The 72,089-nt window shown below is 39.9% G+C and overlaps 1 long non-coding RNA gene across 1 annotated transcript; it reads right to left on the minus strand.

Moving 5' to 3' along the window:
* Window positions 1-42,116: 42,116 nt before the first annotated feature.
* LOC119859460 lies at window positions 42,117-53,814 on the minus strand. Its single transcript, XR_005294217.2, has 3 exons — window positions 53,736-53,814; window positions 50,726-50,796; window positions 42,117-42,338 (listed from the first exon to the last, which is right to left on the minus strand). It is a non-coding gene; the product is annotated as an uncharacterized LOC119859460 (long non-coding RNA).
* Between the last annotated feature and the right edge of the window lie 18,275 nt (window positions 53,815-72,089).

Here is a 72,089-nt window from a genome sequence, read left to right on the forward strand (position 1 = left end):
AAATAAATAATTATTAATAATTTCTATAACATCAAGAGTGTGCTAGATTATTTACAAGCAAGGATACAGATTTTGAACCTTATTCACCACTGTTACTCCAGTTTCCATTAGAATTACACTGACATAAACAATATTTTTAACCCCAAGAGTTTAAAAATAAAAAACAACACAATTCAGACCTCAAAAAAATCATGACATTGGCTTAAAATGATGATTTATTTATATATTATATAGGTATATAGATTATATATAGATATAGCTATATCTATAGCTATAACTAATTGTTTTCAGGTCAAAGCTGAGGAAGTTTGAAAACTTGACCTAAGTGCACCCTAAAGGCTCAGAAATCAAGGCAAATGACCATAATAAATATTACTGTAGAAATAACCCTTTAGACCAGGGGTTGGCAACCTTCAGCACATGGCCCAACAGGGTAATCCGCTGGCGGGCTGCGAGACATTTTGTTTACATTGACCACCCGCAAGCACAGCCCCCCCCCCCGCAACCACAACCCCTTCCACTGGTGGAGCAACCCCTCTTGGTATCACGACCCACAGTTTGGGAATCGCTGCTCTAGCGTGTACTCAGGAGAAGTTGTCAAGCTTTTTTTCTGAAACCATGAGGTCTAGAAATTTTTTTAAAACAAAAGCTGAGATTCTGATGCAATCTCTTGATTTCAGCAGCTTGGACTTCAAGACAGACATCCAATATAATGAGACTCGTTATGAAACCATAAGAGTTGACAACGCTGCATAGAACTGGAGTAATGCAGTGGTGAATAGGGCCCTTAGTCAGTTGGCAGCCCTCATTATTACTCTGCATGTTATGACACCAGCCTCAATACCCCTCTCACAAATACCTCCATTCCTTCATCCAGGCTGTCTCGTCTCCTTAGAATGCCCTCACCAAACCTAAAGAGCAGGCAGCTTGTTTCTTTTTGCATTTCATTCAGCTTTGAGCAGGAAAATAGTTTGAACAGGTTTGACTTTGGTGTAATCTCCAAACCTTACACTGTCCCATTAAATATCTGTGATTCTACGTTCTACGAACAGTACGTTCATTCATAACAGGTGAGTGAATGCACTTTGGGAGGGATATAGTATGAAAACAAAACTGATCACACCCATACGACATAGCAACTTAAACTATTCCCGTGATGCTCCGTACATCTGTGGCTTCTTGTCAGTGCAGTCAGATTGCATTGTGTTAATCTAGCAGGTTCAAAGCTTGAAATGGATCTTTTGTTCTCTCACTGGAGATGTTTAGAATTTGTTTTCCTTAGTCTCCACATGTCTTTTGTACTGTCTTAAATTATTTCACTGGCATATTAACAGTACTAACTGTTCAGCATTAAGCCCTTTTATTCCAGACAGTAGAGGCTTTCATGCTTGTTAATTCATAGAATCACAGGAAGAGAAGGGACCTCGAAAGGTCAGCTAGTCCAGTTCCCAGCACGCAAGGCAGGACTCAGGATTTGTGGCATGCAAGGCTGGCCTATTCGGAAGGCAGCAGCACTTCCACTTCTCTATTGTCCAACAGCGGTGGCACAGGAACGAGCCTACTGCCAGTCTAGCCTTTCCTCTGGCCTGATCCAGAGCCCATTCATAGAACATCAGGGTTGGAAGGGACTTCAGGAGGTCACCTAGTCCAATCCCCGGCTCAAAGCAGGACCAATCCCCAACTAAATTATCCCAGCCAGGGCATTGTCAAGCCCTCTACAGAAGGAGATTCCACCACCTCCCTAGGGAACCCATTCGAGTGCTTCACAACCCTCCTAGTGAAAAAGTTTTTCCTAACATCCAACCTAAACCTCCCCCACTGCAACTTGACACCATTACTCCTTGTTCTGTCATCTGCCACCACTGAGAACAGTCTAAATCCATCCTCTTTGAAAGGCCCCAGTTCTGATCAAGACCCCATTATCTTGGGCTTTGTACAGTACATACAGAGAAAGTCTCTGACTCAGAGCCCTCAGAATCAAATAGACACAAAAATAGGCAAAGGTGAAGTTCCAGAATGTAGAATACAAGTTATGCAGGTGATTATGTTGGTGACTACTTGTTTTGTTGTTGTTTATTTTTTAAATTGAGGGCAGCAGTTAGTGTGAAAGGATGACAGGAGTGGATGAGTTCAGACAAGTAAGAGAGCATGAGGAAGAAAGAGGAAGAGGAAAACGGAAGGAAAGAAGTAAAGGACTGGGCGGGTGTAAGGAGGGACAGGGAGGAGCCTGGATAGTAAGGACACTGAAGCTGATAGTGTCCGGATTATGGGGAAGAGGAACAATGGAGAATAGCCAAACAGCCAACCAACAGAGACTAAAAATGTCCAGAGTCCAATTTGTGCAGTGTGGACTCTGGTGGTCCAGGGATGCTGGAACAATTTGTATAGTGGGGATGCTGAGATCCATTGAACCAAACTGTAATCGCTGTATATGATGGAAGCCACTTCAAGCTGTACCTCTAGTTCCAGCAGCTATGCCAGGGACTGGATGGGGGGAATACCCAGCTGGTCCTTACTCTCCCTCAATGCTGCTGTTCCTCGTGGTAATTGTCAGAATGAGCCTCTTCACTAAAGAGAGGCTGTTGGGAGCTCTTGAACTTCATCCTGCCCCCCCCACCACCACCAAATTCACATGGAGGCAAAAGGGAGAAGATCACATGGAAACCTCCAGAGGAGACTCCCACCCACACCATAGGGGAAAGAGAGCCTCCATCTGCCTACTGATGCTCCTTTGAGTTCAGTCCCTCCTATTTTTTCTCACCTTCTTTTGTTCCCTAACCCTCTTCACTCACTTTGATTACAATTAACCACTCCCTTTGCTTCCTTCTCCCACTCTCATCTTTGTACCCTCTTCCATGGTGCCACTTGTTCCTGGAATACCCTTCCTGAGCTGCCTCTCTTTCACACTAGCTGTTGAAATACACATTTTTTCCCCAAGAAACCTACAAGATCTAGTACTCCCTAGAGAGGAACAACAAGTGAGCTCTAAAAAAAAAATCCAAGAGAAAATTATGGGACTTTCATGATGAATGCTCATGCATGCTTCATGGCTTAAAAAAGGACTTATTATAGCCAGCTCCCACTCACCCTTTGCACATCAGCAAAGTAACCTTTACAGAGCAAGCATCTTGACTCCTTCATATCCAAATACCTAGCACGCCATTGGCACTAAATCAATTCAAAGAACATATTGTTAAAAATCAAGTAGAAGCCTAAGAACCAAAGAAAGCATATAAATGATTGGAATGAAAGGGTAAGTTTATTTCACTTACTAGGCACCATGGTGATTCTGAAATTTATTTATTTACATTTAGCACATTGAAGCTATTCGCTGCTGAAGGTATTTGTGATTTTTCATACTGCAATTATGTTATGAATTTAAAACTAAGATACTGTTGCTAAAGTGATTATTTCTAATCTTGAGTTTGTTTGGCCAGCCTCAATCCAGCTGTCAAGTAACCAGTTCAATATACTTACATTACACACATGCATTTACAACTCAGTCAGTACCGAGTTGAGGTCTTTAGAAAGAGCAGAAGATCCTCAGAAAGATCCTCAGCTACAATAAAGACCACCTCTGCAATTTCTAAATAGAACTCTCAATTTATTGAACGACAAGAATAAACTGCGTTTATTTTACATGGTTTTTTTTACATGTTTTTACATTTTTACATGTTATTTTACATTTTACATCTAAAAGCCCTGAAAAGAGTGGTATTAATTTATTATTAATATTATTATTAAAGTTGACAGAAAATTTTCTAATGGAACATTTCTCCATTGGAAAACATTGATTCATCTAAACTGAAAATGTTCTGGGGGAACATATTGATTTTATTGTAACAACATTAAAATGAAGCATTTTAATAAGGTGAAAATGGAATGTTTGAACCATGCTAGAATGAAACATTTTAATATTTCATTTCAAAACATCTTTTCATTTAAAAATATTTTATTTGTATCTTATACCATTTCATTTTATATTATTTTCCTTATAATATAAAATAAATTTCAGGATAAAAATAACAAAAAATGCATATTAATATAAAAAATAATAAAAAACAAAAAAGTCAAAAATCAAACACACATTTTGATTGGCCTGAAAGTAATTTTTCTTCAAAAATTTCATTTCACAGAAAGTTTTGGAATTCAATATTTTGTTCTGATTCAAAACAATATTTCAAAATTATGGAATTTACCATGAAATAGAGATTCTGGTTCCTAAAATTTTTTTTACTATTCTTTATAATGCACTAATGCTTAGGAGCCCAGTCATGAACTAGGACCACATTATACAAGGTGCTGTACAAATGCAGTACAAAAACTTTATCAATGAACATTCATTTATGTTCTCTGGCACACTGGGAGCTGCTGGGTGCTAAGCACTTTTGAAAATCTGTCTATCCCTCCCTCCATACCATAAATAATTATAAATAACTTGACTTTTCAATTAGGTGGGAGTGACAGCCAACAATAAGATCCAAAATACTGTTGTTTATTAACAATATCAGAATTTTACTTTACAATCTATTCAAAGTGAGAAGTCATTCTCAAAATCTGCCCTGAGCAATAGGGCTGCAGTTTTTGTGATAAAGGCAATTCATATTTTAGGAACAGGCAATATTGTAACTCTCCATTGATCAAAAAAGTTCTGAAATAATGAACTATCAACAAATGTCATGACTCTTACCAGTGGGCCAACCTGTCAAGTTGGTATTACACAGCTGTTAGACTCAATGACTTTGGATATAGCAATGTCAGCTTAATGACCCCTTTCTTTGTGTGTTGTTCTATTTCATCAGCTGGAATTTAATTTAGATTGTAAGCTCTTTGGGACTGTCAAGGTTCCTTCCCCACACTGAACTCTAGGGTACAGATGTGGGGACCTGCATGAAAACCCCCCAAGCTTACTTTCACCAGCTTAGGTTAAAACTTCCCCAAGGTACAAACTATTTTACCTTTTGCCCTTGGACTTTATTGCTGCCACCACCAAGCGTCTAGCAAATATATAACAAGGAAAGAGCCCACTTGGAAACATCTTCCCCCCCCCCCAAAATCCTCCCCAAACCCTACACCCCCTTTCCTGGAGAAGGCTTGATAAAAATCCTCACCAATTTGCATAGGTGAACACAGACCCAAACCCTTGGATCTTAAAAACAATGAAAAAGCAATCAGGTCCTTAAAAGAAGAATTTTAATTGAAGAAAAAAAGTAAAAGAATCACCTCTGTAAAATCAGGATGGTAAATACCTTACAGGGTAATCAGATTCAAAACATAGAGAATCCCTCTAGGCAAAACCTTAAATTACAAAAAGACACAAAAACAGGAATATACATTCCATTCAGCACAGCTTATTTTATCAGCCATTTAAAGAAAACAGAATCTAACGCATATCTAGCTAGATTACTTACTAAGTTCTAAGACTCCATTCCTTTTCTGTTTCTGGCAAAATCATCACACAGACAGAGAGAGCCTTTGTCCGTCCCCCCCCCCCCCAGCTTTGAAAGTATCTTGTCTCCTTATTGGTCATTTTGGTCAGGTGCCAGCGAGGTTATCCTAGCTTCTTAACCCTTTACAGGTGAAAGGGTTTTTCCTCTGGCCAGGAGGAATTTTAAAGGTGTTTACCCTTCCCTTTATATTTATGACAGGGACAAGGATCTGTCATTTTATTTTCTCATGAGGAGACATGCAGACCTAATATTAGTTAATAATAATTATTACAAATAATACTATTTGAAGAATCAGAGAAGTTATGAATTAAATATAGAACATGATGGAAAACCACACTTTGTGACTTTCCTACTTGCTATGCTATTAAGCTAAATGAGACACAGGACATGCAGATTAGGTAATGAAATGTTAACAGTATGAACTAATTTTTATTATAGCATTTAATATATTATTTTGACTTATTCCAATTTTGTGAACCCCAAGAAGTAAAAACACTTATGTCACTGCCTTTTTTTATTCTTGCTTTGGACTTAAAGGACACTGCAATTGGAGTACTTAAACAGATAATAAAATAATAAGGCTCCATAGCAAGTGGGTTTCCTCATTGCTCATCCGAGTCTAGAATAAAAGAGGCACAAACTTTTAGAAAACAAAAAATTATGAAGTTTTGAAAACTATCACTGTGCTGATTGGGAATTTATTACTTTGCTCAATGGTACCTGCTCTGAAGTCAATACTTTTACTGGGTCAACCAGCCAAAGACAATTTGTGCCAAGTTGAAAGGTTCACATATTCTTTCTCATTTTGAAAAGAAATCCTGGTGAATTTCAGAGCTAAATATTCGTTACATGAATAGCCTGGTCCTGCTTCCATTAATTTCAGTGGGCAAGCCTATGACTCCTTTATTCACGTGGCTGAGAAGATACTCATGTGAGTAGACTCATATTGGCTTCACTGGGACAACTTGTGATGTAAGGTACTATCCAACATGACTAAAAGCTTTCCAGTATAGCTCTGTGTGAGCAAGGTGAGGCCCAGAGTTTCTAAGTCACCTAGTAGACCTGGTATTTAATCATTAGTTAGAACAAGACAAAGAATTAAACTGTCATGGCAGGTTGTTTTGTTCCCATATTTGGTTTTGCAAACACTAATATGTCAGATGATTTCTTTTAAAAGGAAAGTCACAGCATTCCTAGCCCAGTGGGCTAAGAAACCAGTGGTACTGGCTTTATTCTCATTCATGGATTAATAAATATTTTAAACCTTAACATTTCAGAAACATCTATTTTGTTTCTTATGTATCAGTCTATTCCTATACATATAAATAGAAATGATTAAAAATCAAATTGGCACTAAATAGCAGCCTTATTGGCCATCTCAGCAGAGGATTACATAGGCATAGAGAATATATTGCCCTCTCAGTCTTAGATACAGACAATTGTGGAGGCCCATTGCTGGGGTGGTGTGTGGAAGTTCACACTGCTGTTACCCATTTTGGAGATAAATTGAGGATTTCAGTCTCTGCTCCTGTAAATATGACACTCTTCAAAAGCATTAAGTTCACATGAAAGATTAAAAATAGAGAGATTTTTCCCTGCCACAAAACTTATTGTACATGTGGACTTTCTTATCTAGGAGCTTGGAATACATACTATGGGTTATCAAATTCGTTTCATTTAGAGACTAAAGAAATAGTCTGTTGAAATAAGTATCTGAAAAGAAACCAGAGATAGGTTATGGAAAGAACAACAAAAAGAAACACTTTCCAGTATATTTTTGTATTGTCTTGGACATTATAAAATTATCTGTTGCTTCTTGCATGCATGCTATAAATGTATCATTCTGATGAGACAATCTACAGATCTATCAATATAAAATCTTTGCTTCTAGATGTGGTCATATTTCAGATGATAATCAACACGTTTGCCTCTTTACAGACTTTCCACTTATTCAAAAACTCATGTTTCAGTCTTAAAGTTCTCTTACTTTAAAAATGCATCAAGAAAACTAGAGAGGTGAAAAGTATTCATGCACGTCTCTATAGGCAGAAAATTAAGCAATTTTAAAATAAGCCCTGAGGAGATTTTTTTGGAAATTACACTCAGTGCTATAAGTTCTAGACTCCCTTGAACTCTAATGGTTTCCTGTTGTGCCCCTTGATCATTTTTTTTCCTCCAGTAGAAACTCATTTTTCCTTCCTCTCTCAAGCGTTAAACTTATGTGCTTTATTTTCTTTTTTTAAAAAAATCACCTTTTCTTAAATTCATGGGCCAAATTTTGACCTGAGGAATATTCAGTGGAACTTCCTGGGATGTGCATCAAAACAGAATTTGCTCCCTACTGTCAAACACTGGCTTTGAATGTTGATAGTAAGGTAAGAGCAAGAGATGAGGGGAAAGTTCTGCAAAACATCACAACACAAAAACTAAATCGGTTCTGTAGCTAATTCATTACAGTTGGCTCTTTTGGCTCAACTGAACAAGCTTTATATTTTACAACAGCTCTCAGATACTTGTATGCTCTGTATTAATTTTGAATTTCTGCACACACTAATGAAACTCCAGGTTACAGGGGCATATTGTTTGCACCATGCTGCTGCTTTTAGACTGCTCCGGTGGTGCAGAGAGGGTGGGAAAACACCTGCAGCTCCCCTGCTGGGGATTCCCTGATGAAAAGATCAAGATGTGCTTCAGGAGTGTATGATTGTACAACTCTATTTTAACAGCTTAAAATTATACAGTATAGAAACAGCAGAGTTGATATCAAGCTATATCAAGCATGAAAATCTTGTGCACAGTCCATGTTAGATCTTATACTATTCAATACTGTAAATGCAAGAGACATTGCAGGTATTTATTAAGTTATCTATAAGATATTTTGAAAAGATACAAGACAACTATTTTACCAAATGCTCAATTGCTTCAGGAGGAAAGACACTTAATAAGGGAGAAAATGTGTTTTTGTTTATGACAAAACTCTTTTGGGAGTTTGTTGTGATTTTTTTCTAACATTGAAGACTAGGAAGCTTTTCAATAACAGCCACCTTCACACTCCAAACTCCATCAAGCTACAAACAAACAAAGTTGCTTTTACAAAAGACCTTGTTGCTCTTTATGTATTTGTTTTTCTCCTACAACCATATGTGACTTTTTACAGTTTTGTTTCATATCTCAAACAATTAGGTCCTAACACTGAAACCTTTAACTTCACACTTGCAGTCCGATACATGGACAACATTCTACAGTATAAGCCAGACTGTTTCATTGAATTTTTAAACCTATGCTGTTGGAGTTCATGCAACATAAAAGCTTATTCCTGCTCCTATTGATGTCACTGGAAGCCCTGAATACTACTCAGTCCCTTTGAAAATCTAGCCCCTCTCGAGTTCAGTGATGAAGTAGCAGGCCATGGACCAGACCATCAGTCCCCATTATAATTTTTCGGAGGAAACTGTGTGGAGCCTTCGCTAACAGATGTAGAGCTAGCTCATTCAGCTTTACATCATTGCCCTTATGTAGGGTTTTTGGGACACTGAAGGAGGAATGGCCACAGTGCTGTGCACTCTAGTGATCCTGGGCCAGCAGACAAGCCCCAAAGAGCTATTACCAGTGGCATAAGCTAGGGAAGCCCCAAGGCTTCTCTAATTTCTGCTGGAAGGCAAAGTGGCCTATGGTTGTCCCCAGAATTGGGGGATCTCAAAGTTGGTTTTAGGTCAGCTTTATCCCTTGCCCCTCCATTCACTAAATGTAGCTTGTCTACACCCATGGTCCTGTAAAGTTTGTAGATATAACATTCTGTCCATTACCTTTTCCTACTAAGCAATTTCATTTTTAACCCTCCTTTCCTACTTTGTTCTGTATTCTGCTTAAGACTTGCTCTGCTTCAGGCAACAGTATTACTGAATTTAAATGACCATTTATCTCATCTGACAATCTATAAAGAGAACTCATTTTAAAATCCTACTATTTTCATCTCACTCTTCAAAGTAGAGAGGAACTTAAGAAAGAAAATTGTTTACAGAACTGTTTTTAGTGTCACTGCTCAAGTTACTGGATCACATCAATTTCACAGTCTTTTTGTAAAATTCTGTGTAGACACTAATGTAGGATGTTTAGAGGATGCTTTTACTAGAGAGATTAATGCACAGGCCAGTGATTTTCTGTTGTGAGTCTGAAAGGCAAGATTAATTACTCTGTTGAAGCAGTTGCACCTGAGAATTCCGTAAGTATTGATATTCTAACAATGGCAGTCTTTTCATAGGAAGAGACTGACAGCCTTTGCCAGATTTTATCTGTTGTGCTGTTTGAATAGCTGAAAACACTGTGTGAGAGTCATATAGATTTATGACAAAGTTTCGTACAGATCATAACATACACTTGTTACTGTTAAATCTGCACTAAGCAAATAGCAGTCTCCATATATTAGCTATACAAAAAGAATACTTACTGCTGTGGGTGTACAATGTGTACAATGTGATAAAAATATCCATTATACCTAAAAAAGGAATATAGAATTTCATCATCCCTTCATACTTGGAATTGCTTGCAAAATTTCCTAAGCAGTGTTAATACTGATGTGCTACCTCACATACAGTCTCTTAGAAAATCGAGAAAAACTGAGGAGTGAAATTATCATCCTGCTTCCAAATGAGGACAAATGAACTACACACCAGATCAAACCAGCAGCCCATCTACGTCCCTGGCCAGTATCAGATGTATCAGTAAGCCACCAAATATTGGACAAAAAGAAAAGGAGTATTGGCAATACTTCAACAAAAAAACTTCAGAAACAGACTCCAGCGAGAGACTGCTGAATTGGAATTAATTTGCAAATTGGATACAATTAATTTAGGCTTGAATAGAGACTGTGTAATGACCCATCCACTCCCAAAGTAAAACTATTTCCCCATGTTTATCCCCTCCCCCCAGCCCCACCGTTCCTCAGATGTTCTTGTCAACTGCTGGAAATGGCCCACCTTGATTATCACTACAAAAGGTTTTTTTCCTCCCCCGCTCTCCTGCTGGTAATAGCTCACCTTAAGTGATCACTCTGGTTACAGTGTGTATTGTAACACCCATTGTTTCATGTTCTCTATGTATATAAATCTCTCCACTGTATTTTCCACTGAATGCATCCGATGAAGTGAGCTGTAGCTCATGAAAGCTTATGCTCAAATAAATTTGTTAGTCTCTACGGTGCCACAAGTCCTCCTTTACTTTTTGCGAATACAGACTAACACAGCTGCTACTCTGAAACCTGTCAAATAATGAACAGTTATGCAAGTAAACTGCTATGGAGGAAGCAGAATTGGACCCCCTGTCTTTTAAAGGCCACAAAATTTACAACATGAATGAAACAGTATAATCTATTCTGAGAGAAGAGAGGATTAGACATATGGATATTAGGAGAAAAATAAAAAGAATAACACCACCTCAAAACTTTGTAAGGGATATAAACCCTCAAGCTTTGGGATATGTCCTGACTATTATCGGACAGAGGGAAAATCCCCACTGGACAGGTTATTCCATAATTACCTACCTCTAGGTCTCTTGCACCTTCTTTTGAAGCATCTGGCAAGTGTCAGAGAGAGGATACTGGTCAGATGGATCATGGCTCTGATCCAATATGGCAAATCCTATGTTTGCAAGCAGCCAACATCCTCCACTGAGCAAGACAAGATATTGTAGTTTTATATCTGCATCTCCTTAAAGATATTAGTTATGTCCCAGCTAAACAAGCCATGTTGGTCTAGATGTATATAAATTGGCAGTGTTAATCAAAACTTAAAGACAATAGGATTTTCCACTGATCCTCTAGCTACTCTTGCTTTACCATTCATTTATCCTACACCAATGAATTTAATAATTTCATTATAGGAATTCTATTAAATGTAGCAAAAATGGGCCATATACTGGTCTTTTACTGTTGGAACTGTATTGTATTTATCCACATATAAGGAAAGATAAACTAGATATACACTGACCTAGAAACCAAATATACTTTATGGACAAGGTAAGCAAAAACAAGAATTTTGTCCTTCAGGAGGTAGGGTAGTAATTGTATAATTGGAGGCCTGAATCTTTGAGGGTTATATCAACAGCATCTCTAAAAGAGATAAATATCATATTAAATCACCCTATATAGTCCCAGAACTCCTACATTTCAAAATCACACCCTGTGTTTTGATAGCATACCCTATTATCTGTACATCTTTCACTTTCTCATGAACCTCTGTATAAAATGAAATAGGTTTTGGGTTAATTGGGTTTCCAGAAAAAAGCAAACACAAAATTATATCAGGAAAGGTTTCTTGTAATAAAAGATTTGAAATCTGTGTGTGTTTTTTTAAAGTAACAGAATCTGTTTTAGATTTGGATTTTTACTGTAGACCTGGTTGCATTTATCTTTTTAAAGCTATAAATATTAGAAACATTTCTATTTGTATTGGGTGGATAGGTTTATGAACGCCAGACTTTGTTTCATTCATACAGGCAATTTTATACTGTGCAGTTAATTGTGTGTTTCATTGCTTTCATATTATTCCCCTTGGACATAAAACACAATAGGTAAGAGAGCGTGATCAGTGTTTTACAAGAGAGACATTTAATAAAATAACTAGGCTATTTACTTTGTGGAATGTCACCAAACCTAATCAATATTTAATGACTCAACAGTTTATGCCATATTTGTATTGTGTATTATTTCCATAATGTAAACCTTTCCCAAATGTTAACTTTGTGTGTGAAAGTGACTTGACAAAAGAACAGATTTTCTGACTGGCTTATTTGTAACCCTAAAATGTAGGGGCAGTTTTCCATTAGAACAGAAAATTCTTTGTTTGTTCCCATCTCTGCAGATCTAAATTCTCTAAAATAGTCAAAGAACAAGACAATATTTTTGCCAGGCACAAGCTCAACTATTATTGAGTTCACAGATCTATTATTTTTGTTGAGATATGCTGAAAGAACCAATCTAACTTTTTAATTACTTTCTAACATGCTCTTCTGGAGGAATTCAAATTCTTCCTTTGGTTTTTATGTCAGATTACTGTATGCTATTTGTGCTTTCCTTTCATATATGTAAACAGTTTTATGCTTAAAAACAAGTAATTAGAGAGTGACAGGGAAATGTTATTTCCACTTCCTCATCATGATAGACTCCCTCTTGTAACAGTTTGTGATGAACAAACACACATACACACATACACACATACACACACACACACAAGGCTACCCTCTCCTAAAAAAGGTTTAGAGTTTGTGGGATGCTGAAGACTTTGAGAGATTTAACAAGGTTTCTTTAGAACTATTTAGAGAGATACTGAGATCCATATTCCCAGTACTTACATGAATTCAGCATACTTTCCAGAAAATATGTAGTGAGCCTTTTGACAGAGCTATTCATCCTAGCCTGGAGGATCCCAAGAATAAATTGTGGGACTATTAGGTTTGTGTCCAATGTATCCTTAATCCATTGCAGTGAATTAGACTGCTTTATCTCGGGTTAACGGCACATGGTTACCACCAGGAACTAAGAGTCAGCAGCCCTGCCTTCTAATTCCTGATTTGCTATTAACAGACAATGGTTTGTGTGCACTTCAGCCTTAGGGTGTAATACCCAGCTCAAGAAGTCATATTGCAGTCGCTTGGATCAAGCTAGTAAGCTAAAGATGGAGTGTAGCCATAGCACGAGAGACAGGGGAGTCTAGTCACCCCAAGTGCATACCCAGCTGACATGCTAGGTATGTACTGAGATAGTTAGCCACTCACACTGCTCATGAGACAGTGGTTACATTCTATTTTTAACATGATAGTTGGATCAGAGCTAGTGCAGGTATTTTTTCTTGAGCTGGAAATTCCATTCACAGTTAGAAATATAGACATATGCTGTGTGATTTTGCACAAATGATTAGGGTCTGATTTCCTGAAGTGTTGAGTATGCATGACACCAACTAAAGTCAAAGGGGCTGCAGCTGTTCAGCATCCTTGAAAATCAGACCCTCAATTTCTCTGTGACTTTCTTCCAACCTGTGAAATGAAGATAAGAATTGCTTTGAGATCTTTGTATGAAAGATACTATATAGGTGCTACAAAGGATCACTCCTAATTCTTGGATCAGCTCAACAGAAATTTTGATAAATATTGGGTTTTTCTATATGACATTGTTAGTACCATGGGCAGCTGAAAATGTGTAGCTGTGATTTTGTATGAGATTTCAGGGTTTTCACATTTCTACAACTCCATCCTTCACTTGCACTAAAGAATTCGTTATCTACTTTGCCTTTTCAATAACTGAAGATAGGACAAACATGAAACTACAAATGAAAAGGCACTTCACCATCACTTCCCTCCCAAAAAGTAATTAGAGATACAGGGATATTGTATACTGCTATACGAATACGAAAAGAAAAAATCCCAAACAAACGAGGCTCAGAGCAGCAAAAAGAGGCCATAAAACCCCTGCTTCTGCTGGGGAAGGCTTCCCCACATAGGCACTATGCAAGACAGCCAGAAGGCTTCTTTTAGTGATCCCCTTTGCAAACTATTGATTAAGGGGTCTGATGGAGTGTTACAGGCAGGTCTACAGCACTGCAGAGATCCCTGGCAATGCTAGAAGAGCTCTGTGTAAGCTCAAAAACTTGTCTCTCTCACCAACAGAAGTTGGTCCAATAAAAGATATTACCTCATCCACATTGTCTCTCTATAGCCCTTAGGGCACCCCAGGAAGGCTGCCATAACTGAGACAGGCCCCCAGGGATGTATAAATTACAGCAGCAGATGTGGATTGTGAAGACACAAAGGTGGCTTAAAGCCTCTTTTAGCCCCCCCTGAGCTGCAAGTTTTGAACTGTGCCTCTGAAATCCAATTTGAGTAGGTTAAATAATGTAAGTCCCTGTCTCTAGACTGGAGGTGTCAAATTTTGAGGTGTAGGAAGCAGCCCATCTCTAAGTTTCGAGAAAAGTTGGAAGAAGTTAAGTCAAGTTGGAGCACAAATTCGGAAGGCACTAAAGCAGTGCTCATCTCCTCCGGAAGAGGCCGTCCATATTAAAAGAGACAATGTCCTTAAACTGATCTCTGCCAATGCCTTCTGCTGTGATTGTTAGTTTCTGTCTGTGTCATTTACTGAATGAAGTGTCCTGCTCTCTTCATACTCTACAATATACATACCACTCTCAAATGCTCTTATAGGACAGTTTATTACAAGTTCCTCTTGAGCAAGGAACCAAAGGGCAGACGTGCCACATACATAAGGGAGGTATTCATACAAAATTAGCTTGTGGAAGGAGACAACAACATTGGTTAGGAGGCTGTGAATGCCCTCACTATGGAGAGCATCAAGAACCTCATGTATTGCATAAGCTGAAGCTGTTTTTTCATCCTTCATTTCCTCTGCATCTCTCCACTTTCCATGTAACCAGTTTTGTTCACCTACAATTACCATCAAAGTGAAAGAAAGCAATCTCTTCAAAGAAGTGCACTCAAGCTGGTGCACAGAAATAAGCTTTATGTAAATATCTTTATTTTCCTTGAAAAAGAAATAAAGGGCACAAATCCTATTCATCATGCCAAGTTTTAGTATGTCAACATGCATAGTCCAGGGTAAATGTATAGCAATTGATAAGTAGGATACTGAATCGTCACAGACACCCCTACACTCACCCCAACCCAGTACTCTGTCACAGCATGAAAGAAGCCCCAGTAGAGCCAGACTGTGCAGGTATTGCTACCTACATAGACTCATAGTAGTATAACTCCAGCACAGCCCAAGTGCTTAGGAGCCTTGGTACTTGTGGAAGAAAGGACAGGATTTGTATATAATTAGTAATTGTCTGGATTTACTTTACTTTAGTCTTGCCAGAAATCAATTATGAGATTCTCCACACCTAAGAAGTGGTGTTATAAGGCATATATTTTCACATTGGAAATTATCAGTAAGCAGACAGTATCACATTCAAAGAGATACCTCTTGTACCTCTAAAGTGTTGGGTGTTACAGTTTCACTAAAATTTACCATACGGAAGCACAATGTTTTCTGTTTACACTAGTAAGATTATGACACATCCTGGCTTACTTCCAACAAATTTGTGACATAATCATGCTCTAAACTCAAAATTAATTGCTAGTATCAAAAATAGATTTTTATCATTTATAGTCTTTATCATCTTTAGCAATAAGTAACAAATGCAAACATTGAAATAATTGAATTTGGCCTCTCCCATGCCAACCAAAAAGTACCAAGTCTGCACCATTGTGTGTGGCTCCAGTCCTACGACCAGATCCACATAAATGGCTCCTACACGCACATTTTCTACGAAAATTTATCTTTAAAAATATAAATTTCATTCATACCTTAGAATTTATGAATGCTTACTATATAAAATAAAGCTTACTAGTTATGAATTATATATTTATAATTACACACACACACTTTAGACCGTTAAAAACAAAAAATCTAAAAATTACAACAGTGTTTTCTAGGACTAGATTCTGATCAAACTTACAACAGGATAAGTCCAGAGTAACTCCACTGAAGTAAAAGGAGTTACTCCATTTTATACCAGTGTAACTAAGATCATGTCAAGCTTACAGAATGCCTGAGTTCAGTGCCAGTTCTGCCACTGACTTACTGGGCACCTATGGACAAACCATATAACCGCTCCATGCCTCAGTTTCTCAGTCTTTCAAATGGGCATGATAATGTTTGCTTTCTTTTATAAAGTGCTTTAACATCTACAGAGAACAACTGCTATAGAAGCAACAAGCACTAATTTTTTCTTAAGCTCTTATAACTAATGAGCTTCTTATCCACTTTCTTAATAATATGACTCTGAACACAGCAGTACAGATAAACCAAGTAGAGCAAGTTATATGACAAAAGTAACTGACTTCTAAAAATATTTTACTGGGTTCTCAATATATTGACTGCCCAACATTTTCAAATTAGAATGCCTAAAATAAGGCACCTAAATCCATATTTAGGCATCTAAACAGGTGGCCTGGTTCTCAGAGATTTGAGCACCCGCAATTCACATTGACTCCAACGTTATTGTATGCAGGGAAATCCCCATGGGGTTGAAGACGACTCAGTGGAGAGTCACTCTCCATGCTCAGCCATGACCTCTCCCCCCCAACACAAACTATGGAGCCACAAATGTGCAGAGATTTCAAAGTCAGAGATTAATGGGAGGGATGATGCCACATTGGAATAAATCTCTCTCCTCTGAGAACATCTGAGACATTTCAGCAGGTTTTTCTGCAGTTTTGTATATGCTCTATGCTAGGGGAGCAACCAGAATTTTCCTAAGGAGGGGGCCCAGGTTACTTGCCAAGTAGCAGTGGTCCCTACAAAAGGGGTCTGGCAGTCCCCCCTTCACATTGCCATGTGGTACATGTATTTCCTCACCTTACCATCTCTCCTTCCAGAGTGGGCCTGAAAGCAGATGAGATAGAAGAGGCAGCATGAGGAGATGGTGGACCAGGGTTCTGGGAGCTGAGTTTTGGGGAGATCCCAGGAGCTGAAGCCTGGAGAGGAGCCTCCGCCTCCACTCCAGGCCATGCTGGTCACTGACAGATTCTGTCATCTCCAAGGACCAGCCTCAAGGTGAGAGACTGCCAGGGACCTCTTCCCACCACCCTTTGCCTAATACCAGGGAGGCTGGGACCGTGAATGTGTAATAGTGTCTATGGCCAGGGTGGGGCTTGGCATCTCTGCTCCATGCTTAAACCAGATGACATAACATGGTCCAAAGACTTTATAATTTAAACAGATGCTTTTAGTATTAATTTTTGCTTCCACAGGAATAGCTCCGCATATTGACTCAGCATAAAATTCTTGATAGCAGGGAAAGCTCATCTAATTTTTACTGATCAAATAAACTACAATTAAATCACTTAATGTGAGTATTCATTTTAAATTCCCTGCCCAGTGAGAAGTCTTTTGACAAAAAAAATAGCACCTGCTGTCTTATCAGATGACCTTAATGCACATTAATAAACATTGCACAAACCCTAAAACTACAGGTAATAAGATATAGTAAGTGCTTTGATTCCATACTGAGAATTCTACTGAAAAACATTTTCCATGTTATATAAGGAAACCATCAATTATTAAAGTGGCAAACAGAGCAAAAACAACATAAAAACCTCAGGAAATTGTCTTTTATATTAAGACGACAGTCTCTTTGATCTTTCACACAAGCTGATTTTCAATTGAGAGCAGGTTAAAATATATTGCTCTAGAATTTATTCCTATTCTTTCAGTGAGTTCTTCACCTTTTCTTTGTAAGCCATTGATTTACTCTGCAAATTAAAACTATAATACAAAAAAAGAAATCCAACTAGCCAACGTAAAATGTTTTTTCTCTTTAGGAAATCTGTAGAATAATGCACAAGCAAAATAACCTACTGTCCTCAGCCAAATGACTGATACAAATTAAAACTCTTGTTTATGAAACCTCTGTAGTTCTCACTTTTCCAGCGGATTCTCTTCCTCGATGTCTTAGATTGCACATAATCTTAATTATAATTAACATTGTAGAAAAAAATTATACAATATTTCTCTCCTACATAGCTCATGCCAGAAGGTATATTCTATAGTTCTATTTTGAATGCTGAGAGTTCCGTGCAAGTTTTCAATGCATCACATTAAGTTTATACCCCCTTAAATTATTTCTCAAGCAAAAATTTGGCTTGAGAAGTGCAGGAAAATAGTAGTTTTAGACTTCAGGATTCAACAATCCACACAAATTGCAGGTAGAAATTGATGACTACTTGGTTTGGGGGGGGTTTTGTCAGAGATAATATTGATTTGCATGGTGAAAATTATGAACTGTTGCTTGAAATCTGCAATCAGATTGGTTGAAACAGTAATACCAGCATGCTATATGTGTAAAGTTTCCCTACTAATCTTACTGGTTAATTCCAAAGCCTACTTGTGACGATCACTATCTCTCCCTGTCTGTCTGTTGCATCCACCTGGTGTCTCGTCTTATACTTGGATTGTAACTCCTTGGGGCAGGAATAGGTGTGTGTGTGTGTGTGTGTACATGTACAGAGCCTACCTCAATTGGGGCCTGGTCTATGACTGAAGCCCCTACACTCTAGCACAAAAATAATATCATCAAAAGCAAACCTAATCAATCAGATAGTCAGAAGACAACCAGGACATATCTTTGACATATCATTATGGAGTTGGGTCTTTGCCTCTACAAACTCATAAAAAATTAAAAGAAAATAAAAATGGGACCCCTCTGTCCCAAACCCTGCAAAAGGAACTCTAGTGAGAAAATAAGTACATGGCATAACATTTTAGAACTATCAATTCCAAATGTTTAATAGCCGTAGTATATCAAGTCATTACATCAAATCAGTAACTGTTACAAATTAGTCTTAATTAACTATAATGATACTTCTGGGCACTGTTATTCATTTCAGCTACAATAAAAAAGTGCCTACAATAGCAGTTCAGTACATATTTCTCCGTTCTCCCTTGCTGCGCCCAGGGGTGGGGCTCCCCTCACACAATCAAAGTCAGAAACCTGTCAGGGGGGCTTTAGTGATACACTGTGATCATCATCTTGAAATGGCACCGGCTCATGGGCTTGAATCAGGAGTATGACAGTTTGGAAGCTCAGAGTCAGTGGCTGCCTTCATTATCAACCCAATGAGCAACGACAGGGTTTCAAAAAATGGGTGAAGACATGGAGACGTTTGTTCAAAATACTTAGAAATTCTGGCAAATTGTTATCTAGGAATGGTGAATTGGTGGAGAAAAAATATAAGGGCCCACCACAGTACTGCTCACAAGTCTGTCTAGAATCTTTTTTTCCCCTCTTTAAGATTCTGAAAAGCTGCTAAATGGGAGTGGCAAAGTACGGTGGAAAAGTCAGTTCTCGCAGTCTTTCTAGCAATCACCTAATGTGCAAGAGCCAGAAATCCCATGAAACAGCTTTTCCTCAAGAAATGTCCACCCAGAGATGTCTATGCAGACTCAGGAATTTCATCTGGATAAGTGACTTGATAAAACAATTTTCTGTGATGTATTTACCAAGCCCTCAGGTTGCCAGTCAACTGCCAGGTCAGTTTAGTTCATGTTACTTACCCACCAATGACAGATATCAATGCCTCCTTTTTTTAAAAAAAAGCTAATATTTTTGTCAGCTCTACATCAGAAGCAATCATGGAAGTTAGTGCCCTGTGCACATACTACATACCTGTCCCCCACTCTCCAACCCCATCCCCCAGAAAGTTGAAAAAAACATATTTGAATAATGGAAGATAGTTGCTAAGGGACAAACAAGGAGAAATAATATTCTCACAATACAATCCACAGAGTATAACATCTGTGACTCATTTTAACATCTGTGAATGCCAAGTTATTTTGATTTTAGGTAATTGCAGTGGAAGATGCTGGGGATTGTCCTATCAGCTTTTGTGTGACTTGTGTCAATAACTGTATGGTACACATTGAGAAGTACTAGCCACTGGACTTCAGAAAACAAATCAAAACAATTTACCCTAACAGCAACACAATTCCTGAATTTGCCATTCTACTGATATGTGTAGTCTCCAAATAATAATTTATGTCAGCATCTCTGCATACTGTAATTGTGCAGCATACAAAAAGAAAAGTAAATTTACATGCACCATGGTTCACCAACACTGGGACTGAAATTGCAAAGCCGTTTCAACCTTTAATTGGAAAGAGTAAATTTAATGAATACAAGTACTGTATTTGCTACTTAAATTAAAAATGACAAACTGTCAAAACAGCAATATTTAATTAATAAATATTAAAATAGTATGGAAGGACAAAAGGCAAGGAATGATTCTGCTAAATGAAAAAAGAATAAGTGATTGTTTGCATTACACCTGCAGCAAACTTTAGCTGTAATCTGTTTGACAGAGAGCTGAACACTGGCTCATGAGCTCACAACTGTTTTATTTTTGTCCTACTAGGAAAAGAAAACTTTAAAATCTGCCAACATCAAGCGATCAGAAAATTCAAACTGCTTCCAACATGAGAGCCAAGACAGCTGCAGGAAACACAAGTCAAAAGTTTGGCATCCCAATGTCATTCTACATGGATAATTTGGGGGAAATGACTATACCAAGGACAGTATGGTGTCAATACAGAATGCAAACAGAAAAAAGCAACTTTATCCATACACACACTATCCTTACTGTCTTTTCCAGCTCCTCCCCCACTAAAGTATCATACAACTTGTATAGGTTACATGGATAACAAGAATACCTAACAAAGTACAGACCTAATGTTTTATTTATACATGAGCTTCTCAGAAGTACAATGATGTGATAAGACATAGTGACATCTGGACTTTAACGAGCTGTGCAGGTAGGCAGGGTTCAGAAGTGGTGCTGGCCTTAGAATCTGGATTGCTAGGATGGGGTTAGGGACCACCCTCTGATGGAGATGCAGTGCCTGTTAACTAGTGGCAGCCCTTATTAGAATCATAGAATATCAGGGTTGGAAGAGACCTCAGGAGGTCATCTAGTCCAATCCCCTGCTCAAAGCAGGACCAACACCAACTAAATCATCCCAGCCAGGGCTTTGTCAAGTCCGGGCCTTAAAAACCTCCACCTCCCTAGATAACGCATTCCAGTGCTTTCACCTCCTAATGAAATAGTGTTTCCTAATATCCAACCTAGACCTCCCCACTGCAACTTGAGACTATTGTGCTCAGTGTTGGCAGATGACAGAACAAGAAGCAATCTGGCTCCATCCTCTTTAGAACCCCCCTTTAGGTAGTTGAAGGCTGCTATCGAATCCCCACTCACTCTTCTCTTCTGCAGATTAAATAACCCCAGTTCCCTCAGCCTCTCCTCGTAAGTCATGTACCCCAGCCCCCTAATAATTTTCATTGCCCTCCACTGGTCTCTCTCCAATTTGTCCACATTCCTTCTGTAGTGGGGGGACCTAAACTGGATGCAATACTCCAGGTGTGGCCTCACCAGTGCCAGACAGAGGGGAATAATTAGGAGGCTGCTACCTGTGTTGACAGCAAATTGTTGGTACTTCAGTTTCTCTTTGGGTTGGATGGCATAGGCCACAAGCAGCAGCAAGTGAAAGCATCATCTTACAGCTTTGTCTTCCACTATCTGCACCTGCAATATTCCCAGGGTCAATGCAGAGATTGTGAATTTGGACCATCTCCAGAGAGCAAAATATTTGCTGGGCAAGTGACCACGCCTCACGCTCCTTCAATCCCACTGCAACGAGTGCCACATTTGACCACACTGCAACCCATAGTTCTGGCTCTCTCCTCTATTTTCTGCCCCACCTCCTCTCTCTCTCTCTGCAGCCTTGCTACATAAATAGCTATGCTACTAGCTGGCCATGAGCCTGCTCTCCTGCAGGAGCCCTACTCACCATGCTACACTGATTACTCTAGTTCCCCATCGGCTCTATTTATTTATTATTTTTTTAAAAAAACACCCTTTTTCCCCCACAAAGAGTTCAGGTGCCATTTTCATAGGGACAAGACATAATTCCATTCAATCTCATCATGCTCCCCACTGTTCTCTGGTTGCCATTCCAGGTTCTTCCTCCTCCACTCTTTCTACCACCCGCTCTTTCTACCATGCTCCCCAGGCTTTGACAGCATTATATAGATACAAGGTAGCCCCAAAAGCATAGAGGCAAATGAGAGAAAGGCTAGAGAAGCTTTGCAAGAGGGAAGAGAATATGTGGAGGGAAGGGGAGCAGGAAGACAGGACCTGAAGACTAGAAAGGAATATGCAGTGAAAAGGACAGAGAGGAGTAAACAGGAAAAGAAGGCCCATGGAATTAGATATTAAAACATAGATGAGGTGAAGACAGCTGGGAGAAGGCGAGGGCAGGAATGAGTGAGCTAGATGGAGTAGCAGCATTTGAGAAGAAAAAAAATTGGAGGCAATAGAGGGGAAGGAGAGAAAATTATCTGTTGGAAAAAGACAGGGGGAAGAAGGAAAGAAAGTTGAGACAAGAAGGTTTTGAGTGGGGGTTAAGGAAAGCAAACAAAATGCAAGGGAGAGTGTCTATTTCAAACTTTTATTAATTGTTCATGTATAGGTTCATAGATTATTTAAACTAAACTCCAACACAACACAGGCCATAGAACCTCACCAAGCAACTCCTGCATTGAGGCAATAACTGATGGCTAAACTAGAGCACATCTTATAAGTGCTATATAAAAGCATTCTGTGTATGTTACTTTTTGTGGACGATGAAGGGTGCTTAAGGGCCTTAGTTAGGAATGAGGCATGGGAGTCTAATGTTTTCATAATGTATGTATGGAGAAAGATGATAATCTGTTTTTGATATACACAGAGAGAGATGACACAGGATGTAGGTTTGGTTTGATTCAAATGGTAAACACATGAGAGCATTTTCTGCCCAGGATTTTATGTGCAGGTTGGCAGTGTTTTTAACAGAGCATAATTTGCCATTTACTGTTTATTTTACAATTCTAAATACATACATTATTTTTTGCTAGTTTATTTCTAAATGTTTTGTCTCCAAATTGTAAAACGCAGGAAATTACACTCACCTTCAAAGTCTGCTGAAAGGACCCTCTACAATTAAAAATTTATCGTGCCTATTTTATTTGCTTAGCTCTCGGTCTGGGACACACCAAAGGGAATAATTAGGATTGTGTGTCCAAGTGGAGGCTGTAGAGGATTCTTCTGGGGTTCTAGGAAGCTCTGCTTGTTGGGGGCTTTGTGTTTCTTTGACACCTTGCTACAGTGGAAAGCTTCATTAAGTAAGTGGGGTGTGCACTGTGCTCCAATATCAGACTCAGTTCCTTAGACAAACACCCTTCTCTGAAACTTAATACAGAATACCAAGACGAAATAGAGAAGGAGGAAAGGCTAGAGCTAGATCTGATCTCATTCCCTCCCATAGTTCTCCTGCCTAATCCATTACAGAAACAGAGAACCAGTGGCTTCCCTACCTACCAAGAATTTCACCCTAGCATTCTGAGCTCTAGGCCATAGTCAGATGAAGCCATGAGTGTCTACACTACAAGAACACTAGGCTGGATCTACTGTAACTTCCATTGAAGGTTCCCTGCAGAAGCCCAGAATCTGAACAGTGCAAAGGTGGCTTAAAAGCACCTTTCCCACCCACCCTTCCTCCATTGGATTTTTCTGTCAATCACAGGAGAGGTAGCACAGACTCTGCCCTTTCATCTAATTGAAGTAAAATAAGGAGAAGTCAAACTGTACGTTTAATTATGTCTGATGTGCCTAACACTTAGGATTAGCTCCTTTTAAACTTATGTTATATAAATAAAACTCATTAAACATGATCACTTAGAAAATTAAAAAGAAAAGGAGTACTGGTGGCACCTTAGAGACTAACAAATTTATTAAAATTAAGTTATTTTTCCAAAATTACTGTATAACAACAATCCAGATATGTTCTTTATTCAATATTTTTCAAATTGAATGGTCAAATGACCTACATAATACCCAGGAACATAATCAGTGGATAGATTTTACCTGCAGTAAAATAGATTGTTTTAGTATTCTCCATATTTAATACTACACTGTCTCTACTGTAACCGTTTTTACAACACTGCAGAAGGACAGGTACAGTTACTGTACATTAGACTTCTTTAGTAGCTAACCTCAGTAGTTATTGTAGTCTCCAAAGAAAGGAGACTATAATTTATTTTCTTAATCTACATCAAAACCTTCCAAAACAGAAAGAATGAAATTACATTTGTAACACAGCAAGACTGGTGCAGCATCAATAAGCAGAAAACATCTATCAGTCTTGAAATTGATGCTTCCATTCTCCAGCAACTGTACCATTTCATTCTAGGTAAACAGAAACATTAATATAAAATACAGTACTTGACCGTAAGATAAACATTTCAAAATTATGTACAAATGTATCTCAAAGGGCATACTGTGATAATATATATGTATCGTTATAATGAATTATACTCCAATATGTTAACCAGAAACAGAAAATCAATATCTAAAGAAAAAAAACACCACATGCTGACTGAATATTTAGAATGCTTGATTGGATATTTTTACATGCTTGATTTCCAATATTGAATATATGTAAGGTGAAATTGGAAATAAATCTAAGGAATCTAGAACTGCAAAGATCCCTTTGATCAACATTACTTAGCGCGTGTGTATATATATAATCATTTTAAAAATATGAACACCTAGATATTTTTTAACATTTGATATCACCTCTCTTTAGCTCTTTGAAGCGTTGAAGATGTTTTGATGCAGTGTTTTGTTGGTAGTTTATTTTGGGTTTTCTGAGTCTTTGGGGGGTTTTCTGTGCCAGCTGGAGAATTTTAAAATACCTAATCAGATATGAGAATGTTGTATTTAAAATATGTAGGTGCTGGAATCAAGGTATGTTTTCCCTGGTACATATTAGAAGGGTAGAATAGCTCATTAGTACACATTAGTAAATACATATTAGTAAATACTCAGTTAACTATTAATGTCGCTACATGAGATAAATACCAGAGTTGCAATATCTTTAGCAAAAGTGACAGTTTCTTATATAGATTTCTAGCTTAGGGATGAGGAAACGGTGGCATGTGAACAACACATTTAAACCTGTGGATACGACTCCTGTAAATGCCAGCTAGGGCCACATCAAAAGTCCACTAAAATCAAAGAGAGGCTTTCCATTGACTTCAGTGGACTTTGGATCAAGACCATAATTAGTATACTCATCCTGAGAACTCTGGTCTTTATAGATATTAAGTTTTAGCTAATAACCCCCCACCACTGGGGGGGCGGGCGGTTGTTGGTGGTGGTGGTTTTTAAACAGATTTTAAAAAGGGCATCATAAAAATCTTAAAGTTATATAAAGAACCAGGAAAAAAAAAGGTTCCTATCCCAACATAACCTCCATTACCACAGCATAGCTTCCATCTTTCCTGGGATGGAGGGGAAGGAGTCAATCTTTTGCCCCAGGATGGGGACCCAACCATGAGTAATCAATACACAGGAATTAACGAAAGGTCATGTGATTAAGGGGCACCCAACTACATGAGGGGACACTATAAAGCAGTACTTTAGACTCAGTCCAGGGGGAAACAGGACCTGGGAAGGGGTGGCCCATACAGTCTGGTAGAAGGACAGCTGTCCGCAGTACAGCAGCAGCTGCCACCACCAATGGTCCAGTGTGCCTCTGGAGGCACCAATGTGAAGCACTGGGGAAGGGCCAGATGGACTTGGGGAGCCCTGATACAGGGGTGAAAGGTTGAACAGATTTTGTTGTATGTTAATAAAATCAGTCTCCCAGAAGGGAAGATTGTCACTTGAAGCTATTATTTTGTGGTGTATAATTACCAGAGAGGCAGAGTGATGCACCTGGGAAGGTTAGAGTGACCCTCTTACATGAAAGCAGTTAACACCAAGTGGTGTGCTGAATGTCTCAAAAATATACTTCCACAACATAAATAAGTGAAACAAATGCTAATCACCACATTTAAGACCATGAGCAGCAAACCATTGTGTCTCTGTTTACAGTATTTTCTATTATTCTTACAGCTTTACTCACTTATGTAGACACTCTTCTAGGAGCAGTAAACAAAAAAAGTGCTTAACTAATTGTCTTATTATTCACTTTCCTAAGACTTGCTAATATTAAGCAGCACTTCATAAAAATAGCCTAAGAGCAGAGAGCCATCACTAATAATATCTTTGGTAATTTAAAATTATTTTAAATGGGAAAGTCAATGTTGGAATAGTAAAGAAAAAAGTAAGTAATGTACGGTAAGGTTATATCTACACTACGAACTAAGGGTGTGTTTCCCCTGCTCATGTACACATATTCGCACTAGCTCTCATCAAGCTTGCGTGAATATGAATAGCAGTGTAACCATGGTAGCTTGGATAACAGCAGTGGAGACATGGCAAAACCAGGGGGGTATGTACTCAGTGCAGGTAAGTTGTGCTTCCACTACAAATACCTGTGCTAGCACAGCTGCATTGCTATTTGTACTCATGCTAGGTTGATGAGAACTAGTGCAACTATGTGTATCTGAGCAGGGAATTACACCTCTAGTTCATAGTGTAAACCAGGGGAGGGCAAACTTTTTGGCCCAAGGGCCACATTGGGGGTGCAAAACTGTATGGAGGACCAGGTAGGGAAGGCTGTGCCTCCCCAAACAGCCTGGCCCCCACCCCCTGACTGCCTCCCTCAGAACCCCTGACCCATCCAACCCTCCCTGCTCCTTGTCCCCTGACCGCTCCCTCCCAGGATCCCTGCCCCTAACAACCCCCCGCTCCCTGTCCCCTGACTGCCCCCAGGGATCCCCTGCCACTTATCCAACCCCCACCCCACTCCCCACCCCCAGGAGCTTGCAGCCCCACCGCACGGACAGAGCCAGCAGTGCTGCCTGCATCGCAGCGTAGCTGCAGGGGAGGGCGGATGGCAGGGGAGGAGCCGGGGCTAGCCTCCCTGGCCGGGAGCTCAGGGTCTGGGCAGGATGGTCTTGCGGACCAGATGTGGCCCGCAGGCTGTAGTTTGCCCACCTCTAGCATAGACATGGCTGAAGAAAGGAAAGAGTGGCAGTGTAGATATTTTCTCACTGCACTTCCTCTAAATATTCAGGTACCTATAGGTCTTTGAAATCAATAATTATTCTGTTCTATCCAGGTTCTTATCACCATAGCATCTGAGTGTCTTCCAGTAATTCATTAAGAGACGTAGCTTACATCTGTGTCTTGTGATTCATTCTGGGACTATTTCAATTTGGGGAGAGAGAGAGCGCATGCTAATGAATAGATTGACTGTGTCTGGGGAGCCATCACTGACTCTGAAGGCTTTAAAATAATGACACCTTAAAAGAGGTGGGAGGGAGTGACTTGACCCAGGAAGGAAGCAGAGAGAACATGCCTGACTAGACCTGAAGCAAAGCTGGCCATTCTCACAGTTATCAAAAGGAGAAGAATAATTTAACATAGCCTCATCTGCTACAGTATCCTGCATGGTAAAAAACAATTTACTGCAGCAAATCATATTTAATCTATCCTCCCCTAGAAAAGAGATGGCAAATCTTTAACAAATCCTCATAGATCCATTGAAGTCAGTGAAGTTTGCATCAGTTGAGAACCCGCCCCATGGACAGGATGGCTTCATATGTTTTCCAACCTTTAATACCTAACTTTCTCTGGTAAAGCAGAGGTATACCTATCTTTTAGGATGTAATCTCTGCAAAGACAATGTTCCAAAAAAACACTGGTTCAGTTTGTGTATTTATAAGGTGGTGGCAATTTGAACCTCTGTTGCATTGCTTGAAGATTGCAGTCTTTAAACAGTCTTGGCCCTGGTATTGGGAGGTAAACCCATGGCTTCCTCCTTGGAGGCAATGGCTTCACCTTCTCTGGGCTCTTCTGGCCCTATCTCTCCAGCTAAGCCACTAAGTAGTTCAGATCCCCTTCTGGGAGTTTAATCACTGTCCAACTGTAGTCCACTTCCCCAGTGGCCTGCGGGGGACCCAGGCCCACCCACTACTCCGGGTCCCAGCCCAGAGATCCAAAGAATAGCAGCCACATGCCACTGTGTCCCTTTAACTAAACGGCCTTCAGTTCTCTGGGCCAATTCCCCGTGGCCCAACCTTCACCACTGCCTCACCCTTAGCTCAGGGCTCTTCTGTGAGCAGGCCCAGCAGCCAGGCAGAAGCTCTCTTACTCCCCCAATCCCTGCCAGCACTGAGCTGTCTATGGTGCTGCAGTTCCCTTTGGCTAGCCAGGAGCACCATTCACACACCTCTGGCTCCAGCAAGGAACTTTCAGTCTCTGACTCTTCAGCTCCTTTTTATATGGCCCTCCTGGGCCCCGTTTGGCTAGTTCTTTTCATCCTCCTCCTGATCTGTGCAGGAAGCAGCCATCTCTCTAGACTGCTCAGAGGATTTAGGTCCACTGCTCCTTTCCTGGGACAGGTCTGGCAGGTCCCTGAGGCATCCAGCAGGGGGCCTCTGGGCTTCATCCACCCCATCACAGACATTGAGAGAGAAGCATCTGAAGGAAATGAAGCACACTTTGCTGAAAGCAAACTGCCATTATCTAGACTGCATTGGAAAGATGCTTGCAGTGGCAGTCAAGCCACAGGGCAGTTCAGGCCATAAAATAAAATGAGCAATGCAAGAGGTAAGAAAGGAACAACAGGGAATAAAAGGCTACAGCGTCAAGGAAAAAATATTTTAAATAAATTGTTCAATAGATGGATTGTATGAAATGATAAAAAGTTACTTAAATTGTGTAAAGGAATGATTGCTCATTCTGAATAATTATAAATTTTAAAAGAGAGGTAATGGGAGAGTGAGCATTGTTGGGAAGTTACTGGTTGTGGACAAATCGATCTAATTTAATGATCATGCTATTCAGTGCACTACCATAACTTTAAATGAACCAATACCTTCTAACTCCTTTATCCTCAGTGTGCTGATGATCTCTCACCTCTTCCTGCTGTGCATCTTTCTTTTGCATTTGTTTTTCTCCTGCTTCAGCACATTATTCATACTATTACCACAGTTCAATTTAATCCCGACACTAATGTATTCTATAGTTTTATAAAAAGATTGGCATGTTTTTGTTCTGTTTTTGCTAATATAAACTATGGAACAAAAAAAAATTAAACAGTACACATGTCCCTTCAATTAATCTATTTGATCAAATTAGGATAAAATATCAACAAATGGAATACTTGGCCAAAGATTTACATTAACAACGTACAGAGTGCATAATGTTGGGAATAAAAAAAAACTACTGATTTCAGGTTTACAAACGTCCCCTCCTACAACCCTTACTTGAGGAGGCTCACTCACATGAACAAGTTTCACTCATCTTAGACAAGGTCTACACTAAAAGGAGTTAGGTCAACCCAGTTCTGTTGCTCAAATATCCACACCCTTGAGAAATGTAGTTAAGCCAACTTGACCTAGTGCTGTCTACATCAGGGGTTAATATAAAAATTCTTCCATTGACCTAGCTACTGCCCATTGTGGAAGTGGATTAACTCCAGTGATTGGGGGAACCCCTCCCATCACTGTAATGAGTGTCTACACTGAAAGCACTACGGCCACACTGCAACAGCACTTTAAATCTAGACATATCCTGAGTAAGAACTTCAAAATCATTGAGTTAAGAAGGTACTCCTGCATTAAAAGCCAAGGGAAGAATTTGGGGGGAGAAAATAGCCATAAGGAATCCTTCATGGAGATTCCCCCAAATCATCCTGCCCCCCATTAGGCCATAGGGGCTCACCCCAAACTTAGTTATTCATGCCACTGCACTGGTAAGATCAATATTATTGAGACACTGAGCTATGCAACAACAACATATTGAAAGCACCACAGCACATTACCTTACTAATCTTTACAGTAAAATCTTCACAGCAGGAATTGCATCTACCTCTATTTGTTCAACAAGGCTGTGATTTTCATTGGGACCTATGGGACAACTATAATAAATGTCAATTACAAGCTCTCCTACTGGCCTTTTATATACATTGCATAAGAAGATAGACAAAATGGAACTTTGAGATATTTGGCACATAATTACTTTTCAAGTCCTCTAATATAAAAATAAGCAGCCACTGAAAGGTGACACCATATAACCCAGCTATGAACCACAAACTTGTCAACAAGAAAAGGAGGACTTGTGGCACCTTAGAGACTAACAAATTTATTTGAGCATAAGCTTTCGTGAGCTACAGCTCACTTCATCGGATGCATTCAGTGGAAAATACAGTGGGGAGATTTATATACATAGAGAACAACAAACAATGGCTGTTTCCATACACACTGCAACGAGAGTGATCAGGTAAGGTGAGCTATTACCAGCAGGAAAGCAGGCGGGGGGGGGGGAACCTTTTGTAGTGATAATCAAGGTGGGCCATTTCCAGCAGTTGACAAGAACGTCTGAGGAACAGTGCGAGGGGGGGGAGGGGATAAACATGGGGAAATAGTTTTACTTTGTGTAATGACCCATCCACTCCCAGTCTCTATTCAAGCCTAAGTTAATTGTATCCAGTTTGCAAATTAATTCCAATTCAGCAGTCTCTCATTAGAGTCTGTTTTTGAAGTATTTTTGTTGAAGTATTGCCACTTTTAGTCTGTAATCAAGTGACCAGAGAGATTGAAGTGTTCTCCAACTGGTTTTTGAATGTTATAACATCCCTCCTGAGCACAATGACACCAAGAGTAGCTAAATGTATCAGCAGGGACACATCTTTCCCTGGCTATTGCTGGAGGAGATCAGCAGCCAATGCCAGGGGTGCAATTTCTGTCCCATACCCGTATCTATAATCAGACTGTTTAGAGTCAAGGTATCTGAGGAGTCCAGGTATTAGCAGCCATTCACATGATTACACACTTTAAGAAAATGGGAGAAGATGATGTTAAAAGATAACCCAATAATCTTCCAGAGCCTGAAGCAATTTGGAGGGTTCTAACATCTTAAATCATTTTATATGCCCGAGGCATCCCACAATATGTTCTGAAGGTGGTTATGTATTACACATCTATATCTGATAAAGCATCAGAAAAACGAAGACTGTGGTCAGATATAGTTCAGTAACATATAGCATAAGGGAGAAGAGAGTCAGGGCAACACCTACTGAGAGGTATGGACGATGCCCTAATCCTGACCTAGAAATCATTCTGTTGAGTAGCACTGACAGAAATATTTTAACAGGATGGATTCCTTTTCTGAGGATAAAAATTCAATGCTATTTAGGGTTGCTCATGAGAAATATGTAAATAATGATTGATAGATTAGAATGATAGCATATGTGAAAATGCCCTGATCCCAATCTTAAAAGCCTAATATTTTCTATTTATATTTTGTGAACAGTAATCTTGGACATTTGCCAGTAAACAAGTAGGAAACTCATTCAAATGTATGAAGAACTGCATTTACTTGGGGGAAAAAAATAAAAATAACCCTTTTGAGACTCTTCCAAAGAAGCCATACAGCCCTGGTTTAGAAAGCACTGCAGAAATGGATGTTCACAGATAATCCACCAAAGAATTACCCTCCTTCCAAAGCATTTAGCTGGTCTGATTTTTGGTACTCTACCTGTAACCCTGTGAATGAAGAATAACTCATTTTAATTATAAAAAAGGAAGGGGATCTTTTACCCCATTTCACCATGGCCTTCAACATCTATGACTTTGTGACTTTGGAAGAGTCATATTTGCTATGTGCTTCATTGTGTTGACTATCAATGCAGAGTGATCTTGCTGAAGAGACAAGTAGTAAATTATACAAGCAATTTAGCAACTGTATGAAGAGAAGTATTCCAGGCCCCACAGAGAAGTGAAAAATTGATGCAAAAGTATTGGCTTTTTAAAATCTTGTTTTAATGTGCATCAGAGTGCATCTAGGACATCACAGTGCTAAGGTAGATAAGGTTTCTTCAGGCAACTAGCTAATCAGGACTGTGGCAAAATCTGCTATACACTGACTGTACTACTAACCCTGCATCAAAATACTCTGAGATAGCTATACAATTAAACCATTTTCCAGATGTGTATTAAGACAGCAGCAAGTTGATGAGATACTTATGGCTAAATTAGCATTTTATTTGCAACTCTCTATGGTGATAACATAAGCTTACTACATGTTAGTATACAACACAGATGCAATGACATACGATACCTCATAGGTGGGTCTCCTGGTTTACCATAATTCTGAGACCACTTCAAACACCAAAGAACGCAGAGCCAGCTGAAAAAGTGAACTAAAACCAGGAAGCAATGGGATCTCTTTCTCATCCCCTTGCCTTGCTCTTTTAAAACTGTCTGTATTGGTGACTTGCTAACAAATGTTAATTAATGTCATCAAACATTTGTAAACAAACAAAATGGAATGGGGAGGGGCAAATAGAATAGGGGGAGCAGAGAAGAGATGAAGAGAAGAAAGAATGTGTGAAGGAGAAAATACAGTGAACCTGAAGAAGAAACGATTATGCAGGAGGAGAGAGTCTAATGGTTAGTAACATTTCCTCTGTAGTACTTATGTAAGCAGGAACTAGTACTGAATACATCTGTACCCCGGCCAGACCTAACTCTTACTAGAAGGACAATAGAAAGAGTCTCATTAGAAAGATTAGAGACCCTCAGTATGGTTCTATACAAAAGAGGATTATACAGACTTTCCACTCACACTCGGCAAGCAATGAAACTTTGTTGTGTGTGACATTTCTTACAGAAAGCACAAGAACAAATCCACACAGACGCACCCCTGGAACCCTGACCTGGGGTATTCTATCTGCTACCCAAGATCCATAAACCTGGAAATCCTGGACACCCCATCATCTCAGGCATTGGCACCCTGACAGCAGGATTGTCTGGCTATGTAGACTCCCTCCTCAGGCCCTACGCTACCAGCACTCCCAGCTATCTTCGAGACACCACTGACTTTCTGAGGAAACTACAATCCATCGGTGATCTTCCTGAAAACACCCTCCTGGCCACTATGGATGTAGAAGCCCTCTACACCAACATCCCACACAAAGACGGACTACAAGCCGTCAGGAACAGAATCCCTAATAATGTCACGGCACACCTGGTGGCTGAACTTTGTGATTTTGTCCTCACCCATAACTATTTCACATTTGGGGACAATGTATACCTTCAAATCAATGGCACTGCTATGGGTGCCTGCATGGCCCCACAGTATGCCAACATTTTTATGGCTGACTTAGAACAATGCTTCCTCAGCTCTCATCCCCTAAAGCCCCTACTCTACTTGCGCTATATTGATGATCATCATCTGGACCCATGGAAAAGAAGCACTTGAGGAATTCCACCATGATTTCAACAATTTCCATCCCACCATCAACCTCAGCCTGGACCAGTCCACACAACAGATCCACTTCCTGGACACTACGATGCTAATAAGTGATGGTCACAACCACCACCCTATACTGGAAACCTACTGACCGCTATGCCTACCTACATGCCTCCAGCTTTCACCCAGATCACACCACACAATCCATTGTCTACAGCCAAGCTCTATGATACAACCGCATTTGCTCCAACCCCTCAGACAGAGACAAACACCTACAAGATCTCTATCAAGCATTCTTACAACTACAATACCCACCTGCTTAAGTGAAGAAACAGATTGACAGAGCCAGAAGAGTACCCAGAAATCACCTACTACAGGACAGGCCCAACAAAGAAAATAACAGAACGCCACTAGCCATCACCTTCAGCCCCCAACTAAAACCTCTCCAACGCATCATCAAGGATCTACAACCTATCCTGAAGGACGACCCATCACTCTCACAGATCTTGGGAAACAGGCCAGTCCTTGCTTACAGACAGCCCCCCAACCTGAAGCAAATACTCATCAGCAACCACACAACAGAACCACTAACTCAGGAACCTATCCTTGCAATAAAGCCCGTTGCCAACTGTGTCCGCATATCTATTCAGGGGACACCATCATAGGGCCTAATCACATCAGCCACACTATCAGAGGCTCATTCACCTGCATATCTACCAATGTGATATATGCCATCATGTGCCAGCAATGCCCCTCTGCCATGTACATTAGCCAAACTGGACAGTCTCTACATAAAAGAATAAATGGACACAAATCAGACATCAAGAATTATAACATTCAAAAACCAGTTGGAGAACACTTCAATCTCTCTGGTCACTTGATTACAGACCTAAAAGTGGCAATACTTCAACAAAAAAACTTCAAAAAACAGACTCCAATGAGAGACTGCTGAATTGGAATTAATTTGCAAACTGGATATAATTAACTTAGGCTTGAATAGTGACTGGGAGTGGATGGGTCATTACACAAAGTAAAACTATTTCCCCATGTTTATTTCCCCCCCCCCCCCGCATTGTTCCACAGACATTCTTGTCAACCTCTGGAAATGGCCCACCTTGATCATCACTACAAAAGGTCCCCCCCCCCCGGCTCTCCTGCTGGTAATAGCTCACCTTACCTGATCATTCTCGTTAGAGTGTATATGGTAACACCCATTGTTTCATGTTCTCTGTGTATATAAATCTCCCCACTGTATTTTCCACTGAATGCATCCGATAAAGTGAGCTGTAGCTCACAAAAGCTCATGCTCTAATAAATTTGTTAGTCTCTAAGGTGCCACAAGTACTCCTTTTCTTTTTGCGAATACAGACTAACACGGCTGCTATTCTGTTACCTATATAGATGTGATATTCAGTACATTCAAATTGACTTCTCACCATGCCTTGAAACATATCTAAATCAAACAACCCAGCTCTGGCTGCTGTTTTCCTGTTTCTCCAGTAATATTTTACTCCAAAAGAGCCCATAAAATTTACTTGTAAAAACAAGTGTGCTGACTTACCCATAGCCTCAGCTCCTTTTAATATATAGCTGCTAACCACCATGCAATCCCTCTTTTATTTAAAATTCTGATATCTACCCTGCCTCGTTTCCTTATGAGACAGAGCTCTAGATTTTTTTCTCCTAGGAACTTTCCTTTGCTCCTTTGTTTTCCTCCCTTTCCTATTTCTGAACTTCATAACTTTTTCCAAGTCTTTACTTCTCTCCTTCTTCCACCATGCCATATAATAGCGTGCCATTGAAGGACCCCAAAAATCAAAATCTAAAAGCAAAATACCCTCCATACCCCAGAGCACAGAATTTCCACTACAAATCTGACATGTCATAATAATAAAGAGCCTAAAAACTTACTGGTCTAGAATTACGGTCAGCACTCACACACTTGTAGATAAGCTTTGCTTTTCTCTTTGATGATGACTGAGTGCATCTGATGTGTTAAACAGGTGCAAAAGAGATTGCTACTGGCAATTTACTGAACCCCTCCAGTTTGGTCCTACAGAAAAGCAGCAGAAAGGTTCTCCTTGCAGAGTTTCTTCTGACCTCTTCTCATTACAGTAACTCTTCGCTTAATGTTGTAGTTATGTTCCTGAAAAATGCGACTTTAAACAAAGCAATGTTAAGCAAATCCAATTTCCCCATAAGAATTAAGGAGTTAGGGGAGTTAGGTTCCAGGGAAATTTTTTTTACTAGACAAAAAGACTAATTGTATGTATGTATACACACACACTGTATACATTTCAAACAAACAATGTAATACTGTACACAGCAATGATGATTGTGAAACTTGGTTGCGGTGGTGAAATCAGAGGGTGGGATATTTCCTAGGGAATGCCTTACTGCTAAATGATGAACTAGCATTCAGCTCAGCCCTCAAGGGTTAACACATTGTTATTAATTTAGCCTCATACTCTACAAGAAAGCATGAATGCAGGGAGGGGAGACAGCATGGCAGACAGAGACATACCCTGTGAAAGAAAAAAAAAGGGGGGGGAGAGGGGTGCATTGCCCCTTTAAGTATGCTGACCCCACTCTAAGTACATTGCCTATTTAAGTAAATCAGCAAGTTGAGACAGCAGTGGCTGCCAGCAAGCTGCCTCAGTCCTGAGCCCTGTCTTGTCCTCTTCCCTCCACCCCCACCCCGCTCTATAGAGATGGGGTAAGCTGGGGGCAGGAGGATACCCTGACATTAGCCCCTCTCTCCCTCCCCCCCGCTCCCTGCACAGCAAGCAGGAGGCTCCCAGGAGCAGCTCCAAGGCAGTGGTGGGAGGGACAGCTGAACTGCTGGCAACTGGTGGCCTGCTTCTGCACAGCGAACTTAGGGGAGTGTGGAGCTGATAGGGAGTTGCCAGTCCACCCTGGTTCCAAGCTCCCATCAGCTAGCTGCAATGGGCTGCTCTTTCTGCAAGCTGTGGACAAAGCAGGTGGCTGCCAAACAATGTTATAAGGGAGCATTGAGCAACTTTAAATGAGCATGTTCCCTAATTGATCAGCAACATAATGACAAAACAGCGTTAACCAGGACGACTTTAAGTGAGGAGTTACTGTAATAGGCTGGAGATGGAGCCACGGGGAGAAAGTCTGTTGCCCCCTCATTGAAGTAATAAGAAGGTCTTCTCCCAAAGCCAATGGATCTTGGGACTCCACTGAACAAACAGGGCCATCCACACCGGGTAGTGTGTCTACACTGGCTCGAGTCCCCTGCCCATCCTCTGACTCTCAATGGAGTTATACCACAAAGGAATCTTGTAGAGTTGGCTACTGCAAGATCCCACCCTTAAAAGGCAATGTAATTGTGGCAAAAGATAATATAGCCCCCACATTTACAACCCTTCCTGCATGTAGATGCCAAGGAGAGCATTCCCAGGAACATACTAGATGGGTTGAGAGATCCACATGGGAATCTGGTGGGAAAAACTATTAGGCCCTTACACATTTAGGGCTTGTGTACCTTTTCTTTTGCCTCTTAATTTTTTAAATGTCTATTTTAACCAGCGATGTGCAAACTTATGATTTGAGCTTGGCCCCTCCTCTGGATTCATCTCCCATGAGCTGGAAAGCATGGTCACTACTGAGTCAACAAAAGATGAAGTTTTTCCACTTTGAGAAGAAAAGGAACCTCTCAATCCCAGGCTTATCTCTTCCTTCCACTCTTCTATAGGTGTCAGGCTTTTTGTTCTGATGTAGTGGTTCTCCATTGAAGAGGATTCCTTCCAGGAGCTGTACCCTGTGAGAGGTGATGCTGTACTATAATTCCAGCAACAAAACAGAATCTGTATTTTGTAAAATATAAAGTTAATGGTTTCTTATATTGGGTATAAAAGAAAATTCCACAGTGCATAGAACAAAAATTAACAACAACAAAATAGAGGGCCAGAGACTCTGTGAGTGTAAACCTCCTTACTGATTCACACCAGGTAAGGGGCAGGACCAGAGGAAAATTCATTCCATGTCACTTAAGTTAGTTAGTTATATATCAAGGTCACTTTCAGGTACTGTATATTCACTGTTGTATACTCCATTTTACAAAAGAATAGCTGCTTGTACATACATTCTTTGTTTGCAATGCTACATTTTAATAGTCATTTCAAAGAGAGTACTAAAATTCAGAGAAAAAGACTAAAATGTCATTGTTTACTGTATTATATGAGAAGTTCTCATCTTCTTTTTCTTATTTCCCCACAGACAGAAATGTTCTACATAGATCTCTATTTGTTCTTACTTTAAAAAGAGATTCCCATGGGTTCAATCTCCCTGTCTTCTATACAGTTGCAGAAGAACAGAAGAATCAGGAAAAATGAAATGACCCTCTAGAAGTGCTCTCCCTTAGAAACAACTGCTTGGGGGGGGGGAGTGGGAAACCAATGCCAGCATTTATAGTTCATGTTGCCAGAATATTCTCTCCATGTAATTAAAACACTACCAGCCGCACATGCATGTGCACAGACACTGTGCAGATGAAACAATTACTGACAATGAATATATACAGCACCATGCCAAATTATGTGTATTACAAGAGTGCCTACTGAGATGAGGGCCACAGCTCACTGGGGAGCGTACAAGCACATAGTAAGAGACAGTCCCTTCCCCCAAAGAACTTACAATCTAAGTTGATGGGACCAAAAAAAAAGGAGGGGGATAGGTTGGGAAACAGAGGCACAAAGTGGGACTTGCCCCTACTCACACAGGTGGTCCGGGGCAGAGGTAGGAATTGAATTTTAGTCCAGTGCCCTACCCACTGGGACCGTGCTGCGTCTTCAACAGCACATCTAGTCATAAAAATCAGATCATTTTGCAATAAAGAAGAAAAGTCCCATGGCTTCCCTTCAGCCTTAAGGTTAGAATGAGATCAGGCCTGAAAGCCACTGAACACTAAAATTCAGGGAGATCTTTTTAACATATTGGTATCTTGGATTTCCTTATCTGAAATTTTATTTGAGACTCCAAAGGATGTTTTGCTATCTTAAAATGCTATTGCCAGACCCTTGCTTTATCTTTGAATCATTCACTAGTGCCCAATGGAGCAACCAAAGAGTTATGTGAGGAATTTTAACAGAGTTCTGCTGATTTCCATGGGCTTTGCCTCAGACCTTCTGTTCTCTGCCATTTATGGGAATTTTCATCTTTTTTAAAAAAATTAGTAAATGGGACAAATGACAATGAAAATCATAAGCATATCCACTTGCCCTAAAACATTCTTTCAAAAGTGCTCAAGAAGTAGATTCCACTGACTCCTTTTGTCAGCATTCTTTTGTTGTCTTTTTGTCCCATCAAGGCACACAAAGCAATCATAACAAATGGAGGCATTGTTAGAATGTAAAAGCCTAAACATGTGATTGCCTTTCACTACATCATTTTTTTTGTCTGTCATTTACTTACCATTGTGTTTCTTGGTACCTCTAGTTCCGAGACAAAAATCTCTATAAAGACAGTGGTAGGGTTGTAAGTAGACTGGACCATTGGAGTCATCGTATGAAAGTAAGGAAACAGAGAGCTATCATATAAAAAGCTAAGAAACTAGAACAATGGAGCAGTAGTTTAAAAAACCCTACATGTCAAAATATGAAAACAGTCAAACTAAGGGTGAAATCCTAGCCCTATTGAAGTAAACGGCAGATTTGCCATGGACTTCAATAGAATCCTAAATCTCTAACATCAACCTAAAATTTGCTTTTGTTTAAAAAAAAAAATCAGGATTCAATTTTATTTTCACAATGGCTGAACAAAACATTGTCTTGCCACAATCTAAGGACAGGGTAGGCACCAAAATGGAAGAAACTAAAAGGCAGCAAGGCCAGGTGAGTGTTAAACCTGGCTTTTTAGTTTGTTTTTCATTTCATCATTTTCTTTTCTGATCATTAATAAAAATGAAGACCTCTGATTCTGTAAGATACAAGGCATGGTCAGACCCCTCAGATCTATATGGAGACCTACTGGTTTCAGTGGGGCTCTTTGAGGGCATATGTCCAACCACACAGAGAAATTGGCAGAACCAGGGTCTTACTGATCAAAGGGAAATAGTAAAGGCAAAATTCAGAGGAATTTTTAAAACAAAAACAAAAAAACATTGTCAAGTAGATCACCTCAATCCACTTTGGTTACTGTATTAGAAAGAAAAAAAACACAGCTGCCAAGTCTTGCTAAAAAAAAAATAGTATGGATTGGTTTTAGCAGCTTTGAAAATAATAATCTACAGAGAAAATCCACAAGCAACCCATGCAGCCCCTGTTGAAACCTCAGTATTAACTTTACATTCTGGTCACATTTCCATTTTACACTTCAGGCAAATATTTATCTTTTCTTTCATTTTTTGTCCTAGTTTAGGATTGTATTCTTAACTGATGTTTTTTCCCCTAGAGGACACGCTTGGCACTCTCCTTTACTTATTGAAGTTAAGTTTATTTTTATATAGTTGCAGTCACTTACATGGCAGCTCAGCTTTCTATTTACTTCCAGTCACAATATCTATATTCTGTACACATACTTGGTCTCCATCCTTATACTGTAGCCCTCAGTGTATTTTATTATTTTAATAGAATTTAATCATAAAAATTTCACAGCATTTGGTCAACCAATATTACAGTGACATTATTTAGGCTGTTTATGCTCTTAATGTAAAGCAAAATACAATAAGAACTGTAAATGATCTTTTGTACCCAATAAGATTTTAGTCCTCTCTTTTCATGCTATTGTTTGTTCTTAAAATAAAATGTTGATAATTATACTAGGTTGATACAAAGGGATCAGAAAGGAATTTCTCCCCAGGTCAGACTGGCAATGACCTCGGTTGGAGGTGTGGGGGGCACGCGGCGGGGTTGCCTTCCTATGCAGCGTGTGGGTGAGGGTCACTTGCCAGGATTATCTGGCTATAACTCTGAAATAAATGATTGTGAGAAAAAGCCATATTAGTCTGTATTCGCAAAAAGAAAAGGAGTACTTGTGGCACCTTAGAGACTAACAAATTTATTTGAGCATAAGCTTTCGTGAGCTACAGCTGCATCCGATGAAGTGAGCTGTAGCTCATGAAAGCTTACGCTCAAATAAATTTGTTAGTTTCTAAGGTGCCACAAGTACTCCTTTTCTTTTTGCGAATCATTTATTTGCCATTGTAAGGGCCTCAGGCATGGTGCACCTCAGTCCCTCCTATTCTCTGCCTGTGGCACAGAATAGTCAGTCCAGTGCTTCACCATCCTCCAAGTGAAATAGTTCCCCCCCCCCATATCCAACCTAGACCTCCCCCACTGCAACTTGAGACCATTGCTCCTTGTTCTGTCATCTTCCACCACTGAGAACAGCCTAGCTCCATCCTCTTTGGAACCCCCCCCTCTTCTGAGAGTTGAAGGCTGCTATGAAATCCCCCCCTTACTCTTCTCTTCTGAAGGCTAAATACACCCATTTCCTGCAGCCTCTCCTCCCAAGTCATGTGCCCCAGCTCCCTAATCGTTTTCATTGCTCTCCATTGGATTCTCTCCAATTTGTCCACATCCTTTCTGTAGTGAGGGGCCCAAAATGGGATGCAATACTCCAGATGTGGCCTCACCACTGCTGAATAGAAGGGAATAATCACTTCCCTCAATCTCCTGGCAATGCTGTTACTAATGCAGCCCAATATACCATTAGTCTTCTTGGCAAAAAGGACACACTGTTGACTTACATCCAGCTTCTCGTCTACTGTAATCCCCAGGTCCTTTTCTGCAGAACTGCCACTTAGCCTGTCAGTCCCCAGACTGTAGCATGGGATTCTTCCTTCTTAAGTGCAGAACTCTGCACTTATCCCTGTTGAACCTCAGATTTCTTTTAGCCCAATCCTCCAATTTGTCATGCTTAACTGTAAGATTGAGTAGAGATCTATTGAAGTCAATGTGATTACTCAAGTGCATAAAGATAAATGCTTGCATAATTGTTGGCAAAATTGGGGTCCTATTTTATATCTTGTATCCTTTTCTCTGCCCTTTTTCTGTATTTTGTCTACTCCTGCAATCGCTTAAGGACATAGGTAACCTTATTCATGTTACTAGATCCATTGACTTCAATGGGAATAGTCATATGCTTTAAATCAGTGGTTCTTAACCAGGGCTGGCATTAGACTTGCTGGCCCAGGGCAGAAAGCCCAAGCACCACCATGTAGGGCGGAAGTGCAGGGCCCAAAGCCCTGCCACCTAGCGGTGAAGCTGAAGCCTAAGCAATTTAGCCTCACTAGGCCCCCTGCGGCAATTGCCCTGCTTACTAACACTTAATGCTAGTCCTGGCTTCTATATGCAGAAAAATAGTTGTTTAGTACAAGTGAGCTGTGGAATTTTTATAGCATGTTGTGGGGCCTCAAAAAGGAACAGGTTGAGAACCCCTGCTTTAAGGTATGTACATGCATATGAGTTTGTAGGATCAGGGCTTTAGCTCTTCGGGGCAGATGTCCTTCTGACTATGCAACACCTATCACACTTTCAGGCACTAAGACACTGCAAACAATTATACATGTGAGAAGTCCCAATACCTTCTTTGGTGTTGTTCATATGATAAAACATGCATAACTATTTGCAGGCTTGCAGCCCACATAAATAATACAAATAATGCACACAGATAGGATGTCATATTAAAAATGGAGACAGGTTACAGGTGAATTATCTTTATGTTTGTTTGTAGAAAATCATGTAGTAGATGTAATAGATTATGTGATAGACAAAATATTATTGCTTAACAGACCTTTGAAAAGTCTTTTCAGAACTTGCATGGAATTTTGCAAACTCTTACTAGTGTACTTTAATAACCTTTTCCACATTAAGGGAGAGTACACTACATGATGCATATGCTGATTAATTAATGTTTACAACAGTTTAAGGTATTTTGCAAATATCAGCTAATTACTATCATTGTTTTATTGATATGAAGATTGCCTGTGTGGTTGTTGTTCATGGTTCAAAATAATGGGAGAAACAAACCCCGGAAATATAGTTCTTTAATAAAATTTTCAAAGAGCACAGAGGATATATATCCATACTCTGAGTATCACATATGGGATCTGTTGCATATTCTCCTCCACAACATCTGAAATGAAAAGATGACCCTAATTCAGTATGCTCCTTGTAGGTAGGAGGACTTTTCCCCCTCTCACCGCTCAAGATGGAGATTTCCCATGCTTGCATTTACATATTCATGAAAGGGTGTTCTGCCTCCATACCGTGTGCTTAAACTCCAGTGAATACCCCTCCACCGGGGCTTTGTGTAGTTGGAGGGAGAGGGGGCAAACCAGGAAAGCTGGGTAAGCTTCTCTGAATTCTCCCTCCTAAAAGTTGGCTGTGTTAACTGGTACAGCTTTCTCCTCTGTGTTCTGCAGCTCTTCTGTAGGAGGCCTATTCAGGAAACTGTAGTAGACTTGAGCTCCTGGATAATGGGAGTGGACTGCTTAGTTGAGCAAGAGGCACTCCCCTGCATCATAGGGGATATATGGGTTAAGGAATTGGAAGCCCCAATTTCTCCATGAGGACAGGGAGATGATAGAGAACCATGGCTCATATGAACCCACAAAAGAATTGCGGAGTTAGGAATGAAAATGGAGTCCTTACTTATAAAAACCTAAGTCTCCTGGAATATTTTCCAGAATGATCCTGTTTCCAGTGAAGTTAAGGGCCTCCTATCCCACTGATTTCACTGGTACAGGACTATGCCTTTAGTGAGCATCAGAGGCTTAAGATGATCTCAGTGATCCACACACATGCCATCTCAAAATGTCCAAAATTGCATATATGAAAATACATTTTAATCCTCTTGTGTATCTGCTTCTGGATAAAAATCAAAAGACTTACTAAACTGACTGCACAGTCTGCAGCATTAGGATTAATTGAATGTCAGTTTTTATATTTCACAATGCAAAATGGATTATAACCTAGAGCCAGTCTCAGCAGAGTTATTCTAGATCATTGCCAGGATGTGGAATGGTACCACATTTTAATTTTAAACTATTCTAATTCTTTAGAACTGTTTTGGGGTATGTCTACACTGCATCTGAGAGTGAGCTTTCTATCCTGGGACTATGTGTTAAGGTGCTAAAATAACTGGGTAGACATTGCAGCTTGGGCTGGAGCTTGGGCTCTGAAACCTGGTGCATTAATGCACCATCTGCACTGCTATTTTTAGAGTACTAGCATGAGCCCACTTACACAAGTCTATGGATCTGGTTTAGAAGGTTTGCTCCCAGATGCAGTATAGACGTATTCTTGATGGTTTCAGTATTTAACAGGGGATATGATTAACCTGATGGGTCTTCTCTCTTCCTTCATGTTCTCATATACAATTTGAACACCATGGGCCAGACATCAGCTCTTGCAAGCGCTGGAGATAATGAATGCTGATCTAGCCCATTGCCAATAAATGTGCGATTTCTAGCAAACCTATTATCCTCCTTTATTCTGACTTCCAAAGCAACCAACCCATCCCTCTTCATCCTGTCTCCATCTTCCATCTACTGAAAGACAGTATTTCCCATTCATAGTGCCTCACTGGAACTGCCTTGGCTAAGTACTATACATGTGGAAATTGTGAGAAAGGGAGATCTTTAGAGATTACAGCTTCCTGTTACCTAATTTCCTCCATTTCACTGTTAAAAAAAAAAAAATCAATTCTGTATGGTCTGTAAAGTCAGGAAAAATATTCTGCAAGAAATCTTGTGAAGACTCAGAAAACTTGTGATAAGCACACAGCCCTATAAAACATCTACAATATAGATTTTGGTAACCAGTATTATGTAGCTACTACCTAGAAAGCCATGACTATGTAATATGCTATCTGCTCACCGATAAAATATTGAGCTTGTTTGCACATTCAAAACTGTCTGTCACTCTTCACATGCAGCATGATGATCTTTGTTGCATTCAAGAGCGGGTCTGTGCTTACACACAATTCCCTCCGAGGCAACATCAAAGGCATCATTTCCCGACTGCTTTTTATTTTTGTTGACTATTGATTTTGTGCCAGAGTTTAGTAGGATTCAGTTTTAATTGATGGAACTACAAGACTATCCCTGGTTTAAATTATTAATGAGCACCATGTCTCAGTCATCTGTTTGCAGCACTCCATTGTCTCAAAAGTAACTGGGCTTCAATATACACAACATCTCAACAAAAAATGTGAAATATTTTTCTGCTGTGGCAGACTAAGATTTTGGCACATTTGAGCTCCTACAGTCCAGGGTCTTTGAGTGCTACTATAAACACAGTTTTGAAAGGTTTATCTCTTATCCATAAAAATTCTCAGTGGACCAAACTGACAAAGTCTTCAGCTAGGAATGATTGTATTTTTTGTTTTAAATCAAAGTATTTCAGTTTGACAGCGTTTCAGTTGCCAGAACAAAAACAACAAAAATCCAGAATGTTATTCAGATGCTTTTGTGTCTGCTTATAACTTAACTTGGAAAATGATTGTTCAGTAATGTGGATATTACCTCATGTTACATATGTGGTGGTGATACCCACATGATAAACTGCAAAATAAGTGATAAATTACATTTATCTTGTGCTTTGACTCACTTGAACTCTGCCCAGTAATTCATCTCTGCTGAAACTACTTCTAACAATACAAGACCTTTCAGTGGCCTTCAAACAGACTTAAAAAAAAAAAAAAAAAAAAAAACACACACCACAAACACACCACACACACGAGATACAAATGTGCTTCTCTTTTCCCTAAGCGCAGAATCCTGGGCCTAATGCCTAGGATAGCAGTATTCAATTTGGGCCCATTTTTTAAAGTTATTTGATTGAGGAACTGGTGCTTTTTATACCTGAAGAGACACTTCCATCTAAAAATATGTGCACTGGTTCTTTAAGACTAGCAGGCAGCCAGACACAAGCAGAACGGCTTATATGGAGAAAGTATAGTGCAGCATAGAGAAGCAGGTTCCCTTTAGGGAGAACACTATTTTACTAGAGGTTCCTTGCTCAGTTAGAAAGGGTTGTTTCCTTCTGTTTTCACGTGACATGTCAGAAGCTGTCTCATTTTGAGTGAATATAAATAAGAGGAAAAGAAAATGGCAAAGGTCAATTGTCTGGAAAGCATTATTTGCCAAGTCCATGGGATGTCCTAAGTGGAAGGAACATTTACCACATTCTAAAGAATCTTAACACAAAGAGCATTCAAGTGCAGCCCAAAGTCGTCAATTCATGCATTGGGAAGGAAAGGTGATAATACTCATAAGGCTTTGGGGAGAAAAATGTTGAAAATTACAAGAACTTTCTTTAAAAGTTTGATGAGCATTTTTTCTAAAGAGAAATATGTATGAATTTATATACTTTCACAAAAGACTATGAATAGAAGATTAGAGAAATATGGAAGTGTTCATAAGGGTCCTATGGCTGGGATACTGCACTATATAGACCATGGAGATGATCTGGCAAATCATATATTCTTACATTCCTACATCAGAACTGTTGCATGTCCTGAGTACTATAAAATCCTGGAGCAAAATTCATATCTTACCTGTCATCATAAACTGCTTTTTGAAGTTCTTAAGACAGGCTGTTTTAAAAATACATGGGAGTACGCTTTTGAAGATCTAAAGAATCTATTGACTGCCTCTCCAGTCATGGCATTTTATGATGTTTCCAAGCCTATAGCTGTTTCAGCACATGCTAGCGGCAGCTATGGCAGGGGTGGGCAAACTACGGCCTGGGGGCCGCATGCAGCCCTTCAGACATTTTAATCCAGCCCTTGAGCTCCTGCCAGGGAACAGGGTTGGGGGCTTGCCCCGCTCTGCATGTGCCATGGCTCTGCATGGGTTCCACAAGCAGCAGCATGTCTCACCTCCAACTCCTATGCCTAGGGGAAGCCAGGAGGCTCTGCACACTGCCCCTGCAACTTCCATTGGCCTGAAACTGCAGCCAATGGGAGCTGCACCTGTGGACAGGGCAGTGAGCAGCACTGCCTGGCTGCCCCTCTGTGTAGGAGACAGAGGAGAGACATGCTGCTGCTTCAGGGAGCTGCTTGGGGTAAGTGCCACCTAGAGCCTGCACCCCTGACCTCCTCATACACCCCAACCCCCTGCTCCAGCTCTGACCCCCCCCCTCCTGTCCTCCAGACCCCTTGGTCCCAGCCCAGAGCAGCCTCTTACACCCCAAACCCCTCATCCCCAGCCCCACTCCAGAGCCCTCACCCTCCCCTGCACCTCAACCCCCTTCCTATACCCTGAAGACCTCATTTTTGGTCCTACCCCAGAGCCCACACCCCCAGCTGGAGACTTCACCCCTTCCTGCACCCCAGCCCCGCAATTTTATGAGCATTTATGGCCTGCCATACAGTTTCCATACCCCAGGTTCTAATGAAACTGTAGCTTTCCTGCTAACATTTCCTGGAATAAATATTCTAATGGAGGGAAAAAAATCCTTAAAACTAATTCTGATGTTCCTTCAGCCCACAGAAGATCTCAGCGGGCATATCATCCATGAAAACTGAGTCAGAAGTGCTGAACTAATATAATTAGTCTGAAAACCATGCAAATTCAAATAGATTAGGATTCCTATCTAGCTTTATCCAAGGAAAATATTTTGTAAAAAATAGCGTAAACATTTTCAGAAACAATGATAGCCTGATACAACGTTACTGACCATTTTATGCAATGCTTTTTTAAACTTCTCATTTTGTAATGTCTCTTCAACAGACCTTTAAGAATACCTTTTTTAGTTCAGGATTAAGATTTCTGAAGAAATCTTATTTAATAAAGGGACATGTACTAGGAATAGAACTTCTCTGAAAGTTTCCAATATGCAGGAGGTACAAGACTTTGGCTACCAGACTAAAAGGTGCAGGACCAAAAATATAGAACAAAAGAGCAGCAATTACAAATTCCCCACCAGAGGAATCCAGCACTTTATTTTTCCCCCTGGGATCAAATCAAATGATTCTGTATGAAATGCAGAAGTAGATACACAATTTTTGGCTCAGACTAGGAAACGTCACCAAATGCATCCAATGAAGTGAGCTGTAGCTCACGAAAGCTTATGCTCTAATAAATTTGTTAGTCTCTAAGGTGCCACAAGTACTCCTTTTCTTTTCACCAAGTGCAGTTGTGTTCAATTCCAGTGCTTGGTAATGGTTCAGGTTAATTCTTATTTTATCTGAATTAATTTGCCTGCATACTGTATTTTACAGGCATTTTATATGGCTGAGTAACAGCCACTGAGTTACTCACCATCTAAAAGACAACAGGAAATTTCTTCCTGGCTAAATGCAGCGACTCCTTAAAATATTACAGATTCATGCACATCACCTGCAGGTGGAGAACCTAGGCCGACAACTCCAGTGGACGTCTTTCTTGCAGTGATTGTCATTAAGTCATCATTTAGTAATACTTACCACACAAGTTCTCCCCTATCCTAAGTCTACAGAAATACTGTAGTATCTCAGATGAGACAGTGTTAACTGCAAACAAACATCATGACAACCCACTGGTCCTCAGGCAATACAGCTTTCCTTTCTATGGCTTTTCTGTCCACATCCCATTCAGGGAAGTCTGTTTACCACAGAAGCTCCCTTGACTGCTAGGTAGCAGTGTCAGCAGTTTAGCTGTACTTTTAACATTTTGTCCATTTTAATGCAATGAACTTTTTTCCTTTTAATGCAATACTATTTTTGAGGGAATATGTCATCCTCTCCAGTGCTTTTCCCCTCATCCCTCTTCATGAGATCTCTAAGGGAAAAGCTAGAAGAACAAAGACAATTGGGGGGGAGGAGGAAGTAGCAATAACCTCTCTCAGGCACACCTAAAGAGAAGCTGTGAGAAGAGGATTTCTTCTCTTTCCTTCCCATTTCACAGTCACCATTGGCCTCCACAACATGACAGGCAGTGTGTTCAACAAAACAACCTTCTTCCCCAATCTAATGTTAAAATGGATAGAATCTGAAGCTAAAGAAATTCAGACTAGAAATCAAGTGTAAATGCTTAATACAGAGAATAATTAACCATTGGAACAGCTTGTCTAGGGATGAGATGGATTCGCCATCACTTGAAATCTTTAAGTCGAAGCTGGATGTCTTTCTAAATGATATGCTGTAGCCCAACTAGAAGGTTACTTGCTTGATGCAGGAATCACTGAGTGAAATGCTATTGCCTGTGTCACACAGGAAGTCAGAGAAGATGATCATAATACTCCCTTCTAGCATTACATTCCTCTAATTATTTTTAATCAACAATTCACTCTTTCAGTAAAATATATAATTGGTTTCATCCACTATTGAAGGTCAGTTACAAATTAAGGGCCAAATCCTACCCTCAAATTCCCTTTACATTACTCTGGCACTGCAAAGAGAACATAACATTGTCCTAAAGGGATAGCTTGGAATTCTCTTTCCATAAAGGAATCCCAAGTTGGGGGGAGGGGGGGGGAAAGAAGTAGCCAGCTCTATGAGACTCACTCTTGGTCCCCTCCAGCATGGAGGGTGCGTTGGACTGAAATGGCTCTGGTGATCCTTGCAAATGTTAGCACTCCCAAGGGGTCCATTAAAGTCGGCCCAAATCAGAGCAGCCCTGAAGCTATTCCAGCTTACACCTCCAGTATCACAAGGAGGGCCAGAAAAGTGGTGTCGGCTGCACCATGTATACAATGGAGCCACAAGTTGTTAATCTAGGGGGAACAATTAGAATAGTAGCATGTCCTTTAAAAACAGCAGAAGAAAATAGAGTATAAAAAGTTATTGGGAAGAGGTTCTCAAGAACAAACTTAGTCATGGAAAGATTGAGGTTTCATAAATTCTTTCAAAAACAAATATTGGAATCCTTGCATTTCCAAAAAAAAAAAAAAAAAAACCACCCACAAACCTAGAAATAACATTGTTTTAAAAAGTTATGTGGATAAAGGAGCCAAAGCCTCCACTCCTCATCCATGAAAACTCAGAGTAACTTATGTTGAGAAATCCTGTTTGCTGAGATCATTCATCCGCAACCAGATGGTAGATGAGCATAAAGATTTTGACACTGTAGAAAATACTGCACCCTGAAATGAATGTCACTTAATTTTCTGTCAGGGCAGTATTTACTGCGTACTTTATTTTCCTGAAGTTCTGTACTTTTCTCTGCAAGTGGAAAGCTCTAATATATGTAACGATTTGACCCTAGGAGCATTAATTGTTCCACTTCAGATTTTAATAAGCTTCCTCCCCCCGCCCCCAGCAACGGGGATGGAGGTGGAAGGACAAAACTTCTTCCACTAATAAGAATGATGACCTGTTTACAGGACATAAATACTGCCAGAAGAGACAACTTCAGACCAAAATCATCTTTCATTAAATTACAATAATGCTTAACTGGGGTGGAGGGAACTCTTATAATGCAATGCACTTGATTATTTTTGCTTGTCTGAGCAGGTGTGCACATTACCAAAGCAATTACAGCCTCTATCCAAATAGACACAATCTCAGCTATTATGGGCCTGGTCTTGTAAACTCTTCATGCACAGAACTCCTGTTGTCTTCAGTGGAAGTTCTTTGCAAGGAGAGTTTAGTGGATTGAGACTGGACTATATGTCTTACTGGATGAATAGGTACAATGCTGTACAAAGATTTTTTGATTTGCTGTACAATTAAAAGAAAGTTAAAAATATTTATAAATACACGTCTGTTTCTGTGCTTTATCTTGGAAATTCCTCCATATGGCTCTGATCCTGTTGTTAGAGCCACAAAGATAAACCCTTATTCCTGCACCAAACTTCAGCAGGGCCGCACATGGGCACAGAATTCCACCCTCATGGGTTCATATGCGAATATCAGGATCTATAGTTTTTCAGTGCAAGCAGATGTTATTGGGCAAAGGAATTCAACTGTCACCTTTGATGCATCAATCCAATGTACTGAAATCCCAAATGAAAATGTATACAAGATTAACACAAGCAATATAGCAAAGGGTGTCTAGTATTCCTATTGTCAGTAGGTGAGTTTTTACTCTATTTACTTCTAATAATTTCATATTTTTGTTGTTAATGCAAGGAATTTAGTAATGGAATTATAACTGAGTATATCATGTGTAACTATCAAGGCTCTGTGTGTGTGTGTCATGGCTATGACTTCCATAGCATAAATAATGAGCTTTATGGATTTCATAAAACTCATGATTTATGTCACCATGGTCAGCCTGCTACTGAGCAATACTCCATTAATTTTTACTAATTTAACAGTAGCTGTTCAGGAAAAACACTTGGGACCAGATTCTGCCAACCTCTCTGGCAGCCAAAACAGCTGGCATAACTGGCTACCTGTCAACTCCCCCTGTGCTTAGTGAATCACTGGGTGGGATAGAAACAGCATAGAACCCAATTGCTCCCACAGTCTCTTCATTTCTTCTGCTGCCTATTCTCTCTGGACAAAAACCTCTCTCTCACAGTGAGCACTGACATACAAACACCCACACCCAGGTGAGGATAAAGATGGTTACATAGTAAAACATTGCATACCTCTGCTCAGAGCTGCCCTGCCGAATCTCATGAGTTTGGCACAGGGGGAGTGTCTTCAATTACTCTTTACACTGTGAAAAGAAGGAAGTATATGACACCAAGATGATTGTTACGCTGAAAACAAAAATAAGCTCAGCATAGTCCCTGGGCTCTATGCTAACCAAATTGTCTCGTTAAATACACATTGGACAGACAGAACATCATAAGAGCTTCAGAAGAAATAGAAAGGGAAAAAAGGCAGCAAGCAGCAGGGATTCTTACGTTTATGCTGTATGTTATTCTTTGGTTTTCTTTCCTCACATTTTAAGGCCTATTGTGTTTTATTTCTATGTTACAAGATAAAGTAACTTAAAAGCTTAATAATGAGACAGGCAAAGTTATTTCTCTGCACTGCCTCTGTTTGGTTATTTTCTTTTCCCCATATGTTTCTTATTAGGCATGCTGCACAGCTCATAATGTAGTCACAGCCAAAAGAGACTGGATTTTACTGATTAAGGGATATTTTAAAACTTCACACATTCTTTTCAAACCTCCATTCAATAGTTCGTAATAATTGTAAGCAGCTGAAAATAAAGCAGATATGAAATGCTTGAGATGCCTCATCTTAGACTTATTAACCATTACAGGCCTAGAATAGCCTCTTTGTCCTTTTTCTCTTTCAAGCTGAAAATAATAATAAAAAATACATCTTCCGTGCATAAATGTTAAAGATTTCCTTGGTACTGCTACCTTGGAAACACTATGCTAAATGGGGACCGATGAAAATAGATTATGATGCAAGAATGAACTACATAATGTATCTAGAAAGGTCTGACTTGGAAAACAGCACTGCTGAACTGATATTCAGGCTTTTATTTTTAGAGGAGTACTTCAGGATGCAGATATTTCCACTCTGTTGTCACTGAATGTACAGCAAGTCTCTGCAGTTCTTTAAGATTATTTTTCCAGAGATAACAAATGCGTTTTTTATGCATCACGGACCACTATGCGCTACCTCCACCACCTTACCCCCGTTGCCATTTTTTCTGTCTGCCAGAAGTCTCTAGGGAAACTTTCTAGAAGTGTTGTCATTTTCTAAACTACATTCCCTGATGAATAGCATGGAAGCTTCCAAAACAAGTGGACCCTTAAAACAACCTAGTCTGTGCTACTGACCACTTTATTTATATAAAATAAAGAGACTTTTTTGACCATCTTTCATTAGGCATAAAAATCACCTTTTCAGACATGTGACAATTGTTTTGAATTTCTAAGGGACATCTCAAAGAAATTGTAATAAAATACTACAATTGAAGATACTGTACATTTGAAATGTGCAATTGAAAGCACTGACATATTGGTGTGTAATCTGTAATGATTTTAGGTGGTGTTTGGTCAACTGCACTGTAATTAAAGTAACTTCAGGAGTTTCATTATCCCCTTGTATATAATTTGGTTTCCCATATTTAAATTCCCACATGTGGTCCTCCCTCCATTCTCCTCCAGTCCTTATGCCAGGCATTGTTTCTCCATATCCTATGGAAGCCTACTAGCAAGGGTCATTTGTGTTCTTGCTTCTGCATTTCTCCCCAACTCATCCTTCCTGGGATTACCCTACTATGCTGCCAGGATCATGCCCATCTGTTCTTGCCACCCCCACCCCACATCACCATACAGTAACCCCTTTACAATGAGAGACTTGGGTTTTATTTGTAATCAGGGGAAATGTGAACCAGTTGATACATTTGATTGACCTAAAGCTCAGATGATGTTCCCCAATTTCACACATCTCCTTTTTAAAAGAAAGTGTATGACCCACAAACCTTAACCTGTCCTAACAGACCAAATTTAAAAAAAAAAGGGGGGGGCAAACCTATAGACTGGGTTAATTGAAATTTTATGGTTATAATTGAAAAAGTCCAATAAAATATGGATATGCACCGATCCATTTGATTTAGTTTAATCCATAAAACAATTATCCAATGGAAACTATTGGAGAGGTGGCAGCTAAAGGCTCAGATGCAAAAATTTTCTTGCAAAGCCTTTATCAATTTATGATTGTATTACTACAGTTCACTCTGCAATGAAGCTACAAATGGAAACCATTTGGAAACTAAAGTGAGTGCAGAATGCAGCTAGTTTCTCATTAAGTGGGGTTTTGTGCCATGAGCACTCAAGATTGGGCCACTGCGATATAAACTAGTTACCAACTGGTTGCTGGGTAGAATTTGAAGAGTTATTTTTAACCCATGAGCCCTAATACTAAACTCCTATTTGTGAGTCTAGTGAAATAGCATAATGGACACCACTCTTTGGGGCAGGGACTCTTTGTTTTATGTCTGTACAGCACCTAGCACACTGGGGTCCTGGTCTACAAGTGGGGCTTCTAGGTGTTACCACAACACAAAGAATTAAAATGTAGGATAATTTTGATAATATTTAAGAATTTCCAGAATGAACAAGGAGCTAAACTTTTCAGGACTATACAGCATTCATTCAAGCAAAACACCTCAGAGAAACCATGGTGGTGTCGCGGTCATCCCTCCCCTTCAGGGTTGGAGGGAGGCCATGCTGCCTGACTATGTCATTGGGATTGCTGCCTAATATCAGGGGGAATTAGCAGACCACTTGCTAGCATCCTAACCAGTCTAACAGGGCTGAGCCCCAAAAAGTCTACAGGCTCTGGCCCTTCAGCAGGAGCAGGGTCACCAAGGAGTCTGTAGGCCTAGCCCTTCAGCAAGAGCAGAGCAAACACAGCAGTCTATCAGCTATGGGGGTTTGTTGTCCTTGCCTAAGTGAACAGCAAACAAATGCAGACCTGTTGGGCCTCAGGTAGGGTGGCAGGGAGGACTGGCCCACCCAACTCCACCGCATCCCAGCCCAAGACCCTAACAGTGGCAGAGCATTCTGCCACTAGGTCAGCAGGGAATCCAGCCACAATACGCTGACTATGTTTCAAGCAGCACTACAGCCAGACTGGAGTCAGCTGTCCCTGGGCCACTTTCTCCCCATCCCACCCCACGGAGTGTACCTAGATCCATGGGGCATCCTCCATCTTCCCAGGGCATGTGGCAGTCTGGGCAGCTCCCCTGCAGACACAAATTCTCCAGTGAGCAGGATGCATCCATCTCCTTTAGATGCCCCGCCTTTTATACTTCCTGTCCCGCCTATCCACTTCTGTGGGAGGGGCGAGGTAGGTCTGGCTTTGCCCACCTGGGCACAGAGATTTCCTCCCCTTTAGGGTCAAAGGGAGGTCACTCCACCTCACTACAGAAGTCCTTTGAAAGCATCCTATATGTAGTAACTTCCCAGCATTTCCACAATGCAAAAAGCTTCAAATAATACTCACGAACCATAGTAATGGTAAACTGGCTTTCTCTCATGCGTTAGAGTTCTCGCAAAGAGTTAACAAAACAGTCGATCAAGAAGAACCATTAACTATGATTCATTCAGACTCTCAAAAGACTTTTGATAAAGCTCCTCACTAGAAGCTGTTAAGAAAACTGGGTAAGCACAGGGTGAAAGGTAAAGTCCTGTCTTGGGTTAAAAACAAGTTAAGAGATAGAAAACCTAGTAGAAATAAATGGCCAATTCTCAGTATGAAAAAAGGTTAATAGAGGAGTGCCCCAGGGATAAGTCTTAGGTCTGGTGTTTTTCAATACACTCATTAACAACCTGAAAGAGGTGGTGAATAGTAAGGTGACAACACTTCCTGACAAAATTATTTAGGTCAGTCAAGACTAGGGAAAGCTGTGTGGAAACTCAGAAGGAACTAATGCTAGCAGAGGAATTCATCATAGATAAATTCAAACTAGCACAACTGAGAGGGAACATTTTAAAACTACCTGTAAATGCTGATGAATTCTTAATTTATTGTAACCACATAAGAAAAAATATTTAAGAATGATTGTGGGCAGTTCAATTAATGCTGTATGGCTGATCAAGGTACAGCAATGGTCAAAATAGACTGCCTTAAGGGAGAGAGTGAGTAATATGGAAAATATAAATACTATAATATAAATCAATTTTACATCCTCATCTTTAATACTTCCATCAGTTTTTGTCACCTCATCACAAAAAAGACATCCAAAACAAAAATGTTACAGAGGAGGATAGTGATATATGTTTAGAGCAGTTAATCTGTTGCACATGTCTTTGAAAAGTTGACCCTCTTTGTCTACTTAACATAATGCTCTTCTGTGCCAGAGGCTTCAAGATCATACATTACGTCCAAGTGGTATCTTCCGGAGCACACCCTGCCTCATTTGCTTCTAATAACTACTAGTCATGGCATTTTCCTCCTTTATCACTTGCCTCTATTTAGCTATATCACTAAGGCTATATAAAGGCATCACATTCTGCAGAGATCAAGGAAGTTCAAGGAAAGTCTGATGATGAAAGGACGACTGTGGTTCAACAAGAGATTTTTCACTATTCCTACTGAGTCCTATTGAGCTGATAAACTGACACATTGTTAGATTGAAACATTCAAAGAAAACAGCTCCACAGAGTACAAGGGCAGTTAGTACAATTGAATGGGTACACACCCACTGGGATAATTTATAGTAAGAACCCGTTTAATGCGAAAGGGAGTTCAGCTAGCCCTCCATAAATAAAGTTCTAGTCATGACGAAGAATGGGCTGGCAACACGCATACACATTAAATACCATAATAATAATAAATAATAATTGCATAAGGTGTCTGATCTGTCTACATGGTGCTTATATGGCCCCCATAACTGTAATGTCTGAGACCTCACAATCTGTAATATATTTATTGTCACAACACTCCTGTGAGGTTGGGAAGTGCTATTATCCTATTTGACAGATGGAGAACTGAGGCCCAAAGAAATTAAGTGACTTGCCCAATCAAGAAGTCTTCGGTGGAGACACTCGAACCCAGACCTCCCAAGTCCCTGGCTAACCCCCAACCACTAAACTAACAAACTAAAAGCTAGCCTAAAGCATAACCCAAACTCTCTGGTAAAGAGGGGTTTCAGCCAAGATTCTAGAAATAACAAATCAAGATGCATTAAGGTACTTACAATATATAGTTTGTATATGGCTTACAATCATCTTTAATTTGATCAGAAGTAAGAATTTTCAGATATTAGTTTTGTGCTTATTTTCTTTATAAAACTACAAGCTACCCCATAGCTGTTTCTGATATTGCAATGTACAGGGTAATATTTTTCATTACTAGTAAAAGAAAATAAATTTCAGATCACGGATAACAGAATCATGAGTAATTGTGGTTTTAATAGGAAGGTAAAGTAAATGTTATGAAATGACACTACTCATGATTTACCTCCCCAACTCCAAAAAAGCAAGCAACAGTAGTACAGTGCTGCAATAGCACTCTGTAGGAGTTGTTTCAGCATCTTAGCTTTACTCCCTTCTTAACAATTTTTGATTGATTGATCCAGTTAGAATGTTATTACATTCATTGACAAGCTCTGACCAGCATATTGAAGTCATGCTGACCTTTACATTTATTGAAAGGTACTTAGTAATGTTGCCATGCACATCTGACCCTATATACTCTCACAATAACCTGGTGATGAGCAATAATTTGTTTAACAAATGGATATGTGCACAGAAAACCTTAATTTTGGCATTTCCTACATTTTCAGTGCTTGACTTTTCAATGCTAACTTTCTTCTAACATGATTTGTTTGTGTGTGTGTGTGCATGCACATACTAGTATATATGTTGCTGCATTTTTGGTTTATAATGGGAGAGCAGAAGAAACAGGAATTAATTGTTTAGGCTGAAATCCTGCAAAACCTTTATGTAATGAGAGTGATTCCACTGAAGTCATTGGGACTGTTCATAGTGCATAAAGTTAAACACATGCATAATAATTCTTTGCAGGATTGGGGCCTTAGTTTGTCAGAAACGGTTCCTTGAGCTAGGTCTACACTACCACCTATGTTGGTGTAACTTATGTCACTCATAGGGTGTGAACATAGGCACTGACTCCGTGAGTGCTCCGGGGCTGGAGCACGCATGGGGAAAAATTAGCAGGTACTCTGCACCCACAGGCAGCCAAGCTCCCCCCTCCTCTCCTCCTTCTCCCCACCCAAGCGCACCGTATCTCCGCTCCTTCCCCTCCCTCCCAGCGCTTCCCGCCACCTAACAGCTAGTTGATGGCACTTAGGACTTTCCAGGAGGGAGAGAGAGGAGCAGGGAGAAGGCACACTCAGGGGAGGAGGCAGAGAAGAGACGGCAGGGGAGGAGACTTAGGGGAAGAGGGTGAAATGGAGGAGGGATGGGGCAGGGCTGGGGTGGGAAAAGTTGGGGTGGAGCATGGACTTTGGGGAAGTGTGGAATGGGGTTGAGGCGAGGGCAGTGAAAGGGCAGGAAGAGGTGGGGCAGGGGTGGGGCCAGAGGCAGGAGGGTCAAGCACTGCTAGGCAGAGGGGAAGTCGGCACCTATGGGTGTGAATATTCCACCCCTTGAGCGACATAAGTTGCACCAACCTAATCACTAGTGTGCACAGCACTATGTTGGTGGGAGAGCTTCTCCTGCCGGCATAGCTTATGCTGTTCACAGGGGTGTTTCTTTTATGCCAACAGGAGAGCTCTCTCCCATCAGCATAGACCATCTTCACCACATACGCTGCAGCGGCACAGCTGTATGTGAGATTTGTCAGTTGTTTAAAATCACTTACTCCAGAGGCTTTATATTTTGTATAGTTTTCCTCATGTATCAGTGAGGCAGCTTGTGTCAAGAATGCTAATTAAGAGACAAAGGTTTCTTGTAATTTATGTAATTTGCCTGAAATATATTTTATTTTTGCATTTTGTCAGTTTCCTGTACTCATTCAGTCAGCACTGGGCATCCATTGTTCATGTGCAATCTAAAAATAATTAGAGAAAAAAATGGTTGATTTCATACTGAAGTTATAATCTAGTGCTTTTGAATGTGGTTCTTTGCAGAAGGTATGTATATGCAAGTAATGTTGAAGCAGATCCGATTCTTTTTGAACTTGAATGGGGGCTGGGAGTGGCTGGCTCACTACAAAAGCAACTTTCCCTGTCTTGGTATTGACACGTCCTCATCAATTATTGGGAGTGGACCACATCCAACCTGATTGAATTGGCCTTGTCAACACTGGTTTCCACTTGTAAGGTAACTCCCTTCTCTTCATGGGTCAGTATAATAATGCCTGCAGCTGTAATTTTCACTCCATGCATCTGAAGAAGTGGGTTTTATACCCATAAAAGCTTATGCCCAAATAAATTTCTTAGTCTTTAAGATGCCACCGGACTCCTCGTTGTTTCTGTGGATAAAGACTAACAGCTACCCCTCTGATTTTTAAAGAGAGGTTCTCAATTTCCTAAACACGATATTGTACTATTTGGAAGACACATAGTTTATACAGTTCAGATAACACAGAATAATAATTAGCCTATTAAAAGAAGCACCAGGCCAAAAAAGATGTTGAATAGATTTGCTAAGAAGAATATTTACAAATACTACAACTGCTACATTAAACTACCTTTTCATTGTTTCTTGGTTTCAGGCCAAACCACAAACATTTGTGGGGCAGAAACAATTCTACCCACATCCAAATGGATGTAAACACATTCCAAAAAGACTAGAAAACATGCTGTGTTTTTAAAAGTATTTCCACTTTGGGGCCATATTTGGAATAAGTGTATTTTATACAATGCTCTCAAATTCACTGTCTAGTATGAAGACCACTTAACTCAATCTTTTTCTAAAATTGGATTTCTGTTACCAAAAAAGACAAGATAGTACATGCAGATGTGCATCGTAAGAATTAAAAAAATATATTTACTGTATTTGAAAATAAAATCTGTGAATGTAAGAATAATAATCGTTTTAATCTTTGTATTTAGAATTATAGATAGTTCTTATGCATAGGAAGTCCTACAACGTACTTCTTCCTTTATATAATGGTTTGTGGAAGAAGTAGTTATATCATTATCCTTCTCTCACTAGAGTCATCCCTTATGTCAAGGACAACAACATTATGAAAAAAAATGTACAGTTTTCCCTATCTAATGAAATAAATATTCACTCCAATAGTTCAAAGCAACAATTTCATATCTTTCCATGGCACAGAAAGCTCCATCTGGTGTTACTCATATACTTATCTAGAAAAAAATGCTATAGTCCAATAAACAAGTTAAGAATAATTGCTAAAAATGTCAGTTATATTTTAAAGTAATTCTGGTACAATAATCATATTTTCTACCCACAATTTCTCATATGACAGCTTTCAACCAACCCCCTTGTGGCACAGCGTCCAATATCAAAAGCAATGAAACCAGGCCCCACACACACACAAAAAAAAACAAAAAAAAAACCCAGCACTGGGCCTTTTTTTAAATTAAAAAAGCTACTACTATGGATTTTTCAGCCAAATGGGAGGTATCGCATTCTATAATTCAAAAACCACAAACTCCTATGACTTCCTGAAACTGGATAGGAAAAAGTAGTCTCGGAGGATACTTCAGCAGGGTTTCGGCTCATTCCAAGTGCTGATACTGTAGTTGGTGGTAGGGATGCAATACTTTAGATCACATGTTACAGGTTCACATTGACATGTCTCATATATGTGGTTACATAAAGGCTGAAGACCACAATATCTTTTGTGATGAGGGGATACTAGTACCATAGACAATATTTTCTTCCTAAAAAAAAAAAAAAAAAAAGACTTTGCTTGCCACTCAGTGACTACTCGTCACACTTACATAGACAGTAATTGAAGCACAAGCAATGTGGTTTCTAAATTAATTGTGTGCCTGATCTTGCAATCCATACTCACATGTAGTGCCATTAATTTCAGTGGGAGTACTTGCATGAATACTTAGGGTTACAAGATTAGGTTTAATTGAATACTAAGGGAACTTAAAGCATTTTGAGTATGGAAAATGCTATAAAAACAAGTTCTGCTAGACACTTTTGGACTCTGACACCAAGATTTTCAAAAACAGGTGCCAAAAGACAGGCTAGCTCAGTGGGCTGATTTTCTAAAGTGCTGAGCAGCTGGAAGGTCCCAAATGACTTTTCCCTGAGAGCTTTCGGATGCTTAGCACTTCTGAAAAATCAGTCCACTGATTTTGGAACCTAAAAGCCAAGATACATTTACAAACCTAATTTAAGGCTCTTATTTTTGAAAATCTTGGCCTGATTGTCCAAAGCTATGTTCTGACTAGTCGATGGGTCTTGGTAATTTGACATTCACATGTAAAACTAATTTTCTTCCCTCACTCCCATCTCTGTTTTTCTCTCTCTCAATCCCTTGGAACACCATCCCAAACAATGTTTATCACCCACCAGCCTCTACTCTTTTAATCCTCTCCTTTTCAAAAGTGCTGAACACCCAGCAGTTCCCAATGAAGTCAACAACAGCTACCAGCTGTTGAAAATTAGGCCACTTATATAGAGTGCCTAACTATGGATTTAAGATCCCAAAGACACCAATTTTTTTAAAACTTGGCCTTTAACTTTATTTATTAAATTACCTTTCAAACTGTCTAACAACTTTTTTTCTTATAATGCTATTCTGCTTTCATTTCATTATTGTTTCATCTAATAATAAATGTGAAGTGCTCCCTATTTACCTGATAATCATCTCCTGAAATAGTTAATTCCTCTGACTTTGGCACCGTCTACAGTTATTACCTCATAAACAGGAAACCTCCTCAAGTTATAAAGCCTCCTGATTGTTCCTATGCATTTCATTATTTATCCTTCCAACCTTCTTCCCTGTAGAACTATTCTATCAAAGTTTCTGACTTGCGGCTCCCATACGCAAGGCTGAAATAAGAACAAAGACCTGCTGTGGAAATTAATTTTCAAACACAAATAGTTGTTCACTGATCACCACAATATTAAGAAAGGGAGAGGGAATTGGGGGTCCCTTTCATGTAAGCTGGTTTGAGCAGTTTAAGGAGAAATCTAGTGTCCCTCAGTTTCACAAGAGCTTTTCCTTATTTTCCAAGGCTGGATTAAAGCATAGGCACTCAATGGCCCTGGCTACTGCAGTCAGTTGATTGCTTTTGAAAAGAAGATGGGGAAATATCCCAAAATGTCTAGCTATCGTGGTTGTAAGGAAAAGCTTGAAAACCTGCCTTGAATATGACTGGTACAGTGATCTCGGTCTGTGTCTGGAGACTGCCTGAAAGGTGTGATCAGCCCCACCCTGGTCTTTGTGGAAGGAGGGAGAGGGGATTCCTTCTGCTCTTGAGAGGAGGCAGCAGTCACTGCTGCCACTTTTGGAGTAGTCAAAGGGAGCCCCATTCTGCTGCCCCTGCTACCACCTTTTCATGGTATACTTAGGGTCCCAGACTGCTTCTGTCTGGTCTTTCATTTACCTAGGTAACAGACACAATAGGGAGTTAATTGCCTAGAAAAAGAAAATATGCAGTCTCCAAAGTGCTTTCCTGCTGAATGACTGCTGATGGCTTTATACCTATGACTCAGTAAGGTAAATGCTTCCCTCCCCCCCAAACACTGGGCTATCTGCAAATACAAGAAAAAGATAAAGATTTTATATTAAATAATCAGATGATGGTAAAATGCAGCAAAAGAAAAAATAGGTGAATTCCCTTAGTTAACATCGATGCATCCATTAGATACATAATCTGTTTTCTCATTAGCTGTTACTTTGGCAAAGCAATACTATTGATAGTAACTCAAGTGATCAAGCTGAAAAGTCATCTATCTATCTTCTTTAAGGTACAAATTAGACCTGTGTTTGTAATATAGTCTTTTGGAGATATGAATGTTCCTATTCTGCCACCTAGTGTTGAAGAACATTTTTACATGGAAATGTTTGGTTTTGTGCCTGGTTCAGTTACTGTGGTATGCAGTACCCTCTTGTGGACATCCTGCAGCACTGCGTACTGATGAACAAATACCCAGACTTTAAAATGGGGAAAAGAAAAGAGAACTTTCTTTCCTCATAGGCCCATGTCTTACAAACCACCAGGAAGGCTGTTTACCATTTGATGTGTATGCACAATTTCTATTTAATGAGCACAATGGAAGAATAGACACCAATATTCTTATCTTTCTGTAGACAACAAATTTTTCTTTCAGAGCAGTGAACTTAAAACACTGATAATCCTGAAGCATGTTCTTAATCTTTCAACACATACATATATACAAACCACGAGGTAGCAGTAGACACACCCATCAAATGATATAACCAGTAGTTACTTCTAAAGACTTAATATTTCCTGCACGTGGACATTATTGCTACATTTACACTATTGTCATAAATCTGCAACTATTCCCAGCAATTAGATATTGGTCAAACTACTTTTTGAAACTATGCAATGAAACACTACTAAAAAAAAAGAAAAAGACTACCATGAAGTTTGTTCCCATGACTGAAGTGCTGCTAAAAGTATTAAACTTAGTTAATCTAACCTAGCAATACTTAATGATAGCGAAAAGTCACTGCTGGCTATAGTTCAGAACGATGCCATACTCTTAAAAAGAGAAGGCAGAAGTTGAAAAAAATGTTCATCTCAAGAAACCATCTAGTTTCTTTGCAAATTATCTATTTCCTAGTCTCCTTTTCCTGGAAAAGATCAGCGTGAAAGTAGTAGTGAGCCAATGCCACCAACATTTTTATTCTCCAGTGCATTAGATATCAACCAATGAGGCTCTAGACTGGCAAAGCAAGGAGAAGGCTTTAGTCCTGGTAGTCTGTCTTCAGTGGACTGAGGTCAGATATCCTGCTTATTCTGCTAAAGCAGTTAGCTCTTTCTGCAGTCTGAGGCTTGGTCTACATGACCAACTTATGTTGATATAACTACATCACTCAGGGATGTGAAAAATCCACATCCCTGAGCAACACAGTTATATCAGTCTAGCTTCCCACGTAGACAGCACTATGTTGACAGGAGGACTTCTTCCTTCAACATAGCTACTGCCTCTCATGGAGGTCGATTACCTACCTCTGCTATCAATGCTAATGGAAGTTCTCCTGTCACCGTAGATAGCGTCTTCACTAAGTGCTCCAGTGGCACAGATGTACCATTGCAGCTGCATTACTTCAGCACTTGTAAGTGTAGACTAGCTCTCAGATGCTAACATACATGGCAGGAGTGACAAGTTCTGTTTTAAATAGTTCATCTCCTTCCTGCAGGAGTGTTCAAATTTGGTGCCCACAATTCAAGAAGGATGTTGATATATTGGAGAGGGTTCAGAGAAGAGCCACAAGAATGATTCATAGAATCATAGAATATCGGGTTGGAAGGGATCTCAGGAGGTCATCTAGTCCAACCCCCTGCTCAAAGCAGGACCAATCCCCAACTAAGAATTAGAAAACATACCTCATAATAATAAATTCAAAGAGCTCAATCTACTTAGCTTAACTAAGAGAAGGTTAAAGGATGATGATTACAATGTATAAGTATCTACAGGGGGGAAAATATTTAATAACGGGGTCTTCAATCTAGCAGAGGAAGATATAACAGGATCCAATGGGTGGAAGCCAAAGCTAGACAAATTCAGACTGGAAATATGGTGTAAATTTTTAAATGAAAGAGTAATTAACCTTGGAGCTAAGGGTCATGGAAGATTCTCCGTCACTGATCATTTTTAAATGACAACTGGATGTTTTCCTAAAATATATGTTCTAAACATATTTTAGGAAAATTTGTGGTCAAACTAGATGATCACAATTGTCACCCTTCTGACCTTTGAATCTATGAATTGCAGAGGGTAGTGATGGGCTCAATGTTTACATGAAGTTTCTGGAGAAGATGCTATGGGGATATGCTGCTGGTACTCAGTTCTGTGTCTTCTGTTCATCATTCCAAGATTTAGGCACCTCCATCCACTCCCAGTCTGTAGAAGAGAGTCTGTAGAAGGGACCTGGATAAAAGCCAGTTGCTTTAAGGTCTGGAATAAGATGAGAGTGCTACTCAATGACTTGGAGAAGCATTTTGAGGAAGTGAAGAAGTCTTTTAACAATTCCCTAAAGCAAGGATATCTGTCTACCCACCATCAAGGATCACAAGCTCAGATCCTGTTAGAAATCCATGAGTAGCAAAGGAGTCTATGTAACAGGGTCCAGAAATGCCTTTACTTATTTAACTCCAACCTGTGCCTACTACCCACGGCTATTGAAAGTAGACTCTACCTGAAACTAAGAGTTTAAAGACAGAAGACTCACACCGCTCAGACTGCAGCTGTCCAGCTTATGAACAAGGTGGGCCAACAAAATCCTATTATACTTGTTCTCTACCCCCAGCAATGGCTGCTAGTGAATTCCCAAATTAAATTTGGGTGCTGGGTACCATCCATAAAGCCCTAATGGGCAAGGACCCAGCTACCCTTTTTGTTCTGACCTGACTTGACAACATTATTTATCCAGAGCACATACGCTAACTGTCCCAAATGGTGAAGCTCAAGTGAGCACAGCATTTTTGGCAGTGATTCCTTAGCTCTGGAATTTCTTCTAAATCAGAAATAGATCTAAGTCTGTATCAAGCTGCTGTCATTAGCCATTATAAGATGCATCTCTTAGTCCAGGATTTTCTCTAAGCAGCAGCTCTGTTACACTGTAGCATTCAGTCTAGTGATAAGGGTTTCCTCACTTCTATCCTACAAACATTGTGGTGCTGCATTCGGGGGGAGAAGAGCATTTGTTTTCCATGGACCACATTGTGACCCCCCCTTACTCACATAAGTAGCATCAGTGAAGTCAATAGAACTACTTGTATGCTTATACATATACTGCTCTCTTGTATTACTAGGGCAGTGTCACCAACTGCCTGATACAGAGGAACAAAGTGGGTGAGGTAATATCTTTTATTGGGCCAACTTCTGCTGGTAAGCGAGACAAGCTTTTGAGGTTACACAGAGTTCTTATTCAGGTCTGTACTCAGGGAATGTACTCAGAATATTTCCAAGACCTGAAGAAGAGCTCTGTGAAACCTTAAAAGCTCGGCTCTCTCTCCAACAGAAGTTGGTCCCATAAAAGATACTACCATAAGCGCAGACTCCTTCAGTACTCCAGGACTGGAGCACCCATGGAAAAAAATTAGCATTTTCTTAGCACCCACTGGCAACCAAGCTCCCCTCTCTCACCCCACCACTCCCACCCACCTGCAGCCCCCAACAATCAACTCCTCCCCCTCTCTCCCAGCACCTTCTACATGCCATGGAACAGCTGTTCAATTGTGTGCAGGAGGCATTGGGAGGGAGGGGGAGGGGGAGGAGCGGGGACAGGGCATGCTCAGGGGAAGAGGTGGGGTGGGGGTGAAGCAGGGGCAGGAAGAAGTGGGGCAGGAGGTGGGGGAGAAACAGATAAGAGCTTTGCCATCTTAGCCCCCTCTCCATCCTAATAGTCTTTTAGTCAGTCTGCTTTGCCTGCCAAAACTTTGTGTTTCCTGAATGATTATAATGGCGGTACATTTGAGATTTTGATGACCAGGGGAATGAAGACAAGACATTCTAATGAATTAATCTCAACAGAAGTGATTATACTACATATTGTGTTTGCTAATGGTGCTAGCAAGCGAACTTTATTCAAACTTGAAAAGTGTGGGGTGACAGGACTTGAAAAGAGTAAGTTAAAAGAAAGGATCTTTAAAATAGACTTGGTACCCATCTTATAATTGCTCATTCAGTAACGTAATGGCCTGTTTTCCTAAACTCACTGCCTAGAGAAACTTCTCACTCTGATCTTGAAACCCATTTTATTTCTGAAATAAGACATTTCAACTGATATTGATCATGTAAGGGCACAAAATAGGGAAGGTCTCATTTCTTAACACAGGAACAGTCCTGCAAGACTGTTTGTCCTCCTCCCAGACAGACACAGGAAAAGAGAGGAAAAGGAAAAGTCAAGCTTGAGCACACATCATAGCTTGTGTAAAGTGGGGATATTGGAGCCCATGGCTACTGTTCATGGAGACAGAAATCTCAGACTGGACCTGCAACGGAATTTGCAGAAAAGAGGGGCAGTGTAAACATCACTGGGATATTTTTTACACCCAGTATGCATGAATTCAAAAGTGATCCTTTGATTAAGAAAGTGTTCCCTTTCCTACACATCTCCCGTCTGCCTTGAAGGTGAAAAGATGGCAAAATATAATCCAGAACCCACACAAAAACAGAAAGTGAGTGTTCTCTATGGGGCTCTTGATAATTGAATTTGGGAGACAAATTAAGATAAATTAATTTAAGAAAAATGTATTTGAAAGTTAGAAGATTAATGTCAATTTAAGACTGATTTTTTTCACATCTTCTTGCAAGTACACAGATTTGTATATTCTTTTGGCCTTACCGAGTCATTCAGTATCCTAAACAAACAATTCTAGTTAGGTGAGTCCACCACCATGGTGAGTCGACTGCTGCTGCTCCTTCATCTACTCTGCCTGCACCTCTTGCAGCGCTGGAGTACAGGAGCTGATGGGAGAGCGCTCGGGGGTCGATTTATCACATCTAGATGCCACGCAATAAATCGATCGCCACTGGATCAATCGCTGCCCACTGATCTGGTGAGTAGCAAAGACATACCCTAAGAGTAGAGAGGGTTCAGACATTGTTATTGCCCTCTCATGTAGAACACAGTTAAAATAGCTCTCCACCACTTTATAATAGTGCAGGAAGTGAAGGATGTAATTGAAATTGTTCAGGGGACAGTGGGAAATTCCAAGTTAGTGGAATACAATTACCCAAGTTTGATTTGACCCAAACACCATAATCAAACTAATCACTGCTTGTAAAAAAAATATTGGGGCATATTGGGGCATAGTGACATAAATGTTCAAGACCTCACTTTAGGTCTCATCAAGAAGACTGCACCTCCAGCAACTTGGTGCTGCACAAAGGAAATAGACATTGAGGTTTTCTTTGCAGGTATGTCTACACAGCAATTAAACATACATAGTTGGCCCAGGTCAGCTGACTTGGGCTCACAGGGCTTGGGTTGCGAGGCTGTAAATTGCTGTGTAGACATTCGGGCTTGGGCTGAAGCCTGAGCTCTTGGCCTCTGTGAGGGAGGAGGGTCCCAGAGCTCAAGCTCCTCCCTGATCCCAAATGCCTACCCAGCAATTTTTAGCCCCACAACCAGAGTCCTGCGAGCCCAAGTCAACTAACCTGGGCCAGCCACAGATCTTTTATTCTAGTGTAGATGTACCCTAGGTGTCTCTCACATCAATGCTGAAAACCAGGCCTGACCCGGATTAGCTTTGGAGATCTGACATGATTACCGCACAAGTTGATATTGCCAGTCTTTCCCAGCAAATGAATGTTCTGCAGAAAATCACAACAACTTTGTCCATTATTTGCACTGAAAGGCTAATTTAAGCATGTATGAAAACAACATGACAAAGGAAATACAGGTTGAACCTCGCTAGTCCGGCACCCTTGGAACCTGACTGGTGCCGAACCAAAAAATTTGCCCAACCACAGGAGATCAGTATTGTAACGAGCAGGTCTCTCTTTATTTTTATCTTGCCAAGGCAAATAAATGGAACAATGCTTGCAACGCAGCCTAGCCCAGGCTTACCGGCTCTTCATAACAAAGTGTTAGTGCTGTTATGCAATTTTACTGTATTGGCACAAGGAAATAAGTAGATAAAGCATAAAAAACATAAAATAAAATCATGCCGGACCATGGATGTTGCCGCACCAGAGTGTGCCGGACTAGAGGGGTTCAACCTGTATGTGGTTGGTTGCTGATTTTTAAAAATATTTACATATATAGGGATGTTTAGAGAATATCAAATAAGAACCTATGACTCTGACTAGGAAAACAAATGGCAGTTTTTTTGAATATTTTCTACCTATTTCTTGCTTCTTCACCTCCGTGACCAATGTCTGCTGTGCTGAAATATTTTTAAACACAAATATTGTTTGTCCTTTTCATTCTGCGTAAAACCTACACTTGTAGTAAAAGCACTCTATTCCCATGACAGCATATTTTATTCCCGCATGAAAGGCTCTATTTTAAATGTCAGTTATTGCTGCAAGGCAGAACCAGTGTGTGTGCTGCACCCCTCTGCTGAAAGGAGCCCAGAAGAGATGTTTGCCATTTGGATGAAGTTGCTTTCTTGCACATTTCAAAGTCATGTGGATTTCACTTCTTTACCCACTTGGGATTTTAGGCCAACTACAGTTGCACAGAGTACAGTTTTCTACCACACAGAGATGGCACTGTTAGATTTATGGGGAATGTGTGTTTAGCCTGATCATCATAGTCCACATCCATTCTGATACTTCTGATTCTGAAGAAGCTTCTACATCCCCTGATGCCACCGACACTGTAGAATACACTAAACTCCATGATGGTTCAAGCACAGTGATTTTTCAGATAAGGCAAGTACTGTCAATTTTGCCCTTCCCAACCACACCAAAACACTACACTGAAGTACAGTTGGAAGAGGGCAATAATCACTACCAGAATTAAATTATTCAAAACACTAAATGTGCAAATTCTGGTGACACCTGAAGTCCTTCATTTCCCCCTCCCATGCCTCATCCTTGAAATTACAAAATCCTCACTGTAGGAACCACCACCTAGCTAGTCAACACTTTTCAATGCTTCCACTATAAATAAAATCAGACTACAGCCATATAGCTATATTTCACTGCCTTCATGAGGATTTGGATTGAGCCATATACAAATTATATGGTTAGAAGTAGAACGTTCGTAAGAGTTACTCCTGGTACTATTTTTGAGATGTTTACCTATCAAATTCTATTTTGTTCGTAAAAGCCTGCTCTTTGGAATTTACCAAAAATTCAATGCAAACCATTTTACTTCTAGCAATAAATACCAGAAACAGCAAAGCTTTGTTAAAATTTGCACTGGTGTCTGGGAGACCCATTGAATTTTGTACATTAGCAATTAAGTGATCAATAAGCAAGGAGAATGAAACGTGCTTTGTTCATGTATTCTGTCAATTGTCAGTTAGTTTTAGAACATAAGAATGGCCATACTGGGTCAGACTAAAGGTCCATCTAGCTCAGTATCTTGTCTTCCAACAGTGACCAATACCAGGTGCCCCAGAGGGAATGAACAGAAAGTAATCAAGTGATCCCGTCGCCCATTCCCAGCTTCTGGCAAACGGAGGCTAGGGACACCGTCCCTGTCTATCCTGGCTAAAAACCATTGGTGGACCTATCCTCTATAAACTTCAGTTCTTTTTAAAATCATGTTATAGTCTTGCCTTCACAACATCCTCTGACAGAGTTCCACAGGTTGACTGTGCATTGTGTGAAGAAATACTTCCTTTTGTTTGTTTTAAACCTGCTGCCTATTAATTTCATGTGGTGACTCCCAGTTCTTGTATTATGAGAAGTAGTAAATAACACTTCCTTATTTACTTTCTCCACACCAGTCATGATTTTATAGATCTCTATCATATCCCACCTTAGTCATCTCTTTTCCAAGATGAAAAGTCTCAATCTTATTACTCTCTCTCATATGGCAGCCGTTCCATACCCCTAATCATTTTTGTTGGCCTTTTCTGAACCTTTTCCAATTCCAATACATCTTTTTTGAGATGGGACGACCACATCTGCACACAGTATTCAAGATGTGAGCATACAATAGAATTATATAGAGGCAATATGATATTTTCTGTCTTATTATCTATCCCTTTCTTAATGATTCCCAACATTGTTTGCTTTTTTGACTGCTGCTGCACATTGAATGGATGTTTTCAGAGAAGTATCCACAATGACTTCACAATCTCTTTCTTACGTGGTAACAGCTAATTTAGACCCGATCATTTTATATGTATAGTTGAGATGATGTTTTCCAAAGTGCATTACTTTGCATTCATCAACACTGAATTTCATTTGTCATTTTGTTGCCAAGTCACCCAGTTTTGAGAGATCCTTTTGCAGGTCTTTGCAGTCTGCCTGAGACGTAACTATCTTGAGTAGTTTTGTATCATCTGCAAATTTTGACACCTCACTGTTTACCCCTTCTCTCAGATCATTTATGAATATGTTGAATAGTACTGGGCCCAGTACAGACCCCTGGGGGACACCACTATTTACTTCTCCTCATTCTGAAAACTGACCATTTATTCCTACCCTTTGATTTCCTATCTTTTATCCAGTTTCCATTCCATAAAAGGACCTTCCCTCTCATCCCATGACAGATTACTTTACTTGTCAAAGGCTTTCTGAAAATCTAAGTACACTATATTCACTAGATTCCCCCTTGTCCACATGCTTGTTGACCTCCTCAAAGAATTCTAGTTGATTAATGAGGCATGATTTACTTTTACAAAAACCATGTTGACTCTTCCGCAACAAATTATATGTTCATCTATGTATCTGACAATTTTGTTATTGATTATAGTTTCAACTAGTTTGCCCGGTACTGAAGTCAGGCTTACCAGCCTGTAATTGCCGGGATCTCCTCTGTAGCCCTTTTTAAAAATGGGCTTCAAATTAGCTATCCTCCAGTCATTTGGGACAGAAGCTGATTTAAATGATAGGTTACAGACTTGTTAGTTCTGCAATTTCACATTTGAGTTTCTTCAGAACTCTTGTGTGAATACCAACCGGTCCTGGTGACTTATTGCTGTTTAGTTTATCCGCAATGGCCTTACCATCCTTGAGTGCTCCTTTAGCATCTCCATCATTCAATGGTTGTTTAGCAGGCTTCCTGCTTCTGATGTACTTTAAAAAAAATGTTGCTATTACATGAGTCTTTGTTTAGCTGTTCTTCCAATTCTTTTTTGGCCTTCCTAATTATATTTTTACATTTCATTTGCCAGAGTTTATGCTCTTTTCTATTTTCCTCATTAGGATTCAACTTCCACTTTTTCAAGGATGCCTTTTTGCCTCTCATTGCTTCTTTTACTTTCTTGTTTAGCCACAGTGGCACTTTTTTGTTTCTCTTACTTTGTTTTTTAATTTGGGGTATACATTTAAGTTGAGCCTCTATTATGGTGCCTTTAAAAAGTTTCATGCAGTTTGCAGGGATTTCACTTTTTGCACTGTACCTTTTAATTTCAGTTTCACTAACTTCCCCATTTTTGTGTAGTCCCCTTTTCTGAAATTAAATGCTACAGTGTTGGGCTGCTGTGGTGTTTTCCCCACCACAGGGATGTTAAATTTCACTATTACCAAGCGGTCCAGCTATACTCACCTCTTGTACTATACCCCGTGTTCTATTTAGGACTAAATCAAGAATTGCCTCTCCTCTTGTGAATTTCAGGACTAGCTGCTCCAAGAAACACCTGTTATTTTAGTTCAATAATAATTCACCCTATACTAGTAAAAATAACATAGCATTTTGTAAAATGCTGAAATCCTTAATATGAAAATTCAACGCATCCGTTAAGTCTTTGCAGAAAAATAGGCAGACCACCAATATTTTGTGCAGATTTTAAGGTACACAGTTTAATTAAGCTCTGCTGTATTGAATTTTGAAGGAAATACTAATTTTTTAGAAACACTGCAGAATAAATTGAATTTTGTATTTAATCTTGATTTAGTTAAATCTTAAATCCTAATTTGACCACAGGGATAATACATTTTTGTATAAATTCTTTAATGAGGTAGGCAATGATTACTAGCAAGAAATACCTAAGAGATTAATTAAAGCTTGTTTTCATTACAGGGACATGATTTCCTGTTATGAGATTAAAACTGATTTTTTAATAATAAATATACTCTATTTTAAAATAATTGCCAAAATAATTCCCATACTATTCATATTTGGATAGAATTAAATAGCAACCATTTTAAAGGATTTAATAATGTAAAAAAATACTACTTAGATGCAGCAATAAAAATGTAAACCCACAAATGCTGCCAAGTGGTTTAGACTCAAAATTTGCCGCACCTTCTAGGTTGTCAAATCAAATCCAGCCCAGGTTGATAGTGACTGAAAGTTACTACCAGAGACCATCCAATTGCCATTAGGTCGCCTATGTGAAATGAGTTGGTGATCTCACTTCAATTCCTGGAAGCCATCACAAAATTCACACTACCACAGGAGACAACCTTGTTAGTTTCAGCAAACTGACAAGGATTGAACTGATCTGGATACTGAATACTTTTTCAGTTGAAGAAGGGGCCCTTTCAGGTCAGCACTGAGATACATTGATGAGGCAGAAGTAAGGACTCTTGCATTGCCTTTGCCATATTTTTTTCAGTGGACAAACAGAGGATTTCATTTTCCAAGACGATTTGTGAGCATTACATGCAGTACTTCTGGTTTAATGGTAAAGCTGTGCTTAGGCACATAGGTTAGTTTCCTGGACTTTTTTCCCCTGTCCATTCAATTATGATTGAAGAAAGAAAGTCTTTTGTCCTTGAATGGAAGAACTGAGACCACGGGTCTCCAAAGGTGGATTAAAATAAGAAAATAAAGAGTCCTCTAGGTACAGAGACTTAAGAGAGAAGAACAAGA

This window comes from Dermochelys coriacea, chromosome 7 (genome assembly GCF_009764565.3).
Source record: "Dermochelys coriacea isolate rDerCor1 chromosome 7, rDerCor1.pri.v4, whole genome shotgun sequence".
In the NCBI taxonomy this organism is placed as follows: Eukaryota; Metazoa; Chordata; order Testudines; family Dermochelyidae; genus Dermochelys; species Dermochelys coriacea.